This window comes from Capsicum annuum, chromosome 11 (assembly GCF_002878395.1).
Source record: "Capsicum annuum cultivar UCD-10X-F1 chromosome 11, UCD10Xv1.1, whole genome shotgun sequence".
NCBI lineage: Eukaryota > Viridiplantae > Streptophyta > Magnoliopsida > Solanales > Solanaceae > Capsicum > Capsicum annuum.
Window position 1 is genome coordinate 219,277,282 of NC_061121.1, and position 72,089 is coordinate 219,349,370.

Below are 72,089 nucleotides of genomic sequence, written 5' to 3' on the forward strand. Positions count from 1 at the left end.
TAGACTAATTCATCAGAAAACGTGAAACCAAGTTAAGTATTGGTTTGCAAATATCCCACAAACAACAAATCAGCTATAGTTGTACAAATATAATATCAATTCTAAGAAAAAGATTACCTGAAGTTTTAAGCCGAGAGATTTCTTCTTCGAATTGCAATTGGTGAAAACTGTTGTTATTGTGTCTCCCTTTTTTTGGTACTATTAATATTATAAATGGTAAATCTTAATCATATAATTTCATTCTTATATTAACCACATAAGTAATTAAATTATAACTTTGATCTATTAATTATGAATTAACTAATTATCTAAAGTACCCAAAATTTCTAATAAATCTTCAAAATTTATTCTGAACCTCATAGCAATAAATTAAATATGTAAATTGATTAAAAGGTATGTTTTGAAACTATTGGAATCACTAAAATACTAATTCGGGGTCATCTTGATCGAACTTTACCATTATCAAGCTTAAATTTATTAAAACTAAATAATTCAACTAATGACTTAAATTACTTCCGAACACCTCAAGAATCGGTACTACTCATTCCACACCAGATACGGGGAGAGCTAAAATAGGGAAGATGAGAAAATTTAATAAACGACCGAAAGGGTCATTACACCCGTAAAGTTAAGGTGTGTTACAACAATTTTCGTCAAAGTTTAGGTATATTTAGGATCCTTGTCCTTAATTTATTCATGTATTATATTTGTATAATTTGTTAGTAGTCAAAATGGATCGAACTAAACTACTATTCATGCATGTACATGTGTATTATCGTATGATCAAACAGTAATGTGAATTATGTTAAATAATTTTTTATCTTATTAATTATGAAATTAAAAATTTCTGTCATATATTTTTGTAGTTATGACTATTCATAGTTTCACGTCTTATGACTGTTTTGAATTTTATCTTTAAACTTGAGGTTTGTGAACTTTATGATGTTTATTCTATATTAGTTTTGTTTTTAAAAATGAAAAATGCTCTCAAAATATCTAGCTCACAAAATAAAAGTTCTATATTATCAAAGAGGAAATCAAAAATAAAAATTGTGATTTCTTTTTTTTTTCATTTTCCAAAAATTGATGAGCACAATATTAAGTAAGTAAGATGCGTAAGAAAAAATAAATAATAATATTTAAATAAATACTTTTACAATTAAAACTATTGAATTTTTTTCTCAAAACATATACAGAAGTCATTATGGATGAAAAATAGTAATAAGTGAGTATGAGTGCTTGAAACATTAATTAAAAATCATACTTAGCAGGCTAGAGGATCCAATACTTTTAACACACTTAACTCTTGTTTTATAAATAAATAATATGTAATTTTGGTGAATTTTGTGCAACTTAAAATAACAACCTTTAAAAAAATTGCATCTAATGAAAGCAATACTTAACAATGCAAAAAATTTATTTAAACTGGATATTTAGATTAAATTAAGGGAAAAGGCTCAAATATGCTATTGAACTATCAGAAATGGCTCATTTATGCCATCAGTTAAAAGTTTGGCCCATTCATGCCATAACTGTTACAAAATCGGCTCATCCATGCCATTAATTTTTAACGGTGGTTTTCAAAAAAAGCTTTGCCACGTGGCCTTTTATTAAAGGTCCACATCATTATTTAAAATAAGAAAAAAGGCTCAAACATGCCATTAAACTATCAGAAATGACTCATTTATGCCATCAGTTAAAAGTTCAGCTCATTCATACCATCATCATTATAAAATCAGCTCACCCATGTCATTACTTTTTAATGGTGGATTTCAAAAATAGTTTTGTCATGTGGATTTTTATTAGAGGTCCGCGACATTAATTAAAATAAATCAATATTAATTTCAAAATATCTTAGACCCATTAAAAAAAATCGATTCATTTAACATAACCCGACCCACACCCATTAAAATATTTTTTTTCCTAGAACAACAATTATTTTTATAATCAAAAAAATAGTAATTAATGTATATCCTTTGGCTATTCCTAGTTGATTCTAAATCATTATAAATGCTACGCTTAACAAAAACCTCAAAAATTTTATCCTACAGTAACTGATTAGTTTTAATTCCAGTGACTCCAATATATACTCCAAAGTTGCAAGAAAATAAATCAATGAACGATTAGGGAAAGCAAGAAAAAGAAAGAGGTGTATCAATAGAACTTCTCCATTCTCCTATCACGAATTAGGGGAGTATACATTATTGAAAAAATCATTTCAAAATAACAACTTAAAAGAAGTCTGTTATTCCAATTATCCCGCCATGCATATGGAATAACTTCTCCCATTACGAATTAGTGGAGCATACATTGTTGAAAAATTATTTTCAGATAACGGCTCAAAATAAGTCTGTTATTCCAATTATCCTGCCATGTATATGGGATAACTTCTCCCATCATTATGGTATAAATGCTGGAATAAGTAATTCCGATACTAACTAAATTCATATATTTTGAAATTAATATTTATTTCTTTTAATTAATGGCGTGGACGTCTAATAAAAGACCACGCAGCAAAGCTATTTTTAAAAACCCATCATTAAAAAGTAATGGCATGAATGAGTTGATTTTATAACAGTGATGGCATGAATGATCCGAACTTTTAACTGATGGCATAAATGAGTCATTTCTGATAGTTCAATGGCATATTTGAGCCTTTTTGCTTATTTAATTAATGACGTGGATCTCTAATAAAAGGCCACGTGGCAAAGTTATTTTTGAAAACGACTATTAAAAAGTAGTGGCATGGATGAGCTGGTTTTGTAACGGCGATGGCATGAATGAGCTCAATTTTTAACTGATGACATAAATGAGTCATTTCTGACAGTTCAGTGACATATTTGAGTCTTTTTTCTTAAATTAATGAATATATGATAAATATTTTTTATATATATGTTCTTTTAACATTTAATTATGATAAAATATTAATATGATTTTTTTGTTTATTGATAGTTAATGATAGTTAAAATTAATTATTTACTTAGGAGGAAATATATCATTCAAATAAGTATTTACTCTTGATCCTTTACTATTCTTTTACAAAAAAATATAATAATATATTTATGATGAATAATATTTTAGTTCTATATATGAATCATTTGCAATATTAAGCTACTTAAAGAAAAGTAATAAATGTTCACTTTGAGTACAAGCTTAAAAATCAAAGAAAAATTTAATAACAAAATTTAAAATTATTTTTATCTCACTTTCTTCCTTTTCTCTCTTCAATAATAAAGGTTAGATTATGGCGGATGAGATTGATCAAAATCAAGAAATAGCTGCATTGAAACGTGAAAATTATTCACTGTTTGTGAAAATAAAAAAGTTGGAAGCAATTCCCAATACGGAGTTAGAAGTCAAAGAAAAAAAATAAAAATCTGAAGTAGAAGCTTGAGGAACGAGATACCATTATAAGCTTTTATAGTGGTGTGTTTGAAGAAATGGAAAGAGAAGGTGGAGGCTTAAAGCAAAAGCTTGAGGACATCAGTCAGTGGAAAAAGAAGGTGGGTTTGCTTTCCATTATGAAGAATAAATAGCGAAAATACGAATTAAAGAATTGCAAAGTGAAGTCTCAAAATTGAAGAAAAAATTGAATAATTAGGGTAACAAAATTTCTAAAAGGATTATTGATGAGAACAAACAAGTTGGTGGTTTTTTTTTTAATTTTAATAATTAATACCACTAGACTGAGTGTCATGAATTCTTTTATTAATAATAAAATCCTCAATGTGAATAAGTACAAGTAAGGGGGGTTAGACCTTACCTTACCAATCTTAATGAGGTAACAAAACCCCTACTAATTAACCAACATGAAGAAAATATGAGCTACAGAAAACTAGGTATCCTATGATTATCACAGAATTTATAATACATTCTATGATAATATTACTGATTAGGACACTTACATAATGCTAAGTTGGTGGGTCTTCGGGTGTGAATGCATATTGATGTGCGTACATGTTCTGTTGTTATTTTTGAAGGAGTTTTTCTTAAGCGAGCATTTTGATTAAACTAAATTGTTAAACAGAAATGTAATTGCAGTTGTTATTTTTTTAAGCGAACATTTTATTGAACTAAATCATTGAATAGAAATATAACTGCATTTTTATTGAAGATATAAACTGATGTTAATGTTTTTTCCCCTTCTTCTTCATCTCAAGGAATGTTTTCAAGAAATTATTTTATAATTATAAAATCTTTATTTATACATGATCAATGTAACTTCGATAATTATTATAAATATTTTTCACGTGTTTAAAACTTGTAAATCCACTTTTCTTATATATTTCACAATTGTAAAAACACAATCCAGTGTGTTAAAGCTTTCGTCATACACAGAGCATGAATATGAATTGAGTCACAAAGGCCTATTATTCCCAATCTTACTACATCAATCATATTGTACTTAAAAGTTCTAATTAAATCGTATATCTGTGTTGATATAGTTAAATATAGAATCAATCCTTTATATTGGGTTAAGATCTATATATGTGGATATTCAAGTAAAAGATTATAACAAACTAAGATAGCGTTTTACAATAGATTTTGAGATAATACCCTATTACCCCCTGAACTATACCCAAAACGGCAGAGACACACCTCAACTTAAAGGGGGTTCTATTACCCTCTGAACTAATTAAAAGTATAATTTTGACACTTTTAATACCTATGCGGCACATACGTGGCACAAGACACTGAAGTGTCCACATAGGCACACGTGTGTGCCGCGTATGTGCCACGTAGGCACTAAGGGTGTCAAAATTACACTTATAATTAGTTCAGGGGGTAATAGGACCCCCTTTAAGATGAGGTGTGTCACAGACGTTTTGGGTATAGTTCAGGGGGTAATAGGGTATTTTCTCATAGATTTTTAAAGTAGACTTTGAAATTTATCTTTAAATATTTTTTTGACTATAAAATTTAATCAAATTTTAAAAATTTAATCTTCAAATATTTTCAAGTTTTCAAAATGTCAAAAATCAACTTAAGAGTTCTTCTAACTGATGTGCTTATGATGCTTAACATCATGAGCTCAGTTTTATATTTTTGATATACATCAAAGAAAGTTGTTGTACATTATGAATCTGGTATAATAGGCTGTTCATATTATAATATATGAAAAAGTAAAGCGTTATCCAAAATTAAATTATCTATAATCATCATAACTCACATTAGTGGCTTTTCATAACTTATGAATATATCACTAAGAATTTAGTGTTATGGAGTCACTGGGCCTAGTGAAAGAATGCAAATTTTATTTTATTAATTTATGTGTTGCTCAGTTAATTTAAAGCCCATAACTAATAATGATAAAAGAATAAATCTCAGTTGTTAGATCAAGTACTTAATAAACGGACGAGATTAAATCTAAACTTTATAAAATAGTCCTAACTCATCCATTAGGGTTCTACACCTTTTCAAATCATTGACAGCACTGGTAACTAATGTTAGGATAAAGTAGAATCTAGTTTTTCAACTAACCCTTCTGCTAAGTTCTTCATCAGGTAAGACTTCTATGACGAATTTTGTACAAAATTTATCATGTACAAGTTTTTATATATATGTTGATTTATGTGATAGTAAAATGTATGTTCTTGAAATTTAATTTTACAAAAGAAATTATAAAATTTAAGAAAGATAAGCCTTTGTTGATAGAACCTATGATGAAAAATGATTTTTGATCAAATAAAGCTCTATAGATCATTTTATAAAAGATTATTCTATTGTTTCAATTTATTTTGTCAAAATAACTTTTTAAAAGCCCTTTTTCAAAAAACAAAAAAAAAACTTATCGTTTTATCGAATTTACAATAGATGAACCATCCATCAATACAATTATACTCTATAACCTCATCATGTCAAATAGAAAAATAGCCCACTTTTAAAAATATCTTCTAAAATAATTAACTAACAACATCTGATCTAAGTCAACAATCTTACTCGTTAGCTTAATTTATTACTATTAGTTTTAAAAGTAAATCTACAAATATAATTATGTTTTTTTGGTTGTACTTTAGTATTTTAAGTTATTCCATTCAATTTCAAAACGACTTATGTAAGCAAATTAAATTTTTTTTTTTGGGTGTATTTACTATTAAAAAATGACAAGTTAGTGTGATATTTTTTTTTAAATATTGATGAGCACAATATTAAGTAAGTAAGATTCCTTTGAAAAGATAACTAATAATATTTAAATAAATACTCTTACAATTAAAGCTATTACATGTTTTTCTCAAAACATATACATGAGTCATTATGGATGCAAAATAGTAATAAGTGAGTCTGGTTGCTTGAAACATTAAGTAAAAGGAAAAATTACATATATACATATGCTAACTTTGCCTTATTACATTACATCCCATGTTGAAAAAGAAATTACAAAAATCTCAAATTAATTACATAAATCCCTACCTTTTTTTATTTTCCCTCTCTTCCTTCTTATACATTCCAAACAGTCATATTTTGCTCCAAATTATGCTCCATATTTTTCTCCTAAAATCTTGCTACCTTTTCTCTCCATTTATTTAGTATGTCATCTATGATTATGAGTAGCAGCTGTAATTCCAATTTTACCTTCTCTTCTTCCTCACCATTTCACTTCTCCTTAATTACGGATTCCACTTTCTCTACTCGGAATCCATAAATCCAAAATTATTTTTTTTCTTTTTCAAAAAAAAATTAAACCCAAATTAATCAAATAAACACTCTCAATAACAAAACAAAATCAAATTGAAAAACCCCTTTGATTATTATTTTGCGCAATTTTTTTTAATTTGAATTTTATGTTGAAGGAATTTATTATGTATAGATCTTGAACAGTGATGGCTTGGAATGTATTCAGATTTCGTACGGCCCTTAAAGGACTGTGTCAATTATGAACTTGTTGGTGTTGGGCGTTGTGGGTGCTTATTACGCTGTCTTTTGACCAACTATGGGGTACGAAACTAAAGGCCAAAGCCAAAGAAAATATTTACTGGGGTTTTTCCTTTCACTTATTAAATTTCTCTTTCACTTATTTGTTAATGATTAAAACAACATATTACTAATTAATCTGACATTGTATTTTGAACACATAATATGTTTCCTGTTATGTACCTTTGCTTATAAGTGAATCTTACACTGAACTAAAGACAAATACGTTTTAAACGTATGTATTACGTAACAGTATACATGTTGAAAAACGTTTATTACTTGTAAAAGAAATTACAGAAATTGTTAATATCATGCATATTTATAATGTATGATGTTATATCATACATTGATACGAATGTATAATCAAATATTATACATTCGTAAGTCTACTAGAATGACACAGTTTCACTATACATTGCTTTGAATGTATAACAACTTATTATACATTCAAACGTTTACTGAAAAGACACACATTTATTATACATTGATCTGTATAAAAACATATTATACATTCGTAAATTTACTGAAATGATATTGTATATAATTTTTTTTAAAAAAATATGAATTTAGTTAAATTTCGTTATTGTATTTCTAATAACCTCATACATGTTAGAAACATATAATGCTATATCATACATTTATCACATATTAACTATTAATGTACAGTATTTTAATACACCGTGCGTTTCAATAATTACTTACTCCTATAAAGGGTAAGTTACATAGTTAATGTGCATTTATAATCATGTTCTAACTTCAAGTTATATGGTTACGAACTGTGATATAGGGAAAAAGCATAAAATTTTTATACTAATATAAATCATTGATTAAAGAAATGAACATCTATAATCAATAAAAAATATATATATTACTTGCTCCAGCATTCAAAAAAAACTAATAAAAAATATTTATACAACCAAAACCATTCAAAGCATCCGCACATAGAAAACCATATTATATTCTTCATGATTCCTTTGGAAAAAAACCGCAAGTCCTGTGATTGTGACCGACTCGTTCGTATTTACCGAAATTACTATTGCGTCACTTCAGTATGACGTATCATTAATTTCTGACTCCCAAATTTTAGAATGTCTCAACAATACGGGGATATTCATATTGATTTTAGTAGTATTGAAGAACATATGTAGAATAAGATTTTAGTAGTTTTGAAGAATGGGTGTAGAAAAAAATGGTTGTTTTTTGGCTTTTCAGATCATGAATCATAGGACAAAACATTATGTATGACAAAATTTTTAAAATTCAAATATCAGTTACATGTTCTATCAATAAACGATTTAATGTTGGCTAATTACTGCCTTTAATTAAGGAACTGTAAAATAATTAAAGATTGTCTTACCTTAAATATAAGATTAGCTGTTACATCATACATTCGACCAATGTATAATATGTGACTGAATGTATGAGTATGTTTGCAAAAAAAGGGAGAGAGACAACAACAAGGGATTTTGTGAAATTATTTTCATTGTCTAGGGGATTTATGTTGTTTACACGTATTAAAAATCATACTTAGCAGGCTAGAGGACCCAATACTGTTAGTACACATAACTCTCATTTTAGAAATAAATAATATACACTTTTGGTGAATTTTGTGCAATTTGAAATAACAATCTTTATAAAAGTTGCATCTAACAAAAGCAATACTTAACAATGCAAAAGATTTATTTAAATTAGATAATCAATTTAAATTAATTAATATTTGGTAAATATCTCCTACATATTTGTACTTTTAACACTTGATTACGATTAAATATTAGCATGATTTTTTTGTCTATTGATTGTTAAAATTAATTATTTAGATAAGAGGAAATATACTATTCAAATAAGTATTTACTATTTATCCTTAACTATTCTTTTACAAAAAAAATATAATAATATTTTATGATGAATAATCACTTTCACTTTTTTTCTTAGAGTAAATACATAATTACCCCACTGATGTTGGTCGAGATTTTCAAAAAGACACTTAAACTTTGAATTCGGCCTATTACCCCATGATTCTTCTTTATTCCTTTGCAAATACACCATTTTTCGCTGAATTTCAGTCACACCAAAGAGGGTGCAATGCACGTACCAATCAGGTGTTGCCACGTGCAAATACGTTTAATTTTATTTTTTTAATATTTTTTAATAAAACTTTCCTTTTAATTTTATTTATCAATTAATCAATTTTAATTTCTTCTTCTCCAATTCTCCGTTAATCAATCTTCATATCTTCTTCCTCAATTCTCCATTAATCAATCTTCATTTCTTCTTCCCCAATTCTCCATTAACAGCCATTACTCTTTTTTTTTCTCTTCTTTTTTCCCCAATTCTCCATTGAAGCTAGAAAATTTCAGGAAAAAAAAAATTCTCCTTAATGAATCGAACTAGTGGGATACAAAATCATATATTGACTTTAATATCTTTTTTATTTGTTTAAAAGTTGTGAAATCAAGTTTTCTTTTATGATTAAATTTATTTTCCGTCTTCAACACCATTTACTTGAATCTTAAAACTCCATTAATAGAGCTTTAATGGAGGAGTTGAAGAAGAAAATGGTACTAAAATCTCATTACTCATTAGTATGGAGCAATTTCTTCCTTATTCTTCTTCTCCATCAATCTTCATTAATGGTTTCTGAATATTTGACAGAAACTAAAAGTTTTAACTTCGGAGGAAATCGAGTGACACAATTAATGGAGAGGAAGAAGAAGAAGAAGAAGAAGAAGAAGAAGAAGAAGAAGAAGAAGAAGAAGAAGTAGAAGAAGAAACGAAGGAAGAAGATGAAAAATGAAGAAAAAAATGAAGAAGATGGCAAATGAAGAAGATGAAATAAAGGAAGAATATGGAAAATGAAGAAAAAAGAAATCTAAAATACAAAATTTAAAAAGTGGATCTTTTTTACTACACGTGGAACATTTTAATTTGCTGGTTCAATTTTTTTTTCCATTCACGCGCTTCTGGTGCGTGTAGACACGCAGGATCAAAGTTTTGGTCAAAATGGTGCATTTACAATGGTTTAGGTAAGATTCGTGGGGTAATAGGTCGAAAGTATAGTTTAGGTGTCTTTTTAAAAAGTTCGGCCAACATCAGGGGGGTAATTATGTATTTACTCTTTTTCTTATTTTAGTTCTAAATATGAACCATTTGCTATATCAAGCTACTTAAAGAAAAATAATAAATGTTCACTTTGAGTACAAGCTTAGAAATCAAAGATAAATTTAATAAAAAAATTTAAAATTAATTCTATCTCATTTTCTCTCTTCAATAATAAAGGTTAGATTATGGCGGATGAGATTGATCAAAATCAGGAAATAACTGCATTGAAATATGAAAATCGTTCGCTGCTTGTGAAAATAAAAAAGTTGAAAGAAATTCTCAATGCGGAGTTAGAAGTCTAAGAAAGAACAATTGAAAAGCTGAAGCAGAAGCTTGAGGAACGAGATAACACTATAAGTTTTTATAATGATGTATTTGAAGCAATGGAAAGAGAAACTGAAAGCTTAAAGCAAAATCTTGAGGACGTCAGTCAGTGGAAAAAAAAAGGGTTTTTGCTTTTTACTGTGAAGAATAAATTAGCGAAAATATGAATCAAAAAAGTGTAAAGTGAAGCTTCAGAACTGAAGAACGAATTGGAGATTTAAGGTAACAAGATTTCTGAAAGGGTTATTGATGAGAACGAACAAGTTGGTAGGTCTTCTGGTGTGAAAGCATATTGATGTGCGTGCATGTTTTGTTGTTACTTTTGAAGAAGTTTTTCTTAATCGAGCATTTCGATTGAACTAAATTATTGAACAGAAATGTAATTGCAATTATTATTTCTTTAAGTGAACATTTTATTAAACTAATTCATTGAATAGAAATGTAACTGCATTTTTATAGGAGATATAAACTTAAAAAAAGTAAGGTGAGTTATTGTTCACATCTTTTACTTTTTTTTTTTGGATATCTTTGAATGAGTAAATTTGGACATTTGTCCATCATCCTCTAGAAATATTGTTAATTTTTTTAGAAAACGAATTTGCTAATGCTTTTCTTCCCCTTCATCTTTGCCTCAAGGAATGTTTTCAAGAATTTATTTTATAACAATTTTTTTAAATTTATACATGATCTATGCTGCTTTGATTCCTATTGACCATTTTGTGTCTGGGTTTAGTCCCTCAATATAATATCAAGAAAGATGCAAATAAATAAATATATATATATAGATATATGTTATGATATATATATCAATTATAGTGAATGTCTATCAAGATATATATCAAGATCTATTTGATGTCTATCAGGATTTGATGTATTTGTCTTTTAGTGTGAAACTAGGGGAAAATTCCTCCTATAAATAGAAGGATTTCCTTCATTGTAAATAATCCCTCAAGAGAAGAAATAAGATTCACTCTCTCTGTTCTCTCTATTCTTCTTCTTTAGTCTTTCTTGTTTAATAACACGTTATCAGCACGAGACTCTACCGTCTCAAATTTGAAGGCTAAGGGTAAGATATGGATAATTTTCAAGAAGATATTTGTTTGATTGATTCCGGCACTACACATATGATATTCAAAGACAATAAATATTTCTCTCATCTAAACATGGGCAAGATTAATGTTACTACAATTTCTGGTAGTGCTAATTTGATTGAAGGCTTCGAAAAAGCCATTATAATCTTGACCAAGGGAACTAAACTCATCATAAATAATGTTATGTTCTCTTCCAAGTCTCGAAGAAACTTGATGAGTTTTAAAGATATCCATAAAAATGGTTATCATATCAAGACAATTGATAAGATAAATTTTGAATATCTTGGTATCACCAAGAATGTCTCTAGATAGACATGTGTTATTGAAAAGTTTCCTGCTTTATCTTCGGGCCTGTATTGGACAAAGATTTGTGCAATTGAGGCACATTCTATAGTAAACCAAAAGTTTACTGATTCCAATACTTTCTTACTTTGGCATGATCGTCTGGGACATCCAGGATCAATTATGAAGAGACGAATTATAGAAAATTCAAATGGGCATCCATTAAAGAACTTGAAGGTTCTTTTGAATGGTGAATTTTCATGCAATGCTTGTTATCAAGGCAAGCTGATTGTGAGGCCATCGCTAACAAAAGTTGGGATTGAGTCCCCCGCGTTCTTGAAATGCATACATGGGGATATTTGTGGACCCATTCACCCACCTAGTGGGTCATTTAGATACTTTATGGTCCTAATAGATGCTTCATCTAGATGGTCTCATGTGTTCCTTTTGTCATCTCGCAACTTGGTATTTGCAAAATTATTGGCACGAATAATACAATTACTGGCATAATTTCCTAATAATTAAATTAAGTCTATTCGCCTTGATAATTCTGTAAAATTTTCATCCCAAGTATTTAATGACTATTTCTTATCGATTGGGATAAAAGTGGAACATCTTGTACCCCATGTTCACACTCAAAATAGCCTTGCTGAGTTATTAGTTAAACGTCTGCAGTTGATAAGAAGACCATTACTTATGAGAACTAAGTTACCCACTTCTGTTTGGGGTCATGCAATTTTGCATGATGCAACACTTGTTTGTCTTACACCGACAAATTATCATAAATTTTCTCCATTGTAATTGATTTTGGGTCAAGAGCCTAATATATCTCATTTGAGAATTTTTGGGTGTGGTGTTTATGTACCTATAGCACCACCAAACCGCACCAAGATGGGCCTCCAAAGAAGGTTAGGAATTTATGTTGGGTTTGGATCACCCTCCATTATTCGCTATCTTGAACTATTAACGAGAGATATGTTCACTGCTCGATTTGCAGATTGTTGATTTGATGGGATAGTTTTCCCAAAATTAGGAGGAGAAGATAGTGACATCAAAAGAGAAATTTTGTGGAAAAATCCATCACTATCTCATCTTTATCTATGTGCTTCTATTTGTGAGCAAGAAGTACAAAAGATTATTCATCTGCAGAAAATTGCAAATCAAATGCCGGACGCATTTACTGATTTGAAAAGGATCACCAAATCACATATTCCTGCAGAGAATATCCTAATTAGAATTGATGTCTATAAAGGACCATCCACTAGTGTCATAGCTAATGAATCTAAAGCACACTTGAATCGTGGCAGACCATTAGGTTCTAAGAATCAAAATCCTAGAAAATGAAAAACAAATGGTCAAGATGATACTACGAAAGATCCTCATATGGAAGCTTAAGATTTGAGAAATGTTGATATCCCAAAAGGGATCAATGATCCTGAGACTAAAGAAAATGAGGAACTATCCATAAATTCAAGTGATGTTGAAACTAATTTGAATCGATCTGAAATAGCAGTGGATCATGTCTTTGCATATAATGTTACAATGAAAATAATGCAAAATAGTGAGGATCTTGAACCTCGATCTATCACAGAATGTTGATAAAGAAATAACTGGCCAAAATGGCAAGAAGTAATTCAATTTGAATTGAATTCACTTGCCAAACCTGAAGTTTTTGGACCTATAACTCAAACACCTAATGGTGTTAAGCCTGTTGGCTATAAATGGGTCTTTGTGCGAAAAAGAAATGAGAAAAATAAAATACAAAGGTATAAAGCATGCCTTGTTGCACAAGTATTTTCACAACGGCCTGGTGTCGATTATGATGAGACATATTCACCAGTTATGGATGCAATAACATTACGTTATCTTATTAGTTTCACTATCCATGAGAGACTTAAAATGCATTTGATGGATGTAGTAACGACCTATCTATATGAATCACTTGATAATGAGATATACATGAAAATTCTCGAAGAATTTAAAATGTCGAAAGAATGTAGTTTAAAGACTCAGAAAATGTATTCCATTAGATTGCAAAGATCATTGTACGCAATCTAGATGCATGTGGTATAACCGTCTTACTGAATATTTATCTAAAGAAGGTTATAAGAATGATGAAATCTGCCCATGTGTTTTCATAAAAAAAAAAACATCGAAGTTTGTTATACTTGCTGTCTATGTCGATGACATAAACCTTATTGGAACACCAATAAATCTTCAAAAGGAAATTGATTACCTAAATAAAGAATTTGAGATGAAAGATCTCAGAAAGACAAAGTTATGCCTTGGTTTGCAAATTGAGCATTTGACAAACGATATCTTTGTCCATCAATCTGCCTACACAGAAAAGGTATTGAAACGATTCTATATGGATAGAGCACATCCATTAAGTACTCCGATGGTTGTTCGATCGCTTGATGTGAGTAAGGATCCATTCCGACCTCAAGAAAAGAATGAGGAACTTCTTGGTCCTGAACTACCATATCTTAGTGCAATTGGTGCACTAATGTATCTTGCAAATACTATAAGGCTTAATATTGCCTTTTCAGTAAATTTGCTAGTAAGGTATAGTTCTGTTCCTACTAGGAGACATTTAAATGGGATCAAACACATATTACGGTATCTAAAGGGGACTACCGATATGGGCTTATTTTATTCTAAAGATTGCAGTTCTGATCTTGTTGGTTATGCTGATGTTGGGTACTTTTCTGACCTGCATAAAGCTCGGTCTTAAATAGGCTATGTATTCATATTTGGGGGTACTGCCATATCTTGGAGATCAACAACGCAGTCTATTGTAGCCACTTCATAGAATCACGCTGAGATTATAGCTATTCATGAAGCAAGCCAAGAGAGAGTGTGGTTGAGGTCCATAATAAATCTCATTCGAGAAAAATGTGGCTTGAAATGTGACAAAGTATCCACGATTTTATATGAAGATAATGTAGCATGCATAGCACAACTTAAAGGAGAATACATAAAAGGAGATAGAACGAAGCAGATTTCACTAAAGCTCTTCTATACACATGAGCTCCAAAAGAATGGTGATATTGACATACAACAAATTCGTTCAAGTGACAATGTGGCTGACTTATTCACCAAGTCTCTTCCTACTGCAACTTTCAAGAAGATGGTGCACAAGATCGGAATGCAAAGATTCAAGGAAGTTCTTATTAAAGGGGAGCTAATATGCGTTGTACTCTTTTTCCCTTACGAGGTTTAGTCCCACTGGGTTTTTCTTGTAAGATTTTTTTTTAATGAGGCAGTCTATATGCATATTGTTAGACATTCAAGGGGGGGTGTTATGATATATATATCAATTATAGTGAATGTCTATCAAGATCTATTTGATATCTATCAGGATTTGATGTATTTTTTCTTTTAGTGTGAAACTAGGGGCAAATTCTCCCTATAAATAAAAGGGCTTCCTTCATTGTAAATCATCCCTCAAGAGAAGAAATAAGAATCACTCTCTCTCTCTTCTCTCTCCTCTTCTTCTTTATTCTTTCTTGTTTATATATATATATATATATATCACAATTGTAAAAACATAGCCTAGTGTGCTAAAAGCTTTCGCCATGCACAGAGCATGAATATGAATTGGGTTACAAAGGTCTATTATACGCATTCTTACTACATCAATTATTTGTACAAAAAGTTCTCACTAAATCGTACATCTGTGTTAATATATTTAAACATAGAAACAATTCTTTCTATTGGGTTAAGGCCTATATATGTGGAAATACAAATTAAAAATTATAACAAATTAAGTTAGTGGTTGACAATAGATTTTGAAAGTAGAACTAAAAAAATTATCTTCAAATATTTTTTTGTTATAAAATTTAATTAGATTTTAAACATTTAATCTTCAAATATTTTCAAACTTTTAAAATTGCCGAAGATCAATTTTAATTGTTTTAGAATGACAATATCATTTGTACTTGCTCGTTGGTGTAAGGACCGAGCTCAAGCAATTGGGTAGAAGTTGTTGCCTTGTTGTATGGAATCACTTATTGTAGAGACAATGGTCATACAAATTTGATTGTTGAAACTTACTACCAACTAAGGCCTCAATCAAAGATCTTGGAGGATGGATCAAGAAGTTGACAAGATTAGAGAAATAACTAAGTCAACTCAAATACCTCTCCAACACTGCTATAGAGAAGTAAATCAAGTAGCTAACAAATTGGCATCTCTAAGTCATAACCTTTTCACATACATGGAGAGTATCAGAATTCCAGTGATCTTTTCTTCTCACGTAAAAGGTCTTTTCACGATAGATAAATGGGGTTTCCCCTCCTATCATCTTGTGAACCTTGATAGATCTAGAATATTTTTTGAGTCACCTTGAAATTCTTTTGGCTTTAGTTAGTTAGTTTTTCAAACTGCTTTTACCTTATCTCATGTTCATAAATAGTTTAGGCTATCTATTAGGGTAGATTAGGGTGTTTTAGCGATGCTCATCCCCTTAACTCATTTGTAATGTGTGCCTTTTTGGAAGATGAATAATAAAATCCTTTATTTTGAAAAAGCAGTTAAACATTAGAGATAAATTTACTTTGATATTTATTGAGTTTTGATTTCACTCATAATTTCAATGGAAGAGGTTTTGCAACATACATTTTTTCATCTTGTAGAATCATTTGAAATAAAAAAAAAATAATGACTTTGAGTTTATATTAATAGTTATAACCTTAGTTTAGAGTCTTTACATAAATAAACTTAATAATGATTTATAAGGATATTACATAATAATTAAAATACATTAATAAATTACTTAATTTGGTCCATTTACTTGTCATGTTTAATTTTTATACGCTCTTTAAAAAATATCTTATCCTACTTTTGTTTAATTATTCTTTTGTCTTTTCATGTCTATTAAAAAAAATAATAAATACAAGATATTATCTATTAAGTTATCTTATTTATCATATACTTTTCGAGAATCGAATAATATTGAAAAGATCTATAAGGTTGTAATAAACAGCATTCCAAACTTTAATTATGTATGGCAAGTTATTTGGAATACTTGTTGATCTAAAGTGATTGTTAATTTAAAATGAAGAGAATTTAATTAAAAGGTAATCTACTAAGAGCCCAAATTAAGCAGATAGCTGTTTGTATGTAAGTGGTGAAACTGAAAAAAAAGTTGTTAATGTGTTTGGTAAACAAGTGATGTCAAACACTTTTTTGTTGTTAAAATTACTTAAATGTCCTTAAAATTGTTAAAACAATAAATAAGCTGAATTATTTATAAATTTTTAATTCTAAAATAAAATTTCTGAACAAATCTCCGATGTAATGATGAATTCGATGAAAACAAAGAACAAGGATGAAGAGAAAATTGGAGGAAGAGATGAAGCGAAGCGGCAAAGAGAAAAAAAACTATATATTTAAGGGCTACAAATTTAGGATATTGTTGGAATTGGAGAAAAATATAAGGGATAAAAAGGTAAATGTTTTGGTCAAACCTAAAAGAATTTTAATCTAAAATTCAAAAAACTGGGGGTACCCAAGTTCTCACTTTTTGATTCTTTTAATCAGTTTTTAGCTTTTTTTAAACACTTTTTAATTTTACCAAATACCTTAAAAAGATAAAAAAGAGATTAAAAGTTGGTTTAACCAGATTTTAATCTTATCTAAACGGGCTCTTAAAGTAAGGACAAGGGTTAAATTTACCCCACTACTTTGAAAAATTAACTAAACATATCCTTCGTCATATTTTAGGGAAAAATTTATTGCTGCCATACTTTGGGGCCAAATTTACTCTTCTACTTTTGAAAATTGATTAAATATACCAATCGTCATACTTTGGTGTCAAATTCACCCTCAGTGTCATAATTTGAGGTCATATTTACCCTCATTGTTAGGAATCTTTTCATACGTACCCTTCCCTAATAGAAAGCAAAATCAACATTAAATTCCCTGTTTTTAAGAATAAATCACACTCTAATCAAATTTTTCTGATTTGACCGACAAAAAATACACAAATAAATATATCCCTCTCTCAATTTCATTGTCGAATTTTTTCAACAAACAAAAATATTTCTCTTTCAACGTACAACACTGGTAGGTTGTTTACAAATGAATAAAAAGTAAAACGGAATAGGATAACATAGAAGTATAAAACTAGAGAAAATTTTCTATTACAAACTCTGCTCATGTTTAGTTTTGTTTAAATTTTAAATTTTGATATGCAATTCTACGTGCATCTTGATTTTAGAATTAGTGGATGATTTTTTTGAGCAAATAACATGATGAAAAATTTGTGTAGATCTAAATTGCATATAAAGACATATGAACAAAGAGATGTCATGATTGACACATAAGAAGACCTCTTAACTCAATCATCTAGAGAAATATTCAGTCGGCCTAATCTATTGCATTTAACCATCAAGTGTTATTTTTTATGAGCTCTGCACTGATGCAGATCCATAAACTAAGAGAGGGGTATTTTTTTTTATATGTTTTCACTAATGCAAATCAATTTTTCATGAGCTATGCATTAATAAACATCCAGTGGATTAATCTTGTTAGAAAAATTTGACCAACAGAACTGAAGGGGTTTATTTATTTGTGTCTTTTTTGTGGATCAAGTCGGGACGAACAGATTGGATTAGAATGTGTTTTATTTTTTGAAAAAGATGAGTCATTTAATGTTGATTTTGTTTTTCTGTTAAAAGAAAAGTATAATAAGGGTAAATATGGCGCCAAAGTATGACATCGGGAGTAAATTTAACTGCAAAGTATGACGAATGGCATATGTAGCCAATTTTTCAAGGTAGCGGGTTAAATTTGACCTCAAATTATGACATCAAGGATAAATTTGATGCTAAAGTATGACGAATGATATATTTAGCCAATTTCTTAAAATAAAGGGGTGAATTTGACCAATAAGGCTGTACAATTGAGCAGAAGTTCTGTCTTACAGACAAATGTTAGAACATAGATATGTTACCTATAAAGTAGATATTTTATTCAATTAATCACAAGTTCTTAAAACTTATTTAGTAGGAACCAAAATTCAAGACCTGACATCATTTGGGGGCCAAAATTCAATACCAGATACTTTGGAGGCGACTAGACATAATTTCTTGACAAATTTCAATTAGTCGAACTCCAACATTTGTCCGTGGAAAACTAAAAAAAAAATTCCGAAAACGATGGGGACTTATACGTCAAATATGAAGCCTTATGAACCGAAATGTACACACATAAGACCTTAATCATAAACCCCAAAACCCAACTGATTAAAACATTTGAAGATTTTGTTGAGGAAAAACCAAGAAGAAGAGTGTTGGAGAGTCGAAAGAAAGAGCAAAAAGATGAAAAATATAGCCTTATTTTTGATGGGTTGTGGAGGAGTTGGTCGTCAATTTCTCCAACAGATTGTTTCTTGTCGATCTCTTCATGCCAAACAGGTAATCAAAGTGTTTTTTTTTTATATAAAAAAAGTACTAAGTTTAGAAAATCATTAATTTTAACACACTGGTTTTGATGGTTATTGCATATATGTTGTATTGTATCTTATTTTATTATTTTAAGGCATAATACATACATGTGCTAACTTGGCCTTAGCTGACATCTATGCCCCTATATGGCATCCTACAAGTAAGCCCTTACACGAATTGTCAAGTAGAATGCCACATAGGAATGCATGTGCCTACTTGTGCACATCCAAGTTAATGAATACAACTTTGGATAGTGATATTAATTTTTTGTCGTTACATAATGTCATGTCAAACTATTTGAAAGATAATTCTACAAGAAAAGTAGGACATGAGGTAAAGCCACTTTAGAAAGTAGTGTAAAGGATAAAATAAAATTAATTAATAAATAAAGATAAAATGAGGAAAAGAAAAGGAGGTAACACACCATCACACCAAATTGGTTATTACATATAGGACTTTTTGACTCAAAGGCAGAGTTTAGGATTTCAATTAAGGGGTTCAATATTTGAAGGAAAACTATCGAAAGGGGTTTAATACCTACTATATATACATAAAAATTTTAAATCATGTATAAATAGTGTATTTTTTCATCGTAGGGGGTTCGCATGAACCCCTAGCCAAAGGCTAGCTCTGTCCCCTGCTTTTTGTCATTATTTTACCATGCATTTAATGATATGATCCAATAAAATTTAAGTAACAATCAAAGCAAAAAATTGTGCATAAACTAACAACACAATACAATAGGTAACAACCATCCAAACAAGCCACATTGTTATCTATCCATTTTTATGGGATTTTTGTTACAGGGGGTGCATCTGCGAGTTGTGGGTGTTTGTGATAGCAAATCTTTGGTGGTCGCACCGGATGTTCTCACCGCAGAATTGGATGATTCATTTCTTCTTGAAATTTGTCGGGTCAAATTCAATGGCTCTTCTTTGCAGACGCTTAAGGATTTAGGTAACGCTTGGTCATTTTTGCTGTGTTTTTTAGTAAGTCATTTGGTGTGCTTACCTATTGTATTGCAAATATTTGATTTGACTGTTAGTTAAATTTTATCTTATCATATTCTAAAGGCATAATACATAAACAGACACTCAAATTTGGCCTCAACTGTCTAGTAAGCACTCCAACTTTGAGAATACATATCTAGAAACTCTAACTCATCCCCGTTGTACATTGTATCTAGTGGACACCCGAGGCTGACGTGACACATAAATTTTGGAGGTTTAGATGATCATTTTGTAAGTTGAAGTGTTCAATTGTTACAATGGAGACGAGCTGAGGTGTCTAGATATGCGTTCTCAAAGTTGGAGTGTTTAGTTGTTCATTGAGGCCAAGTTAAAGTGTCTATCTATGTAATATGCCTATTGTAAATTTTATTATATTCTATATGTGTTGTTATCAAGATATGAAAAGTGTCATTTTTTTAACGATGGTTGTTACCTTATTTTTTCTCATATTGCCCGTACTTTCTATTTAATAATCATATTTTACCTGTTACCCTGCCTTTTCTTTTTTAATAACTCTACCTTGTACCCTACTTTTTCTTTGTAAAATTGTAGGCTTATTCTTCATTTGTCGGGGTGTGTGCCATTATGAAATGAAAAAAACGAAATAATTTATCCAAATATTGGATTCATCAATACAATATGATACATTATGAAACATATGTGACAATCATCCAAACAAGCTGCTAAGTTATTTGGCGTGCTTATTTGTAGAATGACAAAAAGGTGAATTCTCTTTTTTTTCTAACATGTAGGTGTATGCCAAGTGTTTTCCGGTCCAGAAGTTACACAGAAAGTCATCGATATTGGACATCTTGGCAAATCAGCAGGTTCGTGGCATGTCCAAGACATTTATTTTGTGATTGTTGGGGTTGGTAGGCTTGTTGTGGAAACGATATACCTGCTTATATTATCGTCTATTTTCTAAATGCTTTGACGAGTATAGTACAGTTGTTGACTTCAGCTGCCGCATGATTCTGAACCTTGCTTATTTACTTCCAATGTTTAGTCCAATCTAGGCTCAAATGCATGAAGTGCAGTGAGCAAATTAGCTTTAACGGAGCTAATTTACTGGTTTTTGCGGTCAGATGGAGTTGCTAGTCCATTTTGCTCTATGAAACTAATTTTTTGGCTCATTGCTTTGAAATGCTTTACTTGAGCCGAGGGTCTATCAGGAAAAACCTCTCTACCTTCATAAGGTAAGGGCAAGGTCTGTGTACATACCACCCTCCCCAGTCTCCACTTGTGGGATTACACTGGGTATGTTGTTGTTGGGAGGAAATGAGTTCGAAATACATCTTCTTCTTTCTTATCACATTCCTTACACTTGCTTGAACTCTTTGTGCGTGAAGGCATAAGATAATGCAGTTATCAAGATGTTAGCTTTTGGGGAGTTCTTTCACAATCAGATTCCTTTTGATTGAATTCAAACTGTGGCAGGTTTAGCTTTTGTTGATTGTTCAGCTAGTGCTGAGACTATTGGAGTGCTAAATCAGGTTGTGAATTTTGGTTGTTGTGTGGTGCTGGCTAACAAGAAACCTCTTACTGTGCCAATGGTAACCGATCCTTCTTTGTCGTTCATTTCTTTCAGTGTGTAGCTTAAATATTGGAATAGTGTTTGTATTGTGGAGGTAGTGTAAGAAGAGATAAAACTTGATAGTTAATTCTGGTGTCGGAACAGTGCTCTGGACATGGTTCAACGATTGAATGTGCCACTAGAAGTTTAAGGATAAATGTAGCAGATAATTCCATGGTTATCATTTTCTTATTCCTTGCAACCATATGCATGCTTACATGCAGAAATGTAGTAAATTTAACTGTGTTTAATCTTGAAAACTAACAAAAAATGCTAATTCAGAAAAGAACGAAAACTGAGTCAAGTGCTATAACATGAATATAGAGCCCGTTGAAGATATATTTAAGCGAACTAGTGTGATCTAGTCTAATAGTTTTAAATTTTGAATAGCTGAATGCCTAATCATTTATGGTAGCAGGGCAGACAGAGGTTTGGTTTTACCGGTTCACCATCACCTTTCATTAGAATAATAAAAAAAGCTCTACGTACTTGTCCAGTTGGCCCCTAGAAAAGAATCAGTCCCATGTGCGAGTTAAATAAATAAAGGTGCACCCAACTTAATTTTTTGGATGAGATAATCACACTATTAAATAGAATCGAAGTCAAAGTTAGCTTCCCAAGAAAGAATACTTGATTATTGCTTCCTTTGATTCATCACATGCTTGCTTGTTAAGTTTGTTACAGTCGCTAAGATTTGAAAGGCTGTGTCAAAGTTGGGTTGGGGGTATGCAATAGCTAACACTTCACAACTCGGGAACATTAGGAATTACTGGTCAATCACCTTTCAACCCTTGTCACCTTTCATCCTCTTAATCTGTAAAAGGGTTTCCTCTCGACATACCGACTATTATGTTGTGTATTGATTATTTTTGCCTTATTTGCAGGAGGATTATGATAAGTTGGTCTCACAGCCTCGTCGCCTTAGACATGAGTCAACTGTATGTTCTCTTCTTTCTATTGCTTGTAAAAATCTTTTTTGCACTGGAAAGCTGGAGATGAAGAAGATTTTAGTGTGTCATATTATGAGGTTATTCTAGTGTATGGATATTTTGGCGGAAAATATTCAATTGTTTTTGATCAAGTAAGACCAGAAAGCTTGCTGAAACCTTGGTTGTTCTGTGCTTTTGATATCAACATTCTAGACCAAGCTTATTTCTGTGGAGACCAGTTCCATTTTGTAAATTCGTCTCTTGTCATATTTAATTTAAACACCAGTAAATCGGATCCCTTTATCACCAAGGGGTGTGATGGGATGGTTGGAGTCCCTCCATCCTAAACTAGGGGTCTCTAGGGGTCTCTGTTTCAGCTTTGAGAATGGAGAATCTCTTGATAGGGAATGCTTTATCCCCTCAGTGGGCCTAACTTTGCGTGAATGGTATTAGTTGGACTAGTGGATTTCGGATGCCGGATGGCTAAATAAAAAAGGAAAAAATTATATCCAGATCCCTTGAATAAACTATGCTAAGTAACTATGGAGATAAAGTTAATTAAGTACTTTTCCCTTTTGTCGATCCCTTTCCCAAATATACAGAGTAGCTGGGTGAGTTCTTCACTGGATATGATGAAAAAGACGTCATGTTACATATCTAGGGTGGGTCATCCGGATCAGAAAGCATTACGTACTCTCTCAACTGCGAAAGTTCCAATTTCCTGCCTCAGATTTCCCCCCACCATTCACTGAAAGAAGGATGTAATTGGGCATGTAGCTGTAGATATACAGTTGAAAGATAAAAAGAATAGCTGATCATATGGATGCTGATGGATGTTCGTTGATTTATCTGATATCTATATTACTAATTAAGTGAAAAACAGCTTCACATGTATTTGAGATTCTTAAATGTCTTATACACTTTGAACTTTTATCTTCTTCTTTAAAAGCTTTAACATGTTGAAATTGCTTTGAGTTTCTTGTTTGATTTCCCGAACAATGATATGGGATTTCTAGCGTATTGTGTTAATCCAATTTAGCTTATGCGGCATCCGAAGGACAGTATTGTTCTAGTTCAGTTTATACTTGGCCAATCAAAGGTGTCTGAAATTGCTATATGTGTGGTAGGTTGGTGCTGGTCTTCCTGTCATAGCATCCTTAAATCGCATAATTTCATCAGGAGATCCCATCTACCGTATTATTGGGAGTTTGAGTGGTAATATTTTATGACCATTTACCATTTAGGCTATATGAAGGGGAGCCTTTGAGTAACTGTTGAAGTTGTTGCCATGTGACCAAGAGGTCATGGGTTCAAGTCGTGGAAACAGCCTCTGGCAGAAATGCAAGGTAAGGCTGCGTACAATAGACCCTTGTGGTCCAGCCCTTCCCCGGACCCCTCGCACAGTGGGAGCTTTAGTGCACTCGGCTTCCCTTTTACCATTTAGGCTATATATGCAATTAATTGTCCTTCGTGGTTATCTTGCTCGTTATAAACATCAGGAGCATTTGATGTTAAGATGCCATATATCTTGGTATCTAACAGGTACCCTGGGGTATGTAATGAGCGAGGTTGAGGATGGAAAGCCATTCAGCCAAGTCGTTACTGCTGCCAAAAGCCTTGGCTACACTGAACCAGGTGATAAGTTGCAACCATCCTATTAATGTTGTAAAATCACTGTGTACGAGTATTGAAAGATATGACTAACAAAAAACAGAAAAGTGGTTGCTGAAAATATGATATTATCCATTTATAAGTAAGTGTGGGGTCTTACTTTTTTGTTTATGTTTCTCTTTTTATTAGTTATTCTACTTGTGTTCCTGTAGGGCAAGAGCTCCTCTGGCACAATAATTCTGCTTAGGAAGTTTGCCTAGCACTAATTCGAATGTGAGAAATCAGAGAAACATGATAAGAGATTAAGAGAATGTGTGAGACAAATGTCTTACATGTGAATTCTTCTTCTATGTCACACTTATCTCTCAGGGGATTTCTCAACTTAGAAAAGAATGAATCTGAAAGTGTAGTGGCTAATTTTTGGAGATAGGGTATTGAATTCCATTTAAGTTCCACCATTTGATCCAAAAACTCTGTCCATATGAAGAATTCAGTAAAAAGTTTATTAGGGTTGTTTTCTGCCGGACCACCCATCTGCCATAAGGGAACACCCATATTTCACATATTCCTCCCTATGCTTGTTTACAATTTCATTAGTGTAACTGTATCTCCTTCTAAGTATTAAAGTACTCAGTTCGTGATAGCTTGAAAACTTCAAGTTTAGGCCATACTTCCCATAGCCTCAACTACTCCCTCAGAACTTTTTAAGCAGCAACGTTGAATTGGATCCCAACATTGTTAAAAAAAGAAATCAATTTTTTGAGTAGCCATCGCTCTTGCTTCTTTATCACACAAATCTTTGGTATTTATGTGCTTACGTTATTTGCTTTTGTAGAACACATTTGTAGGTCCCTATCCTATGGATGTGTTTCTACAAAGCAAAGGACATAGACGTAGATAAATATCAACATAGTGTGAAAAGAAGCAAGAGCAATGACTATTCAAAAAATTGCTTGCTATTTTACAATGTTGGATCCCATTTAATATTAGTCGCTATAGGAAGGTATGACCCAAAGTTAACCTCGAAACCACCTACTTAGAAATGAGGTAGAATTGGCTAATGAAAATGTAAACAATGGGGAAGAATTTGTGAAATATGGATCTTCCATTGTAATAGATGGATGGTCAGACAAAGAACTGTAATGAAATCTTTAGTAAATTCACTATATGGAACAATGTTTTTGGAGTCTGGGGGGAAATTTATATGGAAATTCAACCTTTAGAATTTAGTTTAATATCTAGTTTTATTGGGTGTGGGCGTAATTGGAGCATGTTTGAGAATTTAGCATCTCCTAGTGATAGATTTTTATTTCATGGTTTCTTCACATAGTTTTATCTGTACGCAAAATTACTAACATTCAGACAATTCTTGCAATGGATCCATACCAAAAAGAAGGAATAGATTGATAGCTTCAGCTTCAACTCATAAGTAAATATATCTACTACTTTTATGCTATTATGCTCTCTAACACACACACGTTAATTTTTTTATTCACATTGTGCTTTTATTTTTTTAAATGATGACATGGGTTGAGCATAAATTGAGAAATATAATTTTGTGAGGATTCATTTAGGCAACCCAACTTGATTGGGACTGGGGCTTAGTTTCTTTGTTGTACACTTGTATTCATATCATGCTCCTCCTAAAGCCCACACTATGAGTGCCCTTTGTGTTTTAAGCCATAACTAGGCTTTAATGTTCTTTTGCGTCTTTTGCTTTTTGACATTCCTTTATCAATTTGAAATCCTTTTTCTTTTTATTTGAGTCCATCTCATCTATAATGAATGAATGATTTACTTTCAAATTCTGGAAATAAGTTACACCATCTGATGGAAACAGATAGGATGTAAGTTCATAAGATGTAATGTTTGTGGCCAGTAAACAACTTTAAGGAGATTCAACACTTTATCTAAGAAGCGTCAATGGTCTAATCCGTTGTGAAGAATTTAGTTCTGTTTCCTGCAAGATTTAAGTATATAAATACGTGTACACGGTTCTCCACCCCCCACCCCCTCCCTCCCGCCTCCCCCGAAAGAAAAGAATGTTAATAAAATTATTTACCTTATTAAGAAAAAAGTACATAAATCCAAAACTTCTAAGAAAATTCTGGTTCCTTTTCTAACAAAGAAATAACATGAATGTTTTCAATGCATTGTCAAGGTGCAGTCTACTTTTGAGCAGCAATTAACAGCAATCATGCATCCATCCCAAATAGCATTAGGGAATATTTTTAAAAAAATGCTGACACTAGACTTCATCTAAATTCTCATTAGGATAGTTGAAGTATAAATTTATTCTTATGTATTTATACTTACCTGCAGATCCTCGGGATGATCTAGGCGGTATGGATGTAGCAAGAAAGGTTAGGGAACATTTCTTTTGTGATTTAACTTACAGTGTATGAGGATTTCAATCCATTTATATTGCCAAATTATTATGCTGATTAAAGCATTGTCTTTCGTGTTTATCTGAACTTACCTGCAGTCTTAATAGTCTGCATAGTTAAGACATAATGCCTCATCTGGTATATGCTCACCGTGGAAAGTGGTTTTAGGAAGTATCTTTCTTCTGTGATATTCTTCCATTTATGAGAGTAGGAATTTTAGCAGAATGGACCCATGGTAATATGCATAGATTATGTATCTTGCACTATCACTTAAAGTCTGATCATTGAAAAGGAAATGTGGATTAATTTCTGACCATATGAGTGAAATACCCTCAAACTTGTATATACCCCTTTGGAAAACTAGAACTGCAAAACTCAATGTCTCTCGCATGTGTAACCAGATTTTGTGGTTCACACGGACTTATGAGTGTGAGAATAAGCTTATCAAAGGTTGGCTATGATATTATGTGAAAAATCTGAGCTTCCAAAACTGGAGAACCCAAAACCTTTATTGACCCGGTTGAAAGCCTTTATTCAACGCATATGGAACAACTATATAACTCAACTGGAAATGTCTACGAATCAAATATGCAATAGTCTAAGACCACTCAATTCTTTGTTTATAAGCCAACATAAACAATATGATACGATAATTCCGTTTTTGGAATGTCAATTGCAATGAGTGTGACCCATTGAATTAGCCATCTAAAAGAATGTAATAAATGCATAGATTTTTGAAAAGAATGAAAAGCTAGGAGAGAAATCGGTACTTTCATTTGCTTTATCCTGTTTTTCCCCTTATCACGGTTTCTTTTAGTATAATCTTGTAACGAAAATATCCAAGCCAGTGCCCATCTGGATATAAAATTCAAGCTCAATGGTTGAACCTGAGTTCTATCTGTGACTCTGCTTTTCCCTCTTGTATCATGAAAAATGGTGCTTTTACAATAGTAATTTGTGCATGAGAGTGTAGGAGTATCTATGTTTTATACTTAATCACGTACTTTGTTATAATCTTTCCGTATTTGGTACTTGGATGATGGTGTCCTTGGGGAGCAGAAAAACAGTGACTTAGAAAAATTCCGCAAATTGTGGTGGGAAGCATATCTTGTCCAACTTGATATATTTAATACTTGGTTTCTAGGTACCTTTCATGAAACATTCATAGTTCTACTTGGTTCTAGAAATTTGAGAAGCTCAACATTCTCCATAACAAAATTTTTTCATGTCTTCATAACAGGCTCTAATTCTTGCTCGCCTCCTTGGACGACGTTTAAACCTAGATGATATGAAGGTTAGAATACGTGTAAACATTTGATGCATTTGTAAATCTGATGTGATGCCTTCACAACCAATTAACTTCAGCAATTTTTGATACATTTGTAAGTCCCTTTTCAGATTGAAAGCTTGTATCCTGAAGAAATGGGGCCTGATGTGATGCCACTGGAAGACTTTCTAGTGAATGGCCTTCCCTTACTTGATAAGAAAATTGAAGATAGGATTAAACAAGCTTCTGCAAATGGGAATGTTCTGCGTTATGTTTGCTTGATTGATGATGTGAGGTAATTTTTTCATTTCATTGCTAGTTTGCTTAATAGATAATGGCAACTTGATCTATCATCCTAATCACATTCTACTAGTCACCTCACCTCTAATATCTTAAAGCAAAGTTTGCTCATAGATGGGAGTGTTATGGCAAGTTAAGGTACGGATGAGCAATGAAGATTATTGTTACACATAGGTTTATGTTAGAAGATATCTCTATTCCTCTAACAAATGCTTTAGAAAGCTAAAGACAACATGCACCTACTTTGACATATAACTTTGAGAAATTATCTCCAAACCAGTTGTATTAGTTAATCTCTTTTAATATTAGTGGCCCACCGACTAATAATTTTACTATGTACTTGTCATCTGGTTGACTGTTCAGTCTCCCATCTGCAGCCAATTAAAGAAACAGTAATTAGTACATGTTTGTAATAGCATATATTTTAATGATAGTTCCAAATATTTTCATTAATTAACTGTTTTTTCATGTATTTGGGGTGGGGAAGATAGCTGGGCAGAATTATCATATTTTTCTCGAGACTTGTGTTGAGAGAACTGTTATAAGCTCTCGTATTCAGTATAACAGAAATTTAAATTTTGGAAGCAAAAATTATTTGGCTCATTCTGCCATTGGGCCTTTGTCTGGATTTGCTTTTGGATATAATTCACTAACTTTTTCATGTGGCTTAATTGACAAAAATATAGATAATGACTTCATTTGGACGCAAACGCAAAGTGGCTGATTTTTTCCCATGATATTAGAATATATGTTCGGTTTTCTTTCTATATTATAAGCATGCAGATACAACTTTCAGTTCCTCGTCTGCTCCTGGAAGGGTTTGGTCCTCTACCTTGTAACATTTGAGGTTTCATTTCTTGTGTTGTCTTGAACAAGCCTATAAGAAGGAGTATCTATTAACTTGTCAAAGGAAATAATATTTATATTTCTATTTATTGGTTGTGAAGTTTCTATCTTCTTATTGTTTAACGGGATTTTCAAGACGGCAAAGATGCCCGAGGCATGGAGATGGAGTACAATGATTTCTTTTTATAAGAACAAGGGTGACACTCAGAGTTGCAACGACTACCGGAGTATTAAGTTGTTGAGTCACACGATAAAGATTTGGGAGAGGGTGGTTGAGCTTGAGGAGGATCGTGTCTATTTCTGAGAACCAATTTGGTTTTATGCTTGGTCGCTCGATGACATAGGCAATTCACCTGTTGCGGAGACTAGTAGAGCAGTATAGGGAGAGGAAGAAAGACTTGCACATGGTGTTCATTGACCTAGAAAAGGTGTACGACAAAGTTCCTAGAGAGGTTCTGTGGAGATGCTGGGAGGCAGTGGCGTATATCAGATCGATTAAGGACATGTATGATAGGACAAAAACTCGGGTGAGGACAGTGGGGGGAGATTCAGAGTAGTTCCCTGTTTTGATAGGGTTGCATCAGGGATCAACTCTTTAGCCCGTTTTTATTCTCCTTGGTGATGGATGTGTTGATGCAACATATTCAAGGAGAGGTGCCTTGATGTATGCTTTTTTAGGATGATGTAGTTTTAATTGATGAGATGCAGGGAGGTGTTAATGATAAATTGGAAGCTTGGAGACAAACCCTGGAGTCTAAAGAGTTCAGGTTGAGTAGGACCAAAACGGAGTACTTAGAATGCAAGTTTAATGACTTGAGGCAGGAGGACGAGGGGTAGTGAAGTTGGATTCTCAGGTGGTTTGTAAAAGGGATAGTTTTAAGTATCTTAGAGCCATGATTCAAGGGAATAGAGAGATTGATGAGGATGTCTCTCATCGTATTGGGGCAGGATGGATGAAATGGAGACTCGCCTCGGGGGTTTTGTGTGACAAAAGGGTGCCTCCCAAGCTAAAAGGTGAATTCTATAGAGTTGCTGTCCGTAAGGCCTTGGATGGTTTTAGGCAGGGTAGGGGTAGGCCAAAGAAATACTGGAGAGAGATGGTTAGACGTGACTTGGAGCAGTTAAAGCTTACTGACGACATGACCCTAGATAGGAAGGTATGGAGAACGCATATTAAGATAGAGGGCTATTGTGTGTGGATGAGTCGTAGTCAGTAGTTAGGAGTGCTTTGGGGTAGCTTGGCTAGTAGTCATAGGGCTTTGTACATAGGTTGGAGCGTCTAGTTAGGTGGGTTGGGGGGAGGTGTGTGTCTTTGGTTTGTTAGCATATGGTATTTCCTTGTGGGTGTTGTATCTCTGTTACTATATCTTGTTTCTTGTTCTATGACGATTTTGTTTACTGTCATTGTGTCCTGAGTCGGGGATCTATCGGAAACAGCCTCTCTACTTCTTCGGAGGTAGTGGTATGGACTGCGTACATTGTACCCTCCTCAGACCCCACTATGTGGGAATATGCTGGGTTTGTTGTTGTTGTTGTTGTATGTTTCTATCTTCTTGATAAGTGTTTACTTTAGAACTATTATGATTTGTTCTTGCAAAATCAACTGCTACAAACAGCTCCCCTAAAATAAATAGCATAGAAGACAGCGCCTTCTGCTTCTGCAAAAGTGATTATTGGAAGCACTTTCTGTCTACATAACACTAATATCTCTCATTTCAGGTGTGAAGTTGGCATCCAAGAAGTTCCAAAAGATTCTGCATTGGGAAGATTACGCGGAAGTGATAACGTGGTATGAATTGTGCACTTTCAACTCCCATTTTGCTGTTTCTTGGTCCATCCTTATTCCGTTACCTTTTTTCCGTTGGGAATTTACTCTCAATTGCTATGGATGTTTAACTACATAGTATGCATCGTTATTAGATTATCAAGGTAAAACATTTTTAATTGTCCAAACCCCTTTTGTGATGTCAGTGTAGTCATGTATAACATCATGCTGCTGATATTTTTTTTTTTCTTTTAATACTGTTGTGCGTTCAATCGATCTCCCAATTGTAGCAAGTGCACTATACCATCATGCTGTGATTCTAAAGAATATGAATATGTCTTTTCTACATCCTTACCCATGCCTAGGCGAACGCCTTGCTTTGTCTTACACTATGCATCATCTGGTGTTGCCTTGCAAAACTGTGCAGCTAAGGTCTTCGATTCTACCTTAATCCTAAAATGTACCCCTTGAACGTAGGAAGTTATTCAAACAGTAAGATTAATGACTGCATTTGTCGAAGAAGGGCAATGGTGACTCTGTGTCTGTCTTCGTTTGTCTACAGGTGGAGATATACACCCGTTGTTACGAGAAACGACCTTTGGTTATCCAAGGTGCTGGAGCAGGAAATGATACCACTGCAGCTGGTGTCCTAGCTGATATCCTTGACATTCAAGATTTATTCCCATAAACCAAGTGTTATACACTGCGATTCAAACATCCAATACTCAAAGGACGAAAGAAGTTTTGTCCATCGGCTAGCACATGGAATTTTGAAAAATTTCTCTATACGCGGGAGTTGCCAGTTTACAGTAAATTGCTGCATAACGACTGGAATGGAAAGTGTAAATTGAGCCATATATTTGCCTCAGTGCTAGACCATTTTGGTACCTGAACTTTTGATGTATGAAATGTTTTATGATCATGCTCATAATCTCCATTTTCCAGATATATACTTTTAGAAAATATTTATCTCACCAACCAAATACATGAAAGATGACTTTCATGATATCTTTTAGATGCACATATTCCTTCCGGGGGACAATTGGGGTCTGGAAATAAGTCTTTATGACAATCAACAATTCGCTTCATTTGCAATTAGGCCTAGCTCTAGCCTCTTTGACAAGAGAACACTTCACAAAATGCGCTTTGACAGCGAATGAGATCCTTAAAATTCAATCAGAACAACTTTAGGTGGGTAAGATATAGGATTCTTGTATAAGTCGCGTGGATCACAAGTAGTAAAAGTGAACGTAGGGAGTAAAAGAGAATGAATTACACCAAAATGTTAATGATGTTTCATTCTAAAAAAAAATGTTTGGTAAAATGGACAAATAGAAGAACCAAATGTTTACTCTTTGCTTCCTTCATTACTTCAACTACTAACACAACCACCAGACACCAACCCAGCTCAGAAATCCAACCAGATACCTCATTGTATTCCATGGCAACTGACCCCAACTTGTTTGGGACTGAGGTGTAGTTATTGTTATATCTAAAGTAGCAACCAGTAGGTCCTCCATCAGGCAAAAGAGCTAGCTTGACAGGTCCTTCAGCACCTTCTTCAACAGGCATTGTTCCAGTGTGCCAGTTTATATCCGTGTTGACGTATCCAGGATGGACACAATTGATGCACATTTTCGGGTACCTTCTTGCAAGGATTCTGGTGTAAGCATTAAGTGATACTTTTGAAATGCTATATGCTGGTAGCATCATCTGCCAACCGTTCACTTCCAGAGCATCTTGTTTCAGATCATACAGAAATTTCTGGAGAATCTTGTCGATTTTATCTTCTGTTAGGTTTTCAATATCTCCGAGCTCTTTTCTCCTCTCCTCTGCTCATTTGGTACTTGCTGCATGAGAATGAAAAAAATCGATAAGAAATATGAAATGTTATGATATCGTGTTCCCATCTTGTTTCTTCGATTACCAATCAAGAAAAACACAAGGATCCGTCTGCTATCTGTTGGATTTAATTTTCAGACTGAAAATGACTCAAGGTTATAAGGATATGGTCCTTTGGATGTTGATTGAGATAATTAATACAATCCCTTGAAATACAAGACTTCACCTAGAGTCGACTCTACTTGGATTCGAACCTGATTTCCAAATTGTCGCGCAAACTTTTAAATCGCAAGGTCACTTAGGCTTAGCACATTAATTTCAACTACAGCATACCTGGTATAATCCCACAAGTGAGGTCTTGAGAAGATAGGATGTAATAGACCTTACCCGTACCTTTGTGGGATAGAGAGGTTGTTTCTGACAGATCCTCGGCTCAAAAGAAGAGTTCGGAAGCAGGATTGTAAAAAAAAATATGACGGCAAACTAACAAGGTACAAAGCAAATGCAGTAACAGATAGAAATACACACTGAAGAATAAGAGACTACACAACTACTCTTAAATCTCCTTACTGGCGCATCCACACACACCTTTTTCACTTGTCTGAACCATCTTAAATCTTGAACAACCCTAACAAAATTCTAGGCTTAATCACCGGTCACCAAGGATAAACGAGACACTTCAAACAAATTGAAGGTTTCATTCTGATAATATATTAGCCAAAATTACAACTAGCTTGAAAACTAATACTCAAAGCACAAAAGAACAGGAATTGTGGACGCGCTGATAATCAATTTATGGGTGCGGGCTTGTGCTAAACGGTGGCAAACCGTGCAAAAACTTCTACTAACTTTGCTCTGGCAACTCTATAAGAAATGAATAGAAAGATGGGTCTTACCTTTAGTTCACTTCTAAGGGAGGAAACATTAACAATTCTTGCTGAAGTAGAATTTTGTAGCAGCGGAAGAAGAGCTTCAGTAACATTCTTATCACCATAGTAATTAGTGTCCAAGCATAATTTGGCACTCTCGTAGGTTGTTTTCATCGCAACTTGAATGACATTGACAGCTTTCCCTGCTAACTGTTTGCAACGATAAGCATATTGGTAAGTCCCATTTACATCAATATAATAATACCTCAATCAAAAATAAAGGTAACCGTATTATATCGATTGCATAAAGCCGGCAGTAACGACATAACCAGGGAAAGTATACAAAAAAGACTTTTTTTTTCAATTATATTGGATAATTAGCCTGCTATATTAGATTAGAATTAGTTAGTGATCCAGACTTAGTGAGTCTGTTGAGAACTTGTTAGCGATCCCGACTTAGAGTCTTTACTATTGTCATGAGCTTTTGCCATCTATATGGATTTTTCCGAGGTATAAAATAGAAGTTCCGATGGCTTTGGTTACTCTAACCATCCCCACCACAAATCTTTTCTTTGGTTACGGTATCTCACTATGAAAACAAAAACAACAACATACCCAGTGTATTCGCACAAAGTGAGGTCTGGGGAGGGTAAGTGCATGTAGTCCATACCACAAGTGCATGTAGTCCATAACACTACCTCAGATGAAATAGAGAGGCTGTTTCCAATAGACCCCCGGTTCAGGACAGATAACAATATAGCAAACAAAAAACATAAAGGAGATAAGGAGGGATGGGATAACCCTCATGCAATGGCAGATACTCCCTTGAAAACTACAGAGTGTAGATAGGTAAAGAAAAAGCTGTTTATATACTATGTGCTAAATCGCTTTGAGTTTTTCGTATGCTCATCTCTTTATGTTTTGACTCCCCTTAGTGAAAATCATGGTTCCTACCACTACTATCTCATCCTTATGGGTTACAACTACATAAAATAATCCCTCTAAGACTAGTTCAGAGCACGACCAGAAATCATACGAGCATTATTGCCTACCTCAAAGACCAAAATTTTCAATCAGATATGGGATTGAATCGCATATCGCTCAACTACCATGTGAAATCCATAATAAACACAAACTAAGCACTGAGCAAATTATCTTACCCAGTCTTCAGGATCTACATTCAATGCCCTTAGGACATCTTCATCAACTACAACTCCAGAAGCTCCAGCATGATTTACCTGCAGAAATTTAATCAGCAACTTTCCAATATGTTCTTCAAGATCGAATGAAAGAGCAATACACTTGAAGTCTTTGAATCTTATGCTATCATAGCGAGTTTATCTAACACAATAACTCTATGCAACTTTCCCGGGAAATTAGTTCGGTGATAATCTTAGCAAAATATCAAGCCTCCCATATTGTGTTTGTATGAATTTTGCCAAGGACTCGATGGTCCGAGCATCTTGAACATCAAGCTGATGGAAAACAACATTCGAAAAACCTTGTTTATTCAGCAAGGATGTTGCTTCCATTCCCCTCTTTTCGTTTCTTGCTGTTAAGACAACCATCACACCTGAATTTGCGAGCTGTTTGACAGTCTCAAAGCCAATTCCCTTGTTTGCTCCTGTAACCACTGCATACCTACAAGCATCTCCCATCACTTCAGTCCAAAGTTTCTAACCTTTTTTCCTTTAGAATCCTGCGGGGAGAAAAAAAAGAACACAATTTCAAACAAAATGACACGAGAAGAAGATAGAGGTACCTTTCAGATGCCTTCTCTACATTAACTGTCATTACGAGACCCCTTTGAGGTTAGAAGAACACCTGAGCAAGTGCCTTCTGACTTTATCACTACGACGAATAATCTTGTTCTATCGGCGTTATCAAAAGCATAGACTAAAATTTTATGTTATGTTTTATGTTTTGTTGTAAGAGCACTTTATTCAAGGACAGTAACAACTTAAGTGCTATTGGGGATATGTGTATGCACTATGCATATTTCAAATTTCGTCTTTAAGTTTTCTTGTAAAGTTGCCATGGGATGATCCCAATGATGAGACAATATTATCGCACAGACAAGTAAGATTTAAACACTTTCAAGCATGCGACCAAGTACCAACTGCCACTTTACCGGATTAAATCGCCAATCTTTATATTACACCAGAAAAGAAACTAGTGTTAAGAATATATATGAAGGCATATGGAATGAAGTCTTACCTTAACTAGTATATTCCTTAACCCAAAATTGGACATACATATGAAGGTACCATGGGAGTTCCAATCAGATTTCATTAAACTTCTTAAAGACTAGGTTATTTTCATGCTAAAAAATATGTGAATCATTTTAAAGTTTTAGAAAGCTCAATTAGGAACTTCAACTCGACAACTTCAATCACTCATCCTTATCTATTCTTTCATATTATCTCATTTGTAATAATTCAACAGTACCATATAGTAATTTATATTGGAAACAACCTCTTTACCTCCCAAGGTAAGGGTAAGGTCTACGTACACTCCACCCTCCTCAGACCCCACTTGTCGGATTACACTGAGTATGTTGTTGTTGTTGTAACCATATAGTAATGGCAACTTTACAATGTAAACTAGTATGTTCTTGAGCCAACATTGGAATGCATATAAAGATAACTTGGGATTTCTCAAAATCTGTGTCTCAATCAGATCACTTCCTTAAACATGACAAATTAGTTGTCATTTTTGCTTCTCGAGAGTTTAACTATCCGAACTTTGACCAACATTTTAAAATCTTTTTTTCTGTCAAATTTACATGAGAAAAGTTGCACCTTGAAGTAATTTTTGTATAGCTTTTGTGAATATCTAAATTTTAATTGCAGAATATTGGATTAGATCTGATCTAGCTTAGCTTCGAAGATTAGTTAAACTGACACTTGAAAAGCAAAACATGACAACTAATTTGAGTTAGAGGGAGTAAAAATTTGTAATATTGGTTGGCTGTCTATATGTGTCACAACATGACAACTAATTTGAGTTAGAGGGAGTAAAAATTTGTAATATTGGTTGGCTGTCTATATGTGTCACATAAACTGAGACGGACGGAGTACGTTCTAGGAAAATGTTGAGGATCTACTAATACAAATACATGGAAACCAAACAGGAAGTTGAGTAACAATATACCATAGATTAAAAAAAAAAAAGGAAAAATAAGTCACCTGTAAATGAAGTAACAGAATGAATCTTGGAGGATATTCAGCAGATGAATAAGGTTTGTACTAGTGCTACCAGTAAAATAAAACTAAGTACAAATACTAGATCCAAATGATCCATCACATCACAAGATTCTATATAATAGTCAAACATATTGGGTGTTTTTTACAAAAATATCCCTTTAACTTTAAATTAATTACATAACATACCGGTAAAGGAAAATCGCATGTATCTTAGGCCTAAGTATTTTATATACATACGAATTTGGTCTATGTATCTAGGTTTTTTTAGGTTGTGCATCTCAATTACACTCGAAATTTGTATAGTGTATCTAAGCAGTTACTTCGATAGGTAATAGATGTGTATCTCAGATGCACTCGAAATTTATATTGTGTATCTCGATATATCTTGTAATTAGGGGCGAAACTTCACATATTCCTGTTGTTTACATCGATAGGTAATAGATGTGTATCTCAGATACAATCGAAATTTATATTGTGTATCTCGATGTATCTTGTAATTAGGGGCAAAACTTTTCATGTTCCTGTTGTTTGCCTTTTTTTTTTTCATGTTAAAGTCTAATATATTTTCGCCATAATACATAAAATATGCGTTTTACATGGCCACAACTGACATCTATCCTCTTCAATTTTGGGGGTGCATTAATACTAACTATGACATAATTGAGACAGTTGGTTAATTAGCCTAATAGTGTCATATAAATTGAGACGGGTGGAGTGCTTTCTAGGAAAATATTTTGAGGGTCCACTAACACAAATACAAGGGAAACCTAAACAACAAGTTGAGTAACAAAATACCATAGATTAAAAAAAAAAGGAAAATTAAGTCACCTGTAAAGGGAGTAGCAGAATGAATCTTGAAGGATATTCTGCAAAATGAATCAGGTTTTTATTAGTGCTACAGTAAAATAAAACAAGTACAAATACTAAATCCAAATGAATTTAGCACAAGAATCGATGAAATTTTTCCTAGAAATTGTGGGCCTCATATTTGTCTTTTAGTTTTTTTGTTTTTAAGGGGGGAGGGCAAAGGGAAGGGGGAATAATTAACAAAATAGTCAAACATATAGGTGTTATTTACAAAAATGAAAGGGAAATCGCGTGTATGTTAGGCTTATGTATCTTATATGCATGCAAATTTGGTTGTGCATCTAGGTTTTTTTAAGCTGTATATCTCAATTACACTCAAAATTTATATTGTATATTTGAGCTCTGATACTCTCAAAATTTGTATTGTGTATCAGGAACAATTACTTCGATATATCTTGTAATTAGAAGCGAAACCTCTTGTATTCCTATTGTTTGCCCTTTTTGCATGTTAAGTCAAATATATTTATGACATAATACAAGAAACGTGCGCTTTAACATGACCACAACTGACATCTATCCTCTTCAATTTTGGAGGTACACAAGTGACAGCATTGAACAAGTAGATACACACGTTTTATGTAACATAATATACATAGAATACCATACAAAATGCGAATTGCCACATAAAATGCCAAATTAAATGGTAGTGCCTAAATAAGACAAGACCAATAGAACTCAGCATGAGCCCAAACCAAGAGTCATTGGAATTGAATCACAATGAAAATATTAAGATGTTTTCTCTCGGCACACTTTAACTAGGTTTTCCTAACGTGCACTGACGACGGAAAATACCATGTCCCGACGTAGAAACACCGGCAAACACACTGTGGTGGACAAGATGATAACACCGGGGGAGGACTTGACCTCACACCTACGTTCGCTCACCTTCGGTAGCTTTATTCCGCCACAGATCCAATCAATTTTGAAAGCAAAAGATGAGGGTCAATCGGACCCGGATTCACAAAGTTCACTTCACTTACAATCCTTTGGGGTCTCGACAACGGCGCAGGCAGCTAGACAATTGCAATTTTCAGAAGCCGGAACAACCCAAATGACTCCGATAAACAATACTGAGATTCATGAGAATAGAGCTGGACAAAGGGGTAAAGTGTTATCCTATGTTACACCGTGCACTAAAGAGGGGAAAGTAATTGTCAACATTGAGGCAGTTCACCTCAAGGAACAAGAGGAATATTGGAAGACGGCCATTATTGGATATATCATCGATGACACACCTTATCTGAAAACAACGGAAGCCTATATCTCACATGCTTGGCAATTTGCTCAGAAACCTCAGATATTACAACATGATGAGGGGTACTTCATTTTTTTATTTGAGACAATGGAAAATTGTGAGAAGGTAACGCAAGCAGGCCCGTATACTTTCCACAACAAGCCATTTGTGATCCATGACTGGGAGGTAAACTTTATATTCAACCCCGACCGCATTACAACGATTCCATTATGGGTAACCTTTCCTAGGCTACCTGTGGGATATTGGTCGATTGAAGCACTAAGCAAAGTTGCAAGTGCAGTAGGGAGGCCCCTTTACACAGACCTATTCACAGCAAACATGACTCGTATATCTTATGCTAAAATTCTGATTGAAGTGGATGTTGCTCAGCCACTATTGAATACTATTGAGCTAATCACCCCTGCTAGTAGCTTCCAACAAGATGTAGAGTATGATGGAGGCCTAAGTTTTGTGCAGATTGCTTGAAATTTGGTCACAATACCAATAACTATTGGAAGAAGGAAGATACTATGGAGGAGTAACGGTTCCAGATAGTGAAAAAGAAGCATAGAAGACGCAAGAAAACTAAGCCAACAGAGCTAGTTGTGAGACAAGAATGGACAACAAAAGCTGCACCCCCGGATGAGAAAGAAGTCCAGAAGAATCAGAAGGGTAAAGAGGTAGCAGACACACAGATAATCGAGGATCACATACAGTCTCTTAGGGTGCACACAGTGAACGAAGCAGCAGCTAGTACTAGTATGTCGCAAAACAGGTTTACTATCTTACAAAATATTGATACTAGCCTTGCTGAGGCTACGGAGGTGCAACAAAAAACTCCATGAAAATCTCACCTGGAATATAAGAGGGCTGAATCAACCCTCAAAACAGAGAAAGCTGAAACTCTTTCTACAGAAGAATAAGGTGGAGGTTATGGGAATCCTGGAAATAAGGGTCAAAGAAAATAAAGCACAAGGAATTATAAGGAAGATTTATGGTGGATGGAACTACTGCTGCAACTATCCTATGGCATACAATGGTAGGGTATGGATAATTTGGAGCACAAATGTCAAAGTTCAGGTTGAGATGCTACATGAACAGTTTATACATTGCAAAGTTGAAATCCCGGCAAGTAAATTTTAGCTTACCTCACCATAGTATATGCTAATAATAAAGGTCAAAACAGAGAAATATTATGGCATGAATTGGTCCAGTTGGGGAGCAACATTGCAGAGAACTAGTTGTTGTGTGGAGATTTCAACAATGTCTTGACAACTGAAGATAGGATTGGTTCTCCTGTTCTCCCACATGAAGTTGATAAGTTTCAAACCTGCATTGATACTCTTGGTCTCATAACACTCAAATCTAAAGGTTGTTACTATACTTTTAGTAATAGACAAGAAGCTGGCAGTAGAGTATATTCCAAAATAGACTGGGCATTTGGAAACTCACAGTGGCTAGCTAAATATGGGCATATTGAGGCAGAGTTCTTGCCTGTAGGAGTATCAGACCACTCCCCAATTCTTGTTGCTATATGCCCACAACCAAAATATATCCCAAAACTATTCAAGCTATACATGACTGTGTTGAAGCACCTTGATTTTGGCAGAATTTTGGAAAGGGATTGGTATACCGGGGTACATGGAACAAAATAATATATATTATGGAACAAACTGAAAGTACTGCAAAGAGAGTTAAAGGGGTTGAGTAATCATCTAGCCTTGTACAGCCAAAAGCTTCAACAGTCTCGAATTAACCTAGAGCTCACACAAACCAAACTCATTGGCCACCCAGTATGCTCCTTCCTGATTGAACAAGAAAGAGCTTGGCTGACTGAAGTAAAAAAATAGAGTGACATAGAGGAGCAGGTCTACAAAAAAAAAAGCCAGAGTGAATTGGATTGATGATGGAGATGCTAATACAAGTTACTTTTATGCTTAACTGAAGCTTAAAACCAGCAGGAACTCTATAACTTCTATATATGATAATGTTGGCAACAAGCTAGAGGACCCTGTATTGGTGGAAGCTGAGTTTATTAAGTTCTTTTCTAATCTTATGGGCACAACTGTAGATCAACTACCATGCCCAAACATTAAAGTGATCAAAAGTGGCACATGTCTCTCTTATGAACAGAAGTGCAAGCTAATCAGCCCTGTCACAGAGCAGGAAATATATGAAGCAGTGAAAGGAATGCCACAGGACAAAGCTCCAATGGTTATCCAGCAGAATTCTTTAAGCTAAATTGGTCTATAGTTAAACAGGATGTAATACTTGTTGTAAAAGAGTTCTTTGAATCTGGTAAACTGTTGAAATCATTTAGCTGCACAACTGTAACCTTAATACCTAAAGTAGACAACCCTACTTATGTTAAGGATTATAGGCCTATAGCTTGTTGCACTACTATCTATAAAATCATTACAAAAATTCTTACCAATAGACTAAAGAATATTGTCAGACATATTGTGAACCCTTCCCAATCAGCTTTTATAGATGGTAGAAGTATTATAGAAAATATCTTGTTTAGCCATGAAATATTTAAATGGTATAATAGGAAAGGATTTTCCCCAAGATGTGCTATGAAAGTAGATCTTAGGAAGGCTTATGATTCCATTGAATGGGGTTTCCTAAAGACACTCCTAGCTGAGTTAGGATTACCCAGTAAATTCATCACTTGGATCATGGAATGTGTCACTTCTGTCTCTTACTCTCTAGTCATCAATGGAGGATTAGTCAAACCTATTTATGGGAGGAAATGGATAAGACAAGGGGACCCTATGTCCCTTTATCTTTTTGTCATATCAATGGAATATCTGCATAAAGAGCTCCAGTTAGTATAATAACACAAGGATTTCAAACACCCCCCAGATGTAAAAAGCTTGAGGTGGTTCACATCAGTTATGCAGATGACCTTCTAATATTCTGTAAGGCAGAGATGAAGTCTGTGAGGTTGTTACAGGAAGATTTTGATAAATTTTTTATTGTATCAGGCCTCCAGGCAAATCCTGATAAGAGCTCTATCTATATGTCAGAGGTCAAACCCCAGCTGAAACAGGAACTACTACAAGAACTTGGGTATAGTGAAGGGGAGTTGCCTTACAGATATCTGGGAGTCCCTCTGTCATCAAAGAAACTCACAGTGGGTCAATGCTTACCACTGGTAGAGAGAATAATAGGAAGAATCAGATGCTGGACTGCTAGGTTAAAGTTACTGTCTTATGCTAGCAGGGTTCAATTAATCAAAGTAGTACTCTTCAGCATTCAGACATTTTGGGCTCAAATTTTTGTACTTCCTAAAAAAATCCTTAAGATGATTGAAACCATTAGCAGGACATTTCTTTGGACAGGTTCCACAGAAGTCTCTCAAAAATCCCTGGTATCCTGGGACAACATCTGTATACCCCAAGGTGCAGGAGGGTTGAAAATACAAGATATCAGACTGTGGAATAAGGCAGCAATCTTGAAACTGCTATGGGCAGTCACTGAGAAGAAAGATTCTCTCTGGATAAAATGGGTCCAAGAGTACTATCTAAAGATTGAAGAAGCAGAGACATGCACTATTCTAGAAAATGCCATTTGGGTGGTAAGGAAAATACTGGCAGCAAGGACATACATTATGCAGTGCTTAAGTTTGCAGGGTGATCTCGCAACTAGACTTCATGAAATGGTTGTTAACGGCAAATTTAACATCAAGAAAGTCTATACTCAGGTTTTACCCCAATATCAAAAGGTACCATGGAAGAGCTTAGTACTCCAACAGAGCATTCATCCTCAGCATAAGTTCATTCTATGGCTAACTATTAAAAGAAGACTTGCTACAGTAGATAGATTGTTAGAATTTGGTATTCATGTGCCACAAACATGTATCTTTTGTGACTCACAGGTTGAAACACTAGACCACCTATATTTTGGTTGCAGAGTAACACATAGCTTGTGGCAAAAACTGTTGAAATGGCTCAGTACACAGAGAACTAAGGGCGGCTGGACAGAAGAGATTCAATGGGTCTCTAACTATGCAAAAAAGAAGTCAGCAACGGGGGCTATTATCTGTTGTGTATTTGGGATGCTGGTTGCAATAATTTGGAGGGAAAGAAACCATCTCAGATTCCAAATAGGCATATTCAATGCTGAAAAGCTATTCAAGGAGATTGCAGTGCATGTACACATCACTGGCAGATGAAAACCGAAATGGCAAGCTCTATTATTGCAGTTGAATAACGTCTCATAGTAGCTTGTATTGAATGACTGAATGATGTAATAGATAGGAAGCAGTAACAAAATTATTTTTGATTTTGTAATTCTGTGAGGCAAGAGGTCAGCTTAAGCCTGGTTTGTAAAGACTCACTTTGGTATAAATAAAAATTTTATTTATTACCAAAAAAAAAATATACATAACATAGCCAACATATACATAGCATTCTGTGTATATGTTGGGATTTTTGTAATATGTTTAGGGAGTTGAAATTTTTTGTAATATTGAAAACATAAGTTGTGTATTTGTGTAATTTTTAGTATTTTGATTATATTATGTAGAGAAAATTATCTCATATGCATTTATTAGATTATTTATATCAAGTTATAACAATATTTTTAGATAATTATTTTATTAAGATTTTAATTGCAAGTTGTAGCAACTTTTTAAAAAACTAATTTATTTACTTATTTTAGCAAAAATCGGTAAAATATTTTTAAGTACAACTAACTCCTTTTTTTTCAAGGATTTAGCATTCAATTTCTCCTAAATAAATGTATTTATAATTATGGTAGAGTAAAATATGGTTAATATTCTATTTTCATTTATTATACTTCTTACTTTTTTTAAAAAAAGTCTCACGTTTTTTTACAACAGCTTTATTGAAATAATAATTTTTTGTCAAAATCACACGTTTCTTCTTAATTACACTTCCTTTTTTTTTTTAAAAAAAAAAAAAAGGATCATCTTCATAACAAATATCTTGTTTTGGGGTATTCGTTCAGTATCAACTTTGACATCTCTTAAACGATTCTAGCTTTAGGGGTTGATATCAAACAATTATCAATTAGTTTATTTTCAATATGTATGGAGATAATTTTTCATTCAATATCCATTACATTTACTAAAAAGATTATGTAACATACAACATCATTTTTCTTAGCAATTGTTCAGGTTCATAAAACTCATTTCAAATAAATGTGACATATACGAAACTTCATAGATACCAAATTTAATATCAATTTCATATATTGAGAACTCAAAAAAAAAAAAAGATTAATTAAGTATGAAACGAGTATATAGACTGACTCCAACGAAATTTATTAAACAAATTCATGGATATCGTATTATGTACCATTTTCATACGCTAAAAATAGCTATAAGAATACATCATTTGTATGTAGAATCTTATATACCCACTCCATAAATTAAGACCCCAAAATTAAAAATTATTTAAAATATGGCTTTATTATATATAAACTGATTTTAACGTAATTGTTTAAAATAATACATGAATACTAGATTGTATACAATTTTTACAGATTAAAAATTTTATACACTAAAAATAATTAGAAGAATAAATCATTTGTATGTAGAATCTTAAATACCAATTTCATATATTGAAATCCCAAAAGTTAAAATCATTTGAAATATGACTTTGTTATATATAAACTGATTTCAACTTAATCGTTTAAGATAATACATGAATACTAGATTGTATACAATTTTCAAAAATTAAAAATAAATAAGTAACATACAGACATAGGTTTTAAACGAAAAAGAATCATGATGAAGAAGAAAAAAATGATGAATCGTGATGAAAAAGAACCGTGAAAAAGAGATGAAGAAAAAACAGTGATGAATTGTGATGAAAAAAATGTGAAAAAGAATCGTGATGAAGAAAACGGTGAAAAGGATCAAAAATTAGGGTGAATCAATTTAAAAGAAAATCATGATGAAGAAGAAAAATTTTATATTTGATAATGAAGAATTGAAAAGGAACCGTATGTTTGGTGACGAAGAAGGAGAAAACGGTATGGTTAAAGAAAGAGAAAATCGATTCAGAGGGAGTAAAGGGGATGATTGATATATCTTGATAATAATGTCATTTTCTATGGGTGTGGAATCTTTTTTTTCTTATGTGTAATTTGTATTTTATTTTTTTATTAAAACAAAAATATTTTCTTTTGTATATAAAAAATTTGTTATAAGTTGCAATCTAAAAAGTTTTATTATATCTTGCATTAAACTATCTAAGGACGTTTATTTAGATTTCTTTTCCCTATTATGTATAAGAAAGAATAATAAACTTTGGTAGTCTTCATAAGGCTATTTTAGTAATTTCAATTAATTTGTTAATCCGCTAAAATTATGATATGTAGTTGTTAAAGATAAAACTACTTTATTTCTCTGTTTATCAAATGAGACTTTATATGTGGCGTGTCATAATATAATATGAGAAATCATTATTAAGTTTTTTCTTAAATTTTTAATTATCTAACTAATTTAAAAAAAAATAGGGAAGAAATTATAAAGTGGGGAATCAAACTTTCACCAATAAGGTGAGAGTTCAGATTGACAATCAACTGAATTATTTAGATTCTCCTGTTATTTAACTAATCAGTAAATCTTTTAACTAATAATATAAGACTATATTTATTTTTGATAAACTGAGTATGATTCTCAATATTTTCTAATTACATTTTATGAAATAGAATAGAATTTTTATATGGACAATTTTATCTTGCTTTTGAAATTAGCAATAAAATATTTCAAAGATTGAAAGTTAAAATTATCTGTAAAATTAAAAATGAAAGTTGCTATAATTAAAATAACTTTTTTGATTAATAGAGAATTAATATTCTTAGGCATAAACTAAATATAAAAAACTAAAAGATTCTAGAGGTTCATTTTTATGAATTTAAATTTTTTTCTTAATTTAAAGTAAAACTAAGCTTAAATTACCCTATTAACTAACTTAAATTCTTTTAATCTGAAATTATGAATAAAATTAAGACTTAATAAATATTTGAAGAAATAAATTTTTATTTATAGTTACGTAATATATGTTCATAAACTCATAAAGATATTAATTTTTTTCAATTATGATCTTTGCAAGTTGTTATTATTTTATATATTTAATTATATTATTATGTAAAATATTAAATTACTTGAGTTTGGGTCTGAATTTAGCACGGGCCTTATAAAACTATATATATATATATATATATATATATATATATATCGAGTAGATTACTTCTCAAAATGACTACATTTATTAAGTATAAATAATTAGATTCGTATTTAGGAGGATTGTTAAAATAAGGATTTTTTGTCGGGATTGAATAAAAAAAAAATCTATATATTGTAGTAATTCGCCAACTTTTTTGGCTAACATATAATACAATTTCAAGTAGATCAATCACTCGGAGTATTGCCCTCCCAATTCATAGTCTTTTCTAGGAAGTTCTTCCTCCTCTTTACCACCTTCACAAAACAAGCAGGTTCGTCTTTTTTAAAAAAAAAAATTGGTTATTAATTTTTAAATTCCTCATTTATGTAAGTGTGGATGTTTGGTGTGCATTAAATTTTATGTGCGCGTTACTTTTTGTATAACTATAGTGATATCCGATACTCACCCGCCTGATTAATCTAGATTTGTGTTGCATATGACCTATTCTCTAGCTATCATGTGTTTGCCATTCTAGAAATTGAACCCAATATCTTTGATTAAGCATGGAACAAACTTGAATTGATAAAATCGTGAATCTAGAAACAAATTTTGACTAGTTGACCTCTACAAGCACCCTTGACTCAAGGAACCAGAAAACACCGTTCATTTTACACCCCTCGTTGTCCTTTGCTCGCTTTCTTGACAAGCCCTCCTCGCTCGTATGCAGTAGATCGTTCAATAATTGCTATAAAAATTAATTATTAATCTATTAGTACTAGTATCATATGCGATCGAATGACCGCCCTCTAATTACTAAAACAATCTGCTATAGTAATTCCATAAGTAGTTGACGAAGATATAAATACATCTACCTCACTTCACCCATCTATCTCTAGATAGTTTTCAAATATTAATGTCAATCTGCTTTATATATATATGTGTGTGCGCGCGTCCACATGCGTGCTAAATAGCAAATATATGAATACATCTACCTCATCATACCCTCGATCTTTTTGATGATTTTATAAATATTAATATCAAATCTATTCTTTTTTATATATGTGCTAAACAACATGGATGTGAATACCTCTACCTCATCACACCCTCGATTGATCACCGAATGATTTTTCAAAATTAACTAATGCCAGTCTGCCTTTTTATATGTAAGTGCTAACTAACAAAGACATGAATACATCTACCTCATCATACCCTCGATCTTTTTGATGATTTTATAAATATTAATATCAAATCTATTCTTTTTTATATATGTGCTAAACAACATGGATGTGAATACCTCTACCTCATCACACCCTCGATTGATCACCGAATGATTTTTCAAAATTAACTAATGCCAGTCTGCCTTTTTATATGTAAGTGCTAACTAACAAAGACATGAATACATCTACCTCACCATATTCTCGACGACTGCATAATTTTACAAAATTCTATGTCAAATCTATTCCTTTTTTATGAATGTGTTAACTAGTGAAGATATGAATATATTTACCTCGCCACACCCTCAATGTCCAGATGATTTTACAAAAGTTAATGCCAATTTTTTTTTATATACTCTATGTGATATTATTTTCTCCAAAGACATAAATATATAATTTCAACTAATAGGATCCTTTTCTTTTTGTGTTTCACTGGCATTTTACATAATTTCTAGACATTCAAAAACTTAACAATTATTCATGGAGGACAAGGGAAAGGAATCAACGAAAAATCCTAGATCATTGAATGAACACGAATTTATGGAGGACAAGGCAAATGAATCAACCGAAAACCCTACACAAAGAAGAAAATTTGGAGGAAATTGACTAACATATTTTGTAAAACACAACCTGAAAAAACGTCAAGAAGGACCTTTGGGTAGTGTTCGTAAAGCTAAAAAACGACTAGCTTTAGCTTCTGAAGGTGATTTTCTCTTTATAAGTCTTTTAAAGAGTTTAAGTTATAAAATTCATCTACGTAATAAATTCTATATGCTATAATATCACTCAGAAAAATATTATGGGTATGCCTTCTTAAAATGTAAACAAATATAATTTTAAAAAATATTGTGTTTTTAATTTTTTTATAAAAGAAAAGACATAAAAACAACCCTCAACTTATCCGATTTTTTCAAAATGACACTTTAACTTTGCGGGCGACCTATTACCCCCTAAACAATTTTGAAATGATATTAATACATCTTTTTGAAATCAATCCCAATTTTTTAAAAATAGGTGCTAAACATGCACCAATCACAGAGTGACACGTGTTAATTTATTTTTAAATATATTTTTTATTTTTCTCTTTTTATTTTTTTCTCTCTCTTACTCTTTTAACCTTTTTTTCCCCTCTCTTATCCAATCCCCTCCCTCCACATCAACCAATACCCCACCCCCAAATCCTATACACATTCTTGTTCTTTTCTTCTTCAACTGATTCCATCTCCTTCATTCCACAGTCCAAAATTGCCATCTCAAAATATTTAGAACTCTCCCATACATCGTCCTCATCACACTTTTCCTAATTTCCCCTGCAATTTCATTCAATTACTCGTCCTCGTCGGGCTGATCTTCGACAATATTACCAGTGACTACACTAATCTCCCTTCGCTGGATATACAGTTCAACAAATTCTATATTTTCAATTGTTTTTACTGCTCCTTTGGCTTCTTCTAATGGCTGGATTCATGCGGAACTAACTCAATTGCCTCCGCCATGATTGATACTCAGTCACTTATCACATTCAAAGCTCCAAATCGATTGATGATTGTTAAACAAAAATACCATCTTACTACTGTTTTTTCGGGTATACAAAATATGTATTTTTGGCAAAACCACTTCAACACAAGTTCAAGAACAAATCAAGAACACGTATGAAATTTTTCAACACCTTCAACACAAGATCAAAAAATGCACTCGGTCAATCAGTAGATTTGATATCTTTAAACCGGCGAGCTTTAATGTACACCTAGACAACACATGTCACATAACCAGCCTTTTACCATTTATGATTCTCACAGTTTTGTTTGTTTCAGCCATGAACACATCCCGGTCTCATGGGAGCTTAGCGAATAGGCTTTTACTAACATTCTCCTTGAAGACTTCACACCATAAGTCTTATCCTTGTTTACTAAACATTATCTACATCATGATAATGGGTTGGGTATATTGATAATGTATAACATATCAGACACAACTTTGTTTGGTCTTCTTGAACCTAGCTCTTGGGATCTTCAAATATACTAGGTAGAGTTACCGCCATGCTGACTTGTCCTACATCATAAACCCATTACCTTGGATATTCTCTCAACTCCTTCTATAGATAGGCCTTTTGTAAGTGGATTCGACACATTATTCTTTGACTTCACATAGTCAACAATGATAATTCCACTAGAGAAAAGTTCTCTGACGGTATTATGTCTGCGTCTTATGTGATGAGATTCATCATTGTACATCATATTTCCTACCCTACCTATCGTTGCTTGACTATCACAGTGTATACATACTGGTGCCAATGGTTTGGGCCAATAAGGAATATCTTCCAAGAAATTCCAAAGCCATTCTTCTTCTTCACCGGCTTTATCCAATGTGACAAACTCAGATTTCATTATGGAGTGATCAATACATGTCTATTTGAACAATTTTCAAGAGACTGCTCCTCCATCTATAGTAAATACATATCCATTCGTGGATTTTACTTTATTTGATTCGGTGATACAATTCGCATCACTATATCCTTCAATTATCGCGGGATATTTATTATAATACAAACCATAGTCTTGAGTTTATTTAAGATACTCCAAAACTCTTTTCATTGTCATCCAATGAGTTTTATTAGGATTACTCATGTACCTACTCAACTTACTAATAGCGCATACTATGTCTGGCCGTGTACAATTTATGATATACATACATCCCAACACTCTTGTGAATTACAACAGTGAGTCACTTTCACCCTCATTCTTTTGAAGTGAGAAGCTCACGTCCAATGGAGTCTTGGCAATACCAAATTCCAAATACTTGAATTTGTCAAGTACCTTTTCAATGTAATGAAACTGTGACAATGCCAACCCTTATTGAGTTCTACGAATTCTTATTCCCAAGATCACATCCGTAACTCCAAGGTATTTCATATCAAACTTGCTCTCAAACATTCATTTCGTATAATTTATGTCAAAAATATCTCTACTGATGATAAACATATCATCCACAAACAAACAAACAATGACCTTGTGATTTGGAGTGTCATTAATGTAAACACATTTATCATATTCATTTATCTTGAACATGTTTGCCAGCATGGTTTGGTCAAACTTTGCATGACATTGTTTAGGTGCTTGGTTTAGTCCATAAAGTGACTTAACAAGTTTACACACCTTATTTTCTTTTCCTAGAAATACAAAACCCTCAGGCTATTCCATGTAAATTTCTTCCTCCAATTCTACATTTAGGAATATTGTTTTCACATTCATTTGATGGATTTCAAGACCACATACTGCAGCCAAAGCAATTAACATTCGAATTGACGTTATCCTCGTTACACGCGAGTACGTATCAAAGTCTATTTAAAGTCTTTTACTACAATTCTTGCCTTGTATTTGTCAATAGTACCATCTTTTATTTTTCTTTTGAAGATCCATTTAGAACCTAAAGGTTTATTTTTCGGAGAAAGATCAATCAACTCCCACGTATGGTTACTTAAGATTGAATCAATCTCACTATTGACTGCCTCTTTCCAAATGAATGAGTTTGAAGACATCATCACTTCTTTAAATATTTGAGGCTCATTTTATAAGAGAAATATTACAAAATCTTATCCAAATGAAGTTGATGTTCTTTGATGTGTACTAAATCTTGGATTCTCATCATTATGTACATCCTCACTTGGTTCATTTCTAGGTCGTTTAGACCCTCCACTAGACTGTTCATATCTAGTTGTATATGGATAAATGTGTTCAAAGAATTCAGCATTATCTGATTTAATTATAATATTTTCATGGATATTCGGATGTTCAGATTTATGAACCAAAAACCGACATACTCTACTACTTTTAGCATTTCCTATGAACATACAATCCACTGTCTTAGGCCCTATTTTCACCCTTTTAGGCATAGAAACTTATACTTTCTCTAGACACCCCCACACTTTGAAATATTTCAAGTTGGGTTTCCTTCCTTTCTATTTTTATATGGAATTGATAGTGTCTTGTTATAGGGAACTTTATTGAGTCTTCGGTTAGTTGTAAGCATAGATTCTCCCCACAAGTTTTGCGGTAAACCTGAACTTATTAGTAAGGAATTCATCATTTTCTTTAAGATTTGATTTTTTCTTTCCGCAATTTTATCAAATTGAGGTGAATACCGGGCCGTAGTTTGATGAAAAATTCCATTCTCTACACATATTTCCGCAAAGGGAGATTCATATTTTCCGCCCCTATCACTTCTTATTATTTTGATCTTTTTCTAACTTATTTTCAACTTCTATTTTATATTTCCTAAATGCATCTATTGCTTCATTCTTAATGATTAGCAAATAGACATAACAATTTCTAGTGAAATCATCAATAAAAGTTATAAAATATTTTTTTCCACCACGAGATGGTATTAACTTTATATCACAAATGCCAGTATGGATTAAGTCTAAGGGATTGAAATTCCTTTCAACGGACTAATACGGATGCTTAGCATACTTTGATTCCACACAGGTTTGACATTTTAATTTATTGCACTTAAAGTTTGGCAAAACTTCTAAGTTAATCAGTTTTCATAAAGTTTTATAATTAACATGCCTCAATCGTTCATGCCACAAATCATTAGACTCAAGCAAGTACGAAGAAATTGAACTTTTATTGATTTCAACATTCATTACATTCATTTTGAATAGGCCTTCGGTGAGGTAGCCTTTTCCTACGTTCCCTTCTCCTTTACTAAGTACAATTTTTTCGGAAACCAATATATATTTGAATCCATTTTTATCAAGAAATGATACAAAAATCAAGTTCTTTCGTAACTCGGGTACATACAGGACATTGTTCAAAGTTAACACTTTGCCTGATGTCATTTTCAGGAAGACCTTTCCTATTTCTTCAACTTTTGCAGTTGCGGAGTTTGCCATATATAGATCTTCTCTTCGCCTTGATCTGGAGCAAATGCAGCAAACAACTTCTTATTTGTACAAATGTGGCAGGTGGCACCGAAATTCATCCACCATTCTAGAGGATTTTCCACCAAGTTGCATTCAGACAGAATGGCACATAGACTGTCCATTTCTTTCTTGGATTCAGCCATATTTTCTTGGTCCTTCTTTTTGCCTTTGTTTAGGGTACGACAATCTGTTAACTTGTGTTCAATCTTACCACAATTGAAGCATTTTCCCTTGAATTTCTTCTTAGGTTGATTGTTTTTTTTTTCAGATTTCTTTCCTTTTTTCAAGTTGTTATGGTCATCTTCTACAATATTTGTGCCGCTCATTGCAGAATTTTCTTTCAACCTTTTTTCTTCGGCTTTGTTGTCTTCTTCAATGCGTAGTCTCACTATGAGATCTTCGACTGTTATCTCCTTTCGTTTATGTTCCAAGTAGTTCTTGAAGTTCTTTCACATAGGTGACAACTTCTCTATTATTGTCGCAACTTGAAACGCCTTGTTCATAACCAAACATACAATAAAGTTTATGTGAATATTAAGAATATTTTTAACATATTCAACTAAGGTATTTACTAAAATCATACCTTCCGCAAGGAGATTGTAGATGGTAACTTGCAGTTTATGTACTTGGGATAGAACAGACTTGCTGTCAATTATTTTATACTGAAGGAATCTTGCAACGAAGAACTTTTTGGTTCCAGCATCCTCAGTCTTGTATTTTCTTTCTAGCGCACCCCACAACTTTTTTTCCATCTTCATTCTACTATACATGCTGTATAGGTCATCTTGGATGCCACTTAGAATGTAATTCCTGCATAGGAAATCAGAGTGTTTCCACGCCGCCATAACGACAAATCGCTCCTGGTCAGAAGTACCCTCAGGCAACTCTGGATCTTCTTCAGATGTAAATTCTTGAAGACTTAACGTTGTAAGGTAGAAGAACATCTTCTGTTGCCACCTTTTAAAATCAACACTCGTGAAGTTTTTGAGTTTCTCCATTGATGTCATTGCCTGTGGAGCACTCATACGACTCATTGTGGCAATATTAGTTGCTGCCACAGTCGTTGCAACATCATTCACATGACTGCCAATATTCATTTTTTGTCATAAAAATATAGTAAAGTTTAGTATATTAAAATACTACTTATAAAGTTGTAGCAACTTTAAACACCCCTTGTTTCTAGTTTAACGATGAAGTTTTTATGACTTCCAAGCGCTAACCGAATGTCTCATATCTTGTGATGAAGTTTTTATGACTTTCAATCACTTATTAAGTTCAAACGGAGTAGAAAGAGTAAAGCTTTAATCTCCAGAAACTAAACAATATAGATTCTGAAGATTATTTCCTTAAGATTGTTGTTTTGGATACACAAAATCTGTATTTTGGCAAAACTACTTCAACATAAGTTCAAGAATAAATCAAGAACACTTATGAAGTTTTCCAACACCTTCAACACAAGATCAAAATGATCTTCCAAAGAAGTGTGTTTTCAGTTTTTTTAAAGAAAATTAGATGATGCAGAAAAAAGTCAAGTCCTCCGAATTCACAGAGTGTCCTTAGGGAAATAATTCCCCTCAAGTACCCGAGGTTGTGGAATTTTCCTCCCAGGATAAAATGGCTTAATCCGACAGTAGAGGTACCTCAAACGATCGAATTCTCTTCGAAATCACTCAACAAGAGATGATTACACAGAATTTTTTAGAAGACAAGGAGTGTTTGTAATGCAGAAATTTTTCGTTGCAAACCTTAAAAAAATGCATGTTTATATAGCCATCAAGTGCCTCTTCGAAAAGGAGGCAATGGTTCATTGGAAAGGTGTATCCTTTATGAATAGTCATGTCTTTCCATTCAAAACAGTGTTTCTTTTTCGAACATCCACAACCATTCAAATAATCATACATTTTTTCAAAATAGTGTATCTTTTACTCGAAGAGTTGTGTCTCTTTCGAGCAGCTTTCAACATCGTTTCTGCATGCAGAAGCATGAAAGTTAATGGAGGATCAAAACCTGCAAAAACTGTTGCATTTTTTTTTGCTTTTGTTTTTTTCGAACAGGATTTCTCTCAAGTTTCAAATAAATTTTATCCAAAAATACTAATCTCATTGAGAATCCAAGTCCGATGCCGACGCCGAGTGAGGAACGACGACGATGGTGTGAGGCATCTCTTAGTTCTTGTCTCACTTACCATGTGGAGTAAGTGTTTCTTAATATAAACACTTGAAAGTTTCATTCTCCCACCAATGTGGGAGAATTATAGACTTTTCCATTTTTTAGTACACTTTTCATTTTGAGTGTTATCTCAATTTTTTTCTCCACTTGGTTCCCTCTATTTTTCATTCACACTTTTAATTTTGAACCCAACAATTACTTTGTATAAATCCATAATACAAACTGATAAGTTTTGTTCAATGTGTTAGATTCTAACACAGAGTACTTTAATAGCGTCATGAACATCTTGGCAACTTTGGTACTACCGTGAAACATGAATATAATGTAGATACGTGATTTTTTATCCTGCCCGAGTTTAATATATTTTTTGACATTAAATATTTTTTTATTTTATTCAATATTTATTTTATCTTTTATTTTAATAAGTTTTGGTTGAAAATAAATAAAAAATAATAAATAAAGTTATATTTTTGAAATATTTTTATTTTTATTTTTAAAATAATAAATAAGCTAGTAGTTTTAGTATTATCTTAATTTTAGGCTATTTATAAACTTCTATTGTATTTTTTAAATATAAGAATTAATTAATTAATATTATTTTATTATTATTTTCAATATCTATTATATATATCTTTTTAAATTTAAAAAAAAAAAAAAAGAAGGAAAGGATAATTATCCTAACAACAACAACAAACCCAGTATATTCCCACATCGTGGGTTCTGGGGAGGGTAGAATGTACGCAGTCCATACCACTACCTCCAAAGAAGTAGAGAGGTTGTTTTCGATAGACCCCCGGCACAAGAAAAGGACAATATACAAAAAAAACATCCAAGGCATGGGACATAATAAAATAACCTATGCACGACATCCCCAAAAGTATTGACCATTACGAGAACCAAAGCCCTCCTAACTACTGCCTACTCGCCCACACGGCTTAGTCCCCTATCCTATTATTTTTCCTCCATATCTTCCTATCTAGGGTCATGTTCTCAGTCAGCTGTAACTGCTCCATGTCACGTTTAATCACTTTCCTCCAGTATTTCTTCGGTCTACCTCTACCCCGCTTGAAGCCATCCAGGGCCAACCTCTCACACCTACCAACCGGAGCATTCATGCCCCTCCTCATCACATGACCAAACCATCTCAACCTTACTTCCCACATTTTATCCTTCACCGACACCACACCCACCTTCTCCCGAATAATCTCATTCGTAACCCTATCAGCCCTTGAAAATCCACACATCCAACACAACATTCTCATTTCCACCACTTTTAACTTTTGGATATGAGAGTTCTTAACCGGCCAACACTCTGCTCCATATAACATAGCCGGCCGGACTGTGACTCTATAAAATTTGCTTTTCATCTTGGAGGGCACCTTCTTATTGCAAAGAATTACCGAAGCGAGCCTCTATTTTATCCAACCTACCCTAATACGATGAGAGACATCCTCATCTATCTCTCCATTCCCCTAGATCATAGACCCAAGATACTTAAAACTATCCCTCTTACAAACTGCCTGGGACTCCAACTTCACTACCACCTCCTCTTCTTGCCTCGAGTCACTAAACTTGTACTCCAAGTACTCCGTCTTGGTCCTACTCAATCGAAAACCTTTAGACTCTAAGGTTTGTTTCCAAACCTCCATCTTATCATTAACACCTTGTCACGACTCCTCAATCAAAACTATCATCTGCAAAAAGCATACACTAAGGCACCTCGCCTTGTATACTCCGCGTCAACACATCCTTCACCAAGGCAAATAAAAATAGACTAAGAGTTGATACCTGGTGCAATCCTGTCAAGATCAAAAAATGCTCAGAATCCCGTTCCGATGTCCTTACCCGAGTCTTTGTCCCCTCATACATGTCCTTAATCACTCGGTTGTACGCCACAGGGACTCTCCTCTCCTCTAGATATCTCCGCAGAACCTTCCTAGGGACCTTGTCATACGTATTTTTTAAGTCAATAAACACCATGTGCAAATCCCTCTTCCTCTCTCTATACTACTTTATCAGTCTCCGCACTAAGTGAATTACCTCAGTTGTAGAGAGACCAGGCATAAATCCAAATTGATTCTCCGAAATAGACACAATCTTCCTCAACCTCCGCTGCACCACCCTCTCCCAAATCTTCATCGTGTGACTCCACAACTTAATACCCTGGTGGTTATTGCAGCTCTGAATGTCCCCCTTGTTCTTATATAGAGGAATCATCGTGCTCCATTTCCACTCCTCGGGCATCCTAGTAGACTTAAATATGTTTTTAAATAAGTTGGTCAGCCACCTTAACCCTGCCCCACTAGAAAACTTTCAAAAATCCACCGGGATCTCGTTGGGCCCCTTCGCCCTGCCTCTTCGCATCTTGCAAATGGCGTCACTGGCCTCCTCTACCTTAAAACGCCACAATAGCTAAAATCGCGACACTCTTCAGAGTGCTCCAACTCCCCTAACACAACTCCTCTGTCCCTCTCTTCATTCAAGAGCCTATGAAAATACGACTGTCATCTTTCCTTAATAAGGGCGTCGTCAACCAATACTCTGCCATCCTCTCCCTTAATACACTTCATCTGATCTAGATCCCGCCCTTTCTGCTCCCTAACCTTCGCAAGCCTAAATAACCTCTTTTCCCCATCTTTCTCCTCTAACCCCTTCTACAAACTCTCAAAAGCTACTGACTTAGCAGTCGTAACTGCTAACTTAGCCTTCTTCTTTGCTAACTTGTACTCTTCCCTGCTCACCCGCTTCTTCTCTTCATCCTTGACCTCTACCAACTTAGCATAAGCCACCTTCTTCGTCTCCACCTTCTCCTTAAAATCTTTATTCTACCACCAATCCCCTCGATACCGGCTAGACTAGCCCCTCAAAATGCCCAACACCTCTCTAGCATACTCCTTGATGCACCCAGCAACCTTATCCCACATATTATCCACATCCCCTCTAGACTCCCACACCCCCATCCTTTCTAACTTTGCCCCTATCTTTAACACACTAACCGAAGTTAGGCCATCCTACCTAATTCTAGGCGGACCCTTCCTACCCTGCCTTTTCTTTCCCTTTTTCATAGCCAAGTCCATCACCAACAGTCTATGCTGAGTCGTAAGATTCTCACTCGGGATCACCTTACAATCCTTACAAAAAGATCTATCCCCCTTCCTAAGCAGCAAAAAGTCAATCTGAGTCTTGGATAACCTACTACGGAAAGTAACAAGATGCTCCTCCTTCTTCAGAAAACTGGAATTCACTTCCACCAACCCAAAGACCCTCGTAAACTCCAAAAGAGCATCTCCCTCATCATTCCTAACCCCGAACCCAAAACCTCCATGCACATCATCATACCCTAATGGCAAAGAACTGATGTGCCTATTAAAATCCTCTCTTAAGAAAATCTTCTCCGAACTAGGCAAACCTTTAACCACTTCATCCAAAACCTTCTAAAAACTCTTCTTCTCCTCCTTGTCCAGACCCACCTGTGGCGCATACGCACTACAGATGTTCAAATTAAACCCCCAAAGACCAATTTGATAGTCATCACCCTATCACTAACCCTATTAGCCTTCACTACCTGCCCTCTGAGCTCCTCGTCCTCTATGATACCTACACCATTCCTGCGCCTATCACTACCTGAGTAACACAAATTGTATCCATCTACATCCCTAGCCTTAGAACCTACCCACTTGGTCTCCTGAACACACACAATATTAATCCTTCTCTTCCTACGAATCTTAACCAATTCTATCGACTTACCCTGCAGGGTCTCTATATTTCATGACCCTACCCTCAATCTATCGATATTTTTATCCTCTTCCTTACTATCTCACCCTCCACATGACAAACCTAACCCAACACCAGCCCCCGACCCCACACCCAGCACCCCAGGACATGACCATATTCCACCATGTGTCACTCCAGCCACTACTCAACAAAAGCACAACGAAGGGTAAAAATAGGAAAAACCTATAGATGGCACACTCAAAGCACCAAATGCAATAAAAAATTCAAGAACAACAAATGCTAGATACCAATACACAGAACAAATATCCAGCAACAAATTAACCCACACAAAATATAAACAGTGAAGATATCGAAAAAGGTATTGTACAATAAAGTGCGATAATATAAATTTCAGGGGTTAGAAGTCACCGGGATATGATACTTCTCTTAGTTGTTGCTTCCAGCACTTTGAGGTCGGAAGACGTCGCTGGTGCATTGCCAGAAATGTCATCGGGGCTTCGTCTAATTATTGCCGGAATCTGGTCACCGGAATCTAGATGCTGGTATCTATACCAACCTATTACCGGTGCATCTTTTCCAACTCACGCCTATAGATGGCGCGGTTCACTATCTTCCCATCGTCAGATTCAGACAGTGGTAGCCTGATCTCACTGGCAAGATAAATGGACCGATGATATTGAAAGAGAGGGAGAGAGGGCAAGACAGGAAGGAACAGAGAGACCCAAGAGGTAGGCCAAAGAGAGATAGGGGATGACTTACTTGTCTGTTGCCGGAGCTGTTAGGTCGCCGGCATTTGTGTCGCCGGAGCGAAACTTATCCTAAACTACCCAAACTCCCATCTGTACCCCACTTCCTTAAACCTTTCCCCGTTTTTCTCCGACATCCTCCCACTATCCCCAACTTCCATGCACAGACAACACAAAACACATGCACACACATGCACTATAAAAGAACACACACGGGAGGACAGGGAAACATTGGAAAAGAAACGAACAAAAAATAAAGTTAAAAAAAAGGAGAAGAAAAAACATTGAAAACAAAAACCAGAGGGACGAAAACAAAATTAGTAGTGAAATCAAGAAAGAAGGAAGGAAAAGAAAGTAGCGGATCGAGTTCAGGTTCCGTTTCAATTTTCGATGACATTGTTCGTGTTTCGCTTTAATTCTCCAGACAGGTTATTATCGAATCCGTATTGATTATTTTATAAGTTTTCTATGTGAATTGAAGCATGAATAATATTATTTTCGTGACTTTTATATTATTCATTATGTGAATTTTTTTTTTTTATAATTTACTTTATGTCTTTATTTATAACTAGTTTGCCATTCCAAAGTAAGGTTAACTAGACTAGTTTCAAATATTGATTGAGATAATTTTAAGTTATTAGTATTAAAAAATGTAAGGTTATATTCGGTTGACATGCAATCCTGACGGTGATAATAGGTTTGTTTTCAAGACACCGTTGTACAATATTTCAAACACAAAGGAAATTTAAAGGTGGGGTCTTATTGATCAGTGAATAGAATTGTCATTTGTCTGTTTCGATGTTTCCATCAATCTTCATTATTTTAGTTGTAGTGAAATAAGATGTATAGACACAAGAATTAGTTATTATAGGAACAACTTGTTAGACCATTCTTTTTTTATGACTGAAAAATGCCAAACATCAAAGTAGCGAGTTGATCGTGTTAACTGAAAGAAAGTTCCTATGTTGATGGTAGTAGGCAATAGGTAATCCATGGAATTAGTCAAGGTCAGGTTAGATGGTTCTTTTAAATTAGTTTTTATCTTACTTTCTGCTATCTGTTTTGAGATTTTGAAATATAGTAGTACGGGGAAAGAAAAAGCTGATAAGTATATATATAAGAATAATTATAGATCTGATCTGGATATTTTAAGACAGAGCAATTGAGGAGGAGAAAAGACATGCACGCACTAAAAAATCACATGCACACACAAGTTTTAAAAAGAGAGAGGAAAAAAAAAAGGGTGGACAGATGACAAAAATGATAAAGAAAGCTTTAAAAAAAAAGTTTTAAAAAAATGGATAATAGTTTTAAGAAGAAAGAAAAAAATTGTTGTTAGCTAATTATTATTATTATTATTATTATTATTATTATTATTATTATTATTATTATTTTTCCCCTTTTCTTGTTTATTTCGTTGTGATAATTTTGTCAAATATAGCTTTATTAATTAACTTTGTTACAGATTATGTTTATTTGGTTTAAGTAATTTTGGTAAGCTTATATATTAATTTGTTCGCCAATTGTAGAATTAATCCTTGTCATTCTGACAAAAAAAAAGACATAATATCTATTTATATTTTCCAGGCCTAGACCAATTTTCTTTTACTTTTAATCAAATTAATTAAGGTGAGAATGACCGAGATAAGTTGCGGTTTTATTCAAAACTTGTTGTTATTGATAAAAGAAAAGAGAGGAAAAAATCAATTGTAAGGGAGTGGATTTGCTAAATAATAAATTTAGGTTCTTGATCAAAAGAAATTAAAAGTTTAATACACAAGAGGAAGTTAACGATGATGTTGGAAAGCCCAACTACCGATCATTCGTTATAATAAAATTTATCATACCATTTGAAGCCGATCTAATTGGTTTGGGTAGATTCTAGACATGTTTGGTGCTAATTTAGATTGGAAAAAATGGGAACGACCCATAAATGCCACAAAGGCGCGAGAAATATATCAAAACTTGTGGTATGATCAAAAAGTACTGCTACCGGCAAGTCACACATTAATATTATTAAATAATTTAAAATAAATTAAAAGCGAGATGTAAGTAACTTCTAGGCTAACAAATGTTTCATATCCAAAATATTAATTTAATCCAGACTTAAATCATTAAAGCAACCATGCTAGAACCACGGGACTCAAGGGGTGCCTCATACCTTCCCCCGGTCAACAGAATTCCTTATCCGGTCTTATATTTTTGCAGATCAATAAAGAGTCATTTTCTTTTGATTAGGGATTCAAAAGGTGACTTGGAACACCATAACTCAATTCCAAGTGCCGATTGTGTAAATAAATTAATCCCTATTCAAAACTGTCACTTTAATTGAAAAAATCCTTCGACTCGGCCCTCGGGCAAAAAGGGGGTGTGACACAAATAATATTACATTTTTGTCATATTTCTACGTCTTCCAACCTCAAAATCTCATAGTGAGATTGTCATTTGCTTATGAAATTATAAAGCTGGCGAAAATTCACATCTACAGAGTATAGATATGAAGATAATTGGGACTAAGAAATTTAACAATTCACCATCACTCTATTAATGGAGAAGAAGAGGAAGAGGAAAAACACGACACTATTAATGAAGAAGAAGGAGAAACAAAAAAAATAGAAAAGGAAGAGAAAAAATTACTAAAATACAAAATGAAAAAACATGAAACTTTTTTATTACATGTGGCATTTTTTAATTATCTGGTTCAACAATTTTTGTCACTCACGCGCGTCCTATGTGTGCCTACACGCATGTGTAAAATTTTGATCAAAATGGTCTATTTACAACGGTATATGTAATTTTCGTGGGATAATATGTCGTTCGTATAGTTTAGGTGTCTTTTTAAAAAAATCAGACAAGTTGAGTGGTTACTTTATGTCTTTTCTCTTTTTATAATAGATGTTTATGTTTTCTTTTATTTATTTATTTCTATTACTTATTTGTGGCATTCCTTTTTTTTCTTTGGTTGAGAAGGTGGGGAGAAAGCAATTACTATATTTGGGAGTGAGTTCACTTCAGTAATGTTTACGATGGAACCCAGAGAAGTAAGATATAATCCTTCCGTCTTAAAATATTTGTCACATCTCATTTCTTGAGAACAAATTTGATTAACTGTTGAAGTTAAATTGGATTAGCTCAATAGTTTAAATTAAAAATTAGATATTTTGAAAAGGCATAATACATAAATGTGTCATTTAACTTGACTTCAATTGATATTTTTGTCCTCTAATTTTAAGTGTATATAAGTACCTCTAATTTTAAGTGTATATAAGTAGACACTTAAATCAGTATAAAGTTGAACAAATAGACACACACATTTCACGCAACATCGACATGGCAAACTCATGTGAATTGCCACGTAGATGTCACATAGGAGGCACATGTCTGCTTGTTCAACTTTATACAAGTTTAAATGTCTACTTGTACACGCTCAAAGTTTGAGGGAATAAATAACAGCTGAAGCCAATTTAAATGATACGTTTATGTATTATGCCTTTTGAATACTATACGAGAAGTATTATGTCACGACCTGAGCCGGGGCCCTGGCTGTAACAAGCTTCCCGAACTATGGAGGGCCGAGCGTCCTTCTACATCTGGTAATCATGCACAATACTCGAATAATAAATAAAAGATGTAGAATTATAATAAACGAAATCATGGTCATAAATCTGATATATGTTCGACAATATGAAAAATAAGTTTTTCAACATCTAAACAACATCTTTCTCAGTCTGCGAAATCTCTACTACATAAGACAACAATAACTTGTCTGAATCTGGGATAAGGCCCCCAGTGGACCTAAACCAAATAAAATAACAACTGACTGAAAAGAAACAGGCCTTCCAGGATAAAGAAGGCTCACCAACTGCACACACTTCTCTTCTATCGGAACAAGTCTATCGCTTAGCAGGACCTCTAGACTGAGCCTCAGACCCTAAAAGATAGGGGGTCAATACAATTGTACTGGTACCCAGAGGAATCCAAAATAATGCATTTATATATATAAAATAGATGAGAGAAAGTCATGAAAATATCATGCATGATATAGTTTAAAACACATGGGAATTCTTTGATATTCATAAAACATTCTTGTCAATGCAGTTTTGATCTTTGTATTACTTCCGAGTTAGGTGGTCCATCCAACAATTCTACAACCCCATGGGATAGCGGCGAAGACCCCAACCCAAGTTTACCACAAGAGTTAGAGTTTCTGATTTTGGTACGCCATACGGCACTAGGCCAGCGTATAATCCTTCTAAGGGACATAGTAATCCCATATCGACAAAACACGGTTCCGAGAAATGAGTTTTATGGACTCATGCCTTCCTCGGGTAACCACCTAACATCTCTTTATGCCCATTTTTAGCCTTTTCGGAACATGTATCATTCTAAGTTCAAAATCTGAAAATCTGAAGGAAAATCCACATTCCGTTCTGTTCTGTGTTACTATGCCATTATCTGAATTGGTATCGTCATACCAAGACTTGCAAGTCATGTTTCTGAGCCATAAAAATCATATCACAGTTTTTTCTCTCAAAACATAAGTTTTAGACCACCCAACTTCAAACAATTCAAGAAGATTTATTCTTTAATACATTTATCAAACTATGTAAAATCATTTCTTTCAATCATGTCAACAAATATGTGGTGGTCATATATTTTTGGCAAACCATGCAATCTTTCATTATATATTCAAGATTTATCACCATGCAAAACCCCTCTCATCAATGTAAAGATCAATTTTACATCATTCAACAATTGTCAGGAACATTAATACCATGTTTCTAAATAACATTCTAAAAATTAAGAGGTATTACAACATAAGAGGGAGCGTAAATAGTTATGCTCTCAATTCAATTATCAACTTTAACCACACACACACATATATATATATAAGATTTCAAATCAATTTGAGGGAAAGACCTCAAGACCAAAACAATGATGTCATCAAAGAATTCATAAAGTAACATTGTAATATAAATTCTAAAACCCCTTCAAAATTCATGATTTCATAATGTTAAAAGTTGTTGAACAATTTCTTTATGCCCAAGTAGTTTTAGGAAAACCCAACATACCATAGATTTCTTAGAAGGAAGAGTGAAATCCGAATCACACTTAAGTTCTTGAAATCCTTGGCTTCCAAGAGGACTCTTGATTTATTGGGGAGGGACTAAGGTTTTGATTTAAGATGATAAGAGTAGTTCCTGATGATATTTTGCCCTAAATACTCTTTAATTTTGTGTTATGGTAGAGTTCTGATTAAGAAAAATGATTGAATTGCCCTCCCCAAGGCCAGTTATTTAAAATAAATTCGCGAATTGGGCACCAACGCGCCAACCGACGTGACAGGGACTGCTTCATCGATGCGACCATTGACGCAGCGCATCGACTTCACGTTGATTCATTGTTTCCAACGTCCAAACACAACTCTAACCCTGTCCAAAAAATTCAAAACTTCCCTGACACATCCCTTTTACTCCCTCGAACATGAAACAACTTAAAAATTAACTTTTCGAGGTCGGGAAGATCGAAAATAAAATCATCAAAGGTTAGGGGTTCAAAATGTGACTAAGTCCTTTTGACACTTAGAAAATTTTTCAGAAGATTGACCCTCCAAGCATACTACAAAGTGATATCAAGTCGAGAAAACTACGGGGCGTCACATTATCCCCCCTTGGGATCATTCGTCCCCGAATGATGCAGACAAACACGATTTCAAACATACCAAAGAAGAAGAAAGAGTATAAAGAGAGTAAATGAGTGATACATTCTATGTCATTACTCACTATCTCGAAGAGGCCTGGGTATCTAGTTTGCATGTCATCTTATGACTCCCAAGTAGCCTCCTCCTCTTTTTGATTCTTCCACAACACCTTGACCGAAGTTATCTCCTTACTCCAAAACTTTCAAAATTGGCGATCCAAGATTGCAATAGTATCTTCTTCATATGACAAAGAATCTGTCACCTTGATCCCCTCTACAGGCAACACTAGGGAATGATCTCCAATACACTTCTTCAATATGGACATATGGAATATGGGATGGAAAGAAGCCAGATTTGCGGGAAATTCTAACTTATAAGCAACCCCACCTATCCTTCTCACAATCTGATATGGTCCTATATAGTGAGGACTCAGCTTCCCTTTCTTCCCGAATCACATTACTCCCTTCATAGGGGAGACCTTTAGAAACACCCAATCACCAACCTCAAATTCCAGCTCTCTTCTTCTAACATCAGCATAGGATTTCTGACAACTATGTGTTGTCTTGATCCATTCTTTAATGACTTTCACCTTATCCATTGCCTGATGAACAAGATCAGGCCCAAACAATCACGTCTCACCAACTTTATACTACCCAATCAGTGATCTACATCTACTTCCATATAGTGCCTCAAAAGGAACCATGTTAATGCTAGAATGGTAGCTATATTATAGGCAAACTCTATTAATGGAAAATGATCTACCCAAATACCTTTGAAGTCAATTACACAAGGTATCAACATATCCTCAAGGGTCTGAATAGGGCATCAGCTTGGGTGGAATGCAGTACTCAGGTTCACTTGGGTACCTAAACCCTTCTGAAAAGATCTCCAAAACTGCGAAGAGAATTACGTACCTCGATAGGATATAATGGATACCGGGCCCCATTCAAATGAACTATTTCCTCAATGTACAGTTTGGTATAATCACCTCCTGAGTAGTTAGTCCTCACAGGCAAAAAGTATGCTGACTTGGTCAGCCGATCCACAATTACCCAAATGGAATCATACTGGTTTCGGGACCTCAAAAGTCCTGTGATGAAGTCTATATTGATAATCTCCCATTTTTACAAAGGCAAAGCTATCTCTTGGGAAGTACCACCTGGTGACAAATGTTTCACTTTAACTTGTTGGCAATTCAAGCACTTGGAAATAAAATCAGTCATATCACGCTTCATATTATTCCACCAATATAATGTTTTAAGATCATGACACATTTTAGTAGAGCCTTGGTGAACAATATACCTCGAAGTGTGAGCCTCATCAAGAATTCTTTTCCACAGTCCATCCACATATAACACACATAACCTGCCTTGATATCTCAAAATTCCATCACTGCCAATTTCAAAAGACATCACTTTCTGTTGACCCACATCTTTCTTGATTTGCATCAAGATGGGATCCTCCATCCACTTCTCCTTAACTTCTACACAAAGGAAAGATTTAGCTATTTCATGCACCACTACTCCTTCATCTTCGGAGTCCAAAAGTCACACCCCTAGATTGGCTAGTCGATGAATATCTTTCACTATCTCCCTTTTTTCCTTTCTCAACATGAGAAAGACTGCCCATAGATAGTCTGCTGAGGGCGTCGGGTACCACATTCTCCTTGCTCGGATGATATTACAGTCTCATGTCATAATCCTCAACAGTTCCAACCAACGCCTTTGCCTGAGATTTAATTCTTTCTACGAGAAAACATATTGTAAACTTTTATGGTCAGTAAAAATATCAATATGTACCCCATAAAGATAATGCCACCATATTTTAAGTGCAAACACCACAGCCGTTAATTCCAAGTCATGGGTGGAGTAGTTTCGCTCGTGCACCTTCAACTGCCTAGATGCATAAGCTACCACCTTACCATGCTGCATAAGTACACACCCAAGTCCCACTTAGGACGCATCACAATATACAATAAAACCATTTGTGCCCTCAGGAAGAGTCAAAACTGGTGCAGTAGTCTACTTGTCCTTCAACTTCTCAAAGCTATTCTCACAAGAGTCAGACCACACAAATTTTACCTTTTTTCTGCGTCAACCTGGTAAGTGGAGCAACTATCGAAGAAAAAATCTCTTCAAACCTTCTGTAATATCCTACCAAAACTAAGAAGCTCCAAATGTCGGTTGGAGTCGTAGGTCTGGGACATTTTCTCACTACCTCAATCTTTTGGGTATCAACTTTAGTTCCCTCACTAGACACAATATGCCCCAAGAAAGCAATAGCATAAAGCCAGAATTCACACTTAGAAAATTTCGTATACAATCTATGATCCTTGAGGGTCTGAAGGACGATTTAGAGGTGATTGGCATGATTCTCCTCACTCTTAGAATAAATCAAAATGTCATCAAAGAAGACTATAACAAACAGATCCAGAAACTGACGGAACACCTTATTCATTAGGTCCATGAATGCTGCAGGAGCGTTAGTCAAACCAAAGGACATGACTACGAATTCATAATGACCATATCGAGTTCAAAAAGCTATTCTGGGAATGTCAGCCTCCCTAACCTTCAACTGATGATACCCCAAATAAAGGTCTATCTTTGAAAAACATATAGCACCCTGAAGTTTGTCAAAGAGATCATCAATTCTAGGAAGGGGATATTTATTCTTGACAGTGACTTTATTCAGCTGGTGGTAGTCTATACACATACGGAGGGAACCATCTTTCTTACGTATGAAAAGTACAGGCGTGCCCGAAAGAGAAACACTAGGACGGATGAAGCCTTTATCAAGAAAATCTGTTAGTTGCTCTTTCAACTCTTTCAATTCAGCAGGAGTCATTCTATATGGTGGAATAGAAATAGGACGGATGTCTAGCAATAAATCAATACCAAAATCTATCTCCCTATCAGGTGGTATTCCTGGGAAATCATCGGGAAAGACTTTTGGAAACTCATTAACCGCAGGGATAGACTGAAGAGAAAAACTTTCAATATTAGAATCTTTTACTTGGATCAGATGATACAAACACCCTTTGGAAATGAGCTTACGGGCTCTAAGGTAAGATATGAATTTCCCTCTAGGTGCTAAAGAATGATCCTCCCATTCTATCACTAGTTTATTTGGAAAAGGGAAAGTAACCTTTCGGGTTCTACAATCTACCATGGCATAACATGAATGGAGCCAGTCCATTCGTAAAATAGCATCAAAATCAATCATGTCAAGTTCTATAAGGTCTGCCACAGTATTATGACTACAAACAGACACCATACAATTTTTATATACCCTCCTAGCCACAACAGAATCATCTACGGGAGTAGAAACAGAGAAAGGTTCTGCAATAACTTCGGGTTCAAACCCAAAATCAACTGCCACATATAGGGCCACATAAGACAAGGTAGAACTGGGATCAAGCAACACATATACATCACGGAAGAAGATTTGTAACGTACCCGTGACTACATCTGGTGAGGCCTCTGCCTCCTGGCAATTGGACAAGGCATACAATCGGTTGTGTTCACTTCCAGTAAATGAAGTAACGCCTTTGAGAAGTGGTGGTGACATGGAGGAGTTTGCCTGGGACTTAGCACCATCAAGGTTCCTTCTAGCGAAAGGACAATCTCGCTGGAAATGACCCGCCTGACCACAAGTATAGCATACTATCCTTCCCAGCTGACACTTTCCTGGGTGATACTTATGGCAGGTCTCACACTGCGGAAAAGTCCTATACGGCTGAGCCACACTACCCTAGTTCTGGGCACCCTGTGCTCCAGATGCATGATTAGTCAGTAAATTCTGAGATTGTCGATCAACTGGAGGCCTGGGAGCTGGAGCACTGGCTGCAGGCTGAGCATTGCCCAAAACTTTTTCTTCTGCCATCTGTTACCCCAATTACCACTCTGCGGCTGACTGTGGTTCTGGTCTACTGGTCGGGCCCTCTTGGCCTGCCTATCCTTCTCCCTTGCTTCAGCGACCCTCTTCTTCTGCTCCTCAACCTACTGCATATGAATAGACAATCTAGAGAAGTCCATATCCCTGTTCAACATAGCCCCCTTGCACTTCAACACTAAGTCATCCGAAAGGCCGGGTGCAAACTTCCTCAAATGAGCCCTCATGTTTCCTGCCAACTCCGGAGCATAACGAGATAGTTGATTGAATTTCAGGGTGTACTCTTTGACGCTCATCTTTTCTTGTTCAGGTTCATGAACTCTTCAACCTTAAACTCCCTCAACTCCTGGGGAAAGAATCATTCCAGGAAGGCTTTCACAAATTCGCCCCACAAAGAAGGCTCAGCATTATCTCCCCTCGAATCTTCCCACTTATGGTACCACTGATTTTCTACCTCCTTCAGTTGATAAGTAGCTAGTTCAACCCCTTCTAATTCATCCACATGCATCACTAGAAAGATTTTCTTCATCTCGTCTACGAATTCTTGTGGATCTTCCTCACCCTTGTACCAGTAAACTTAGGCGGGTTCAACCTCATTAACAGACCCACCCGTGTAGCCTCAAATATAACAGAAGCAGACCCAACATCCTCCAACCTTCGAGCCTGTGAAGCCACCAACTGTGCGATCATATGCATCAACTGTCGAACTCAGCATTCGATATCTTTCTCTGGGAGGTTGGGTATGGTTAGTCCCAAACCGGGGAGCCCTAGGTGGGCTGGTCTGGACAAGAGGGACTCCCAGAGCAGCAACAAATTCAGGAGTGGGAGCCCTATTACATGTCCTCATCTCATGGTTAGGACGGACATCTTCAGTTTGGGCATTTGAATCATTGGAGAAACGTGGAGGCATGATAGCTTTTCCAAAATACAAGATACCATTGATTAGGGGACATTTCAGACTCTACAGCACGAACTAAATCACAAAGAAGGGAGATATTCCTAAACGCCTAGTAGCCTCACTTATAAATGTGGCGCGCTATACACCTATAAACAGGACTTTACCCGATGCGATTTTGCAGACACCTTAGGACCATGAACCGTGCTCTGATACCAAGTTTGTCATGATCTGAGTTGGAGCCCTGGCCGTGACGAGCTTCCCGAACCATGAAGGCCCGAGCGCCCTTCTACATCTGGTAATCATGCACAATACTCGAATAATAAATAAAAGATGCGGAATTATAATAAACGAAATCATGGTCATAAATCTGAAATCTGTTCGACAATACGAAAAAAAAGTTTTTCAACGTCTAAACAATATCTTTCTCAGTCTGTGAAATCTCTATTACATAAGACATCAATAACTTGTCTGAATCGGGTGAATCTAAAAAATAGACCCAAATTGGGGTGGATTTCAAATTTTAGCCCAAAATAAAAAATCTTCCTTAAAATAGCCTTTACCTATTGACTAATATCTTTTTGGACAAAATTGCCCCTGATCAATGGAGTAACTTACATAAATGATCCTCATAATGAATAACAACTCCATATTTATATCTTTCAACTTTTATTTTTTTTCTCTATTTAATTTTACTTTGATTTTTATTTTTTATTTTTAATTTTCTCAACCCTTACTTTTTTTCTTTTTTCCTCTCAACTTCTTTTTTTTCTTTTTTCTTTTATATTTTTTTATTTTTTCTTTCCTCCTTTTTTTGTTCTTTTTAGTTTTTCTCAACCCTTACTTTTTTTTATTTACACCTTTCAATGTCTACTTTTATAAAAAAAAAAACTTTGATTTTTTTATTTTTAAATTTTTCTCGGCCTTTATTTTTATTTAATCTTTTTTTTATCAACCTTTATTTTTTCCCTATTCTCTCTTAACTTCTACATTTTCTTTGATTTTTGATATTTTAATATTTTTCTTCATTTTCTTTCTTTTCTGCATTTTTTATTATTTTTGTTCTTTTCTTCAATTTCTTCCATTCAAGTTACATCTCATGAGCAAGAGTTAACACTATCACATTATAAAGGCAAGACTTATGACTTTTGAACAATAAGCTACGTTTCATGGACAAGAGTTGATACTACTACATTGTAGAGGCAAGACTTATGACTTTCAAACAACAAGATATGTTTCATGGGCAAGAGTCGACACTACCATATTGTATTTTGATTTATGAGATGTTTTATAACTCTTACCTTGGAGGAAAGACTTAGCTCAAGGACTTTCAAATAATAAATTATACCCCACAGGTAAGATTTGACTCTACCACGTTATGTTTTCATTTATGAGAAGTTCTACAACTATTGCTTTAGAGGCAAGATTTAGCTTAAGGGCTTTCAAACAACAAGTTGTGTTTCATGGGCAAGAGTCGACACTACCACATTGTATTTTGATTTATGAGATGTTCTACAACTATTTTCTTAGAGGCAAGCCTTAGCTCAGGGACTTTCAAACAATAAATTATGCTCCCCGGGCAAGAGTTGACTCTACCACGTTATATTTTCATTTATGAGATGTTCTACAACTATTACCTTAGAGGCAAGACTTAGCTCAAAGACATTCAAACAATAAATTATGCCCCACGGGCAAGAGTTGACTCTACACATTATATTTTCATTTATGAGATGTTCTACAACTATTGTCTTAGAGGCAAGACTCAGCTTAAGGACTTTCAGACAACAAATTATACCCCACGGGCAAAAGTTGACACTACCATATTATGCCTTAATTTATGAGATATTCTACAACTCACGCTTTAGAGACACTACTTATCTCAAGAATTTTCAAAAAACTTCGTAACAACAATTCATGCCCTTAAATTTGCTTTGATGTCAAAAAAATAAAACACCTTTGCAGATTATCCAATTTTTTATTTAGTAGCAAAATATAATAGAAGTTGAGAAAAAAAACGATCAAACAAAATAGAGAAATAAAAAAAATTAAGAAAAAAAGAAAAGAAAAAAATAAAGATCGAGAAAAAGCGAAGAATTAAAAAAATAGAGAAAAATAAAAATGAGAGGAAAAATAAAAATAAAGTTTGAGAAAAATGAGGGAAAAAAAGAGAACTGGAAAAAGAAAAAATGATCAAACAAAATAGAAAAATAAAAAAAGAGTGAGAAAAAAAGGCAAGAAAAAAATAATGATTAAGACAAAAGCGAAGAATTAAAAAATTTGAGAAAATAAAAAATGATAGAAAAATAAAATTAGAGTTTGAGAAAAATGAGGAAAAAAAGAGAAATGATAAAAAGAAAAATCAAGGTTAAAGACAAATGAATTAAAAAAGGGAAAAAAAAAAAGAAATAGATAATGCTTGAGAAAAAAAAAAGAGAAAAAAATAAAGGTTGAGACAAATGAATTAAAACACGAAAATAAAATTAAAGGAAAAATAAAAATAAAAATAATAAAAAATAGAATAATAAAATTAAAGAAAAAAAATAAAAAAGTGAAAATAATAAAAAAATAGAATAATAAAATTAAAGGAAAAAATAAAAAGTGAAAATAATAAAATATAAAATTTGAGAGACAAATAAGTATGAAAAGTTTTAAAAATATATTTGAGGTGTAGAGGAGCAAAATGGTACTTGTACTATACTTAAAAGGTAAGGAAGGTTATTCTTTAAAGACATTTCTTATTGGGGTCAAATATCTAAAGCCACTCATATTTGGATCTATGGCATGCAATTTTCTGGTCTGAATCTGTT

General features: G+C 34.0%; 2 protein-coding genes across 6 annotated transcripts; one reads left to right on the plus strand and one right to left on the minus strand.

Annotated features, from left to right (window-relative positions):
* Positions 1–18,749: 18,749 nt before the first annotated feature.
* LOC107848347 (bifunctional aspartokinase/homoserine dehydrogenase) lies at positions 18,750–31,818 on the plus strand. The gene is made up of 12 exons (XM_016693098.2): positions 18,750–19,129; positions 19,966–20,116; positions 20,922–20,996; positions 21,607–21,722; positions 22,627–22,680; positions 23,799–23,886; positions 24,214–24,306; positions 26,605–26,645; positions 27,910–27,963; positions 28,068–28,231; positions 30,802–30,871; positions 31,410–31,818. The coding sequence occupies exons 1-12, from the start codon at positions 19,034–19,036 to the stop codon at positions 31,533–31,535; spliced, it is 1,128 nt and encodes a 375-aa protein (XP_016548584.2). The 5' UTR covers positions 18,750–19,033; the 3' UTR covers positions 31,536–31,818.
* Positions 31,819–32,033: 215 nt separating this feature from the next.
* Positions 32,034–37,963, minus strand: LOC107846912 (salutaridine reductase-like). 5 transcript variants are annotated; one of them, XR_007047025.1, is made up of 5 exons: positions 37,593–37,963; positions 35,060–35,257; positions 34,719–34,796; positions 33,586–33,768; positions 32,034–32,697 (listed from the first exon to the last, which is right to left on the minus strand). XR_007047025.1 is itself a non-coding variant. In XM_047399233.1 (5 exons), exons 2-5 carry the CDS (start codon positions 35,207–35,209, stop codon positions 32,641–32,643), a joined length of 396 nt encoding a protein of 131 aa, XP_047255189.1. In that variant the 5' UTR covers positions 35,210–35,257; positions 37,593–37,963; the 3' UTR covers positions 32,034–32,640. The 5 variants fall into 5 exon arrangements, 3 of the variants coding, with proteins under 3 accessions (XP_047255189.1, XP_047255188.1, XP_047255190.1); XR_007047026.1 differs by lacking the exon at positions 37,593–37,963 and adding an exon at positions 36,747–36,850; XM_047399233.1 differs by having other exon boundaries at positions 35,132–35,257.
* Positions 37,964–72,089: the final 34,126 nt, after the last annotated feature.

Coding starts and splice junctions, on each gene's coding strand:
- LOC107846912 (XM_047399233.1), bottom strand. CDS start 35,209: ATGCTTGTAGGTATGCAGTGGTTACAGGAGCAAACAAGGGAATTGGCT. Junction 33,769..34,718: donor ATGTAGATCCTGAAGACTGG/GTAAGATAATTT, acceptor CGTTGCAAACAG/TTAGCAGGGAAAGCTGTCAA. Junction 32,698..33,585: donor CCCTTAGAAGTGAACTAAAG/GTAAGACCCATC, acceptor ATTCTCATGCAG/CAAGTACCAAATGAGCAGAG.
- LOC107848347 (XM_016693098.2), top strand. CDS start 19,034: ATGAAAAATATAGCCTTATTTTTGATGGGTTGTGGAGGAGTTGGTCGT. Junction 21,723..22,626: donor AACCTCTTACTGTGCCAATG/GTAACCGATCCT, acceptor CCTTATTTGCAG/GAGGATTATGATAAGTTGGT. Junction 23,887..24,213: donor TATTATTGGGAGTTTGAGTG/GTAATATTTTAT, acceptor GGTATCTAACAG/GTACCCTGGGGTATGTAATG.